The sequence below is a fragment of the Onychostoma macrolepis genome, chromosome 18 (assembly GCF_012432095.1).
Source record: "Onychostoma macrolepis isolate SWU-2019 chromosome 18, ASM1243209v1, whole genome shotgun sequence".
NCBI lineage: Eukaryota > Metazoa > Chordata > Actinopteri > Cypriniformes > Cyprinidae > Onychostoma > Onychostoma macrolepis.
This window is the reverse complement of record NC_081172.1, coordinates 3,795,273-3,867,361: the sequence shown is the minus strand read 5'-3', so window position 1 is coordinate 3,867,361 and position 72,089 is coordinate 3,795,273. Positions and strand designations below refer to the sequence as shown.

The 72,089-nt window shown below is 35.3% G+C and overlaps 1 long non-coding RNA gene across 1 annotated transcript; it reads right to left on the bottom strand.

Annotated features, from left to right (window-relative positions):
- Positions 1-34,670: 34,670 nt before the first annotated feature.
- On the bottom strand, positions 34,671-48,286 carry LOC131524650 (uncharacterized). Its single transcript, XR_009267045.1, has 5 exons — positions 48,164-48,286; positions 43,678-43,744; positions 43,214-43,314; positions 42,972-43,085; positions 34,671-35,099 (listed from the first exon to the last, which is right to left on the bottom strand). It is a non-coding gene; the product is annotated as an uncharacterized LOC131524650 (long non-coding RNA).
- Positions 48,287-72,089: the final 23,803 nt, after the last annotated feature.

Here is a 72,089-nt window from a genome sequence, read left to right as displayed (position 1 = left end):
CGAGCCGCGCGCGAAGCACCTTGATCGCAGTGCTCGCACTCGCCCTCGAGCCCGAGGATCGCGTGCTCTTCCCCCAAACACTCAAAGCAGAAAGCATGGAGATCATCGTCAGAGAGCTGCCTCTGACAAGGAGGTAAACATCTCCTCTGCTGATCTGCCATAGTGAGCAGCTATCTTTATATATATAAATAAATATCTATATCTATAACTACTCGCTTCCTGCTTTGCCTTTTTTTTTCTCTTTTTTTATCGTGCTTTTTTCTCACACACACACGCACACAACAATGCGGTCCTTGAAGACAAAAGACCTGAGGATGTTTCCGCGTCACATCTATTTATAACCTCCAGGTGTTCGTAATCGAGTGACGTCACCTAACCGAGGTTATTTAAGCCAAGTTTGGCGTGTTTGCACACGTGCTTCAACAACCGGTCGAACAAAGAATGTTCCCATAGCGCTTTCAGCGCAGCATCGAGAGTAGCTTTTGATAGGGGAACTTTGGTGAACACAAGCAAAACCTGGGTAAAACATGATATCTTTGCAACATCACAATCGATAAGAGCGTTCATCAATCTGCGTGAGGCGATGCGAGTGCACAGTTCCTTTCGCTACGCTTTCATCTAGTGCACACTTGACAGAGAGCAGCAGTATTGACTGCTTCACATGAGGTAAATCTTAGCAGCAACAACTCACAGCTTTTAGCCAAACAAAACACATGATTGATGGACACTGCTGGTAATGAGGTTAACAAAGAAAGTTACAGCTGACGCATTGCCAACTGCACAGATAAAGAGAATTAGAAAAGAAAGACAAAACAGCATCAGTGTGCACCGCATGAAGCACGAGGTCTGTTCCAAAACAAAACGAGCTCCCTCGCTGTCTGCTGCCTATATACTCTAGGAAGCTAAAGCGGAAATGGAATCTCATAAGAAACTGATTTGAAACGCTCATCATGGATACAAACTTTCACTCAAGACCCAGCTAACACTCACACTTCCAGCAGTGTATAATGTATAATAAAGCATGTCAATAACCTGGTTCAAAACTAGCTTATGGATACACAGCTAGCTTCTGAATATCTGACCATGACATATGGCTGGTAAAAAAGGCATGCTAATGACCACCTCATGGTGGTTTATCCATGCTCTCCAGGAAGTAAAAGGATTTTAATATAATTTCCAAAATGTCAAACTCCATATATTTTTGCAAGAAAATATTTGCTGCTTTGATAAAGTAATGGGCTGTATATATAAATATTTGACAGTAATAATAATAATAATAATAATAATAATAATAATAATAATAATAATAATGTTAAATCAATACAATAATCACCGTCCATTATAAAAATGCAATTATATTAATGTAACTTATATTTATAATAAAAAACTTTTATAATATATTTGTAATAAATAAATAATTATAAAATACAAATAATGATACATTTTATTATATTCATTGTACTTATGCATCAAATAAGCAAAAATATTTATATTATTCTAACTTTTTTATTTATTTATTTTTATTTTTTACATATTTTGTACTGTATGATTTCTATATCATTTTCTGTCAGGCATCACAGGGTTAAGAAACTTATTCATAATTTTCATTACTGATAAATAACTAAATTTGTAATATCCATGTTGCCTTTGCTGGATGAATTTGGATTAGAATTCAAACTGCTCTTACTGTTTCTTACTAGTCATATCTATTATGAAAAACTTTATAGTGACCTTGTTGCACAGCATTCTGGTATTGCCTTTTCTTTTTGCACAGTGCTGCCTTCGATTTTGGCTGAAATGAGGCAACTGAAAAACAGCATAATTTACCTGATGTTTGCAACAGCCTTTATGTACAGAGCAAACCTACGTTGCCTCAGCTAGGTGTTGGAACAGAGCTGATGAATCACAAGTCAGTCACACTGTCAGGAGAGTTTTAGGTCATGGAGAGAAAGCCCTGAAGAACATTGTTGATATTACATTACACGGGTCAAGGAGGAGGAGGCCAAAAAATGAGCAGTGAGCTCCAGCTCTGCTCTCCAGTCTAATTAACTGCAGAACACTTGTCATATCCTGATCCAGAACTTGGTCGAAATCCAGTTATTACCACGTTCAGCGACGGACCGCAGTCTGATATAATTGTGTGTGTACGACTGGGACATATGAGCGTATCTGAACCCTGATACGAGCAATAATTGAATGCAAAAGCATTGCAGCCATTACTGAAATGTCTTTGGGAGAAAATCATTGCATTAACAGCTTTCTGCAACCATCTAAACTTGCAGTTCATCCAAAAAATGAACACCTTGACATGCTACTATTTTCATAATTTAGTTGTTGGGTTGTCTGTCGCAGACTGGAAGACAACACAGTGGGCTCCTTCTTCAGTCAAACACAAAAGAAAAAAACATTGCCGAATGTCCACATAATGGGGATTGGGGCTGTTAGACTCCAAAAAACACGATAACTGCAGTCCATGTGACTTGTGCACTTTATTCCAAATCTACTGAAGCTTTAGTGTGAGAAAAGACAGATACTTCAGCCATTATTTGCCAAAAATCTTCTCTTTTATCACAGCTTTCAAATCCCATTCAGTTTAAACATGGCAAAACGTGTATTTAAAAAGAAAAAGGAGTGTAAATGAGATCCACAGCAGACAGGAAGATTTTCAGCAAATCCTGTAACTGTTGATCTGTTCCACGCACAAAGTTCAATATAGCTTCTGAATATATAGCTAATGAGTTGTGTGAGTTGCTATTTTTATGTATTTTTTTGTCATTTCTGAATACATTAATGGAAAAAATAGTTCAGGACATTTCGCAATATTTTTCAATATTAAGCAAATTATGCAAAATATTATTATTATTATTATTTCATTTTTTTTTTTTTTTTTTTATGAATTACACTACTGTTCAAAAGTTTGAGGTTGGTATGCTTATTTAATTGTTTTGAAACCTCTTAGGCTCACTAAGACTGCTGTTATTTGATCAAAATGCATTGAAATAAACAGTAATATTTTGAAATCTAAAATAATTGTTTTCTATTTGAAATATTGAAATATTTATTTATTTCTGTGAATCAAAGCTGAATTTTCAGCATCATTACTCCAGACTTCAGTGTCACATGATCCTTCAGAAATCATTCTAATATGCTGATAAATTGCAATACTATTTCACAACATTAGCATTTTTTTCTGTATTTTTGAGCACATAAATGCAGCTTTGATGAGCATAAGATACGTATTTAAAAACAAATTTAAAATCATAAAGTTACCAAACTTCTGACAATAACTGTATTGCATGAATAATAGGTTTTATGTCTGCAAAGGCACCACACAAGCCGTGCTATCTGTTTAAAACAAGATACTAAGCATCACGACAATGGCAAAGAGTAAGGCGGCTCTGGTGCTGCTTTTACACAGAAGCAAACCCTAAGACCTAACCTCAACTAAACTTTAACACCATTCATTTTCTGCCCCGTAGGCACCGTTCTTCCCTTCAGCAAATGCATCTGAATTAAGCTGAAAGCCTGAATTCTGATCACAAGACATTTTATGCCTCTCTAGGCCCCAGACTTGGCAATGAGGGATGAACTGTCTAAAAACACAGCGGTGAAATGTCACATCTCGGTGTGGGGACACACCAAAGTGAATAAATTCAAACTTACAACACCAGAAACAATAGCTACCCGATGCCGCCGTCCCAACCATGCGCCGAGGCTGACAGATCCAGAAGTGTAAAATGAAATGAACACAACTAGCAAAGAAAAACACAGGCGACAGCTTTTCAAAAAAGCTCCTGAGGTAATGGCCCCAACATGTCGCTTATTGGCAAACTGACAAAGCAAACTTGAAATTATACAGGAAATGGGATTGGGGAGAAGGTACTTTGAGCGGGATCATTGAATTTAGACATTATAATTATGGCTCCCAGCATGCTGTGGCAGGAGTCTGTGCTATTCGCCAAGGGACTGTCGAGGTGAAGGAATTACACACCACAAACAACTCGCTGAGTGTCGAGCAGAATTATTTTCTACTTTCAATTTATCGTTATATTCTTACAATTTACCTTTTTATTTACTAATGTGGTAGAACGGCCACCACCTGCTGCACAAAAAAAGGAAAACATATCCTAGTGCTCAAGTCAAAGTAAACAGTGAGAGGAAAATCTATATAAAATGAACATCCAGTTGCTCTACTTTGCTTTCAATGTAAAAAATAAAAATAATTTGTAAATCATTATCATAGAATTATATGATATCATTAAAATGATAACACATTATATGATACTATATATATATATATATATATATATATATATTTATTTATAAATATTAAAGTAGACATAAAACACTGTATATTATCATATTAATTGTATATTTTATTGTTATATATATATATATATATATATATATATATATATATATATATATATATATATATATATATATATATATATATATATATATATAAACTTGTAATTTTTATTACAAGTTTAGACACTTTATATTGTACTATTAATTGTATTTTTTAATTAGTAAAAATAGTTTTATTGCAAAATATGCATATAATAAATTGGCAGTTGGTAGTGCATGCATCTAAAACATACTCACTCTATGCTCGCTCTCTCTCTCTCTCGCTATATATATATTATTTTAATGCAATAATTAATACAATAATTTTAAATCCATTATATTATTTGGTAACACTTTATTTTAAGGTGTCTTTGTTACACACGTTACATGTACTTACTGTTATAATAACAATTAATTATGCATAATTACATGCAAGTAAACATAACCAAACCCTAATCCTAACCATATAGTAAGTACATGTATTTAATTAATATTACTCAATACTTAATGTATAATTACACTGTAACAAGGACACCTCAAAACAAAGTGTAACCCATTATTTAAAGTTATTCTTTCTGTTCCCAAAACTACACCCTATATGTATCTATATGTATTTTTTTATACTCCAGTATTTGAGAGTATAAAAAAAAAGTACACTTTTTTCAAATGACTCATGAATAAGTTTTGAAGCATTCACTTAAATGATTCACTCAAAAATGCTGATTCATTCAGGAACGAAACAAAGGACTAAACTATGATTATGACCGAATCATTTGCTCGACTACATTGATTTGTTCAAAAGGGCTGGTTCATTTTCAAACAGCATTCTCATTATGAGCGAGTTATTGAATAATTTATCAACCTTAAATTGAACTAGAATGGGAGTTTGAAGTTTAGAGTCAGGTCCGGTTCAGTTTTCATAGTCTAATTCTGGGTATCGAGTTTGTAATTCATTTTAATGCTGGTGCAGATCTCTAGAACAGGAGAACAGAAAATCATGGAATACTGATACATGTGCAAATGGCTCAGAGAAACACTAGAAGAATATAAAATGAGTTCCACGTCTCTCTCTTTCCCTCTCTGCTGTTCGTATGGCAGATCATTGCATATTCCTTTTGTTTCCAGAGGGATCGTGACTAGTGTGAGCTGTCACACCCCACGCCTGTCAAACCAGGTCAAGATGCCAGCGCTTTACAGGCTAAAAGTAAGAGAATACGGAACAGAACTTGGTTTCAACTTATTTTCTTTGGACTTTATTTTCCTATTCCATTTGCTATGTCAAGAATTGAGTATCATGACATTCCTGTCACAAATCAGATCTATTTAATATCTCATTGGTTTGTGAAATAGAGAGCAAATGGACTTTCCTGAAATAAAATAAACACCCTTTCCTAGAACAGAATATATATATATATATATATATATATATATATATATATATACACATTTAAATTTGCCATTTTCTACACTAGTTTTAATATGCAAATTAAAAACATATTTTAAAGCTTTATAAGTTGCAAAATGAAAATGTATTACCCAAATTGATTAGATATGTTTAACATGTCCAAGCATAAACTGTAGCAAAATTATCATTTAAATGCTGTTTTTCCTAAATGCATTCAGACTTAGGCGTAGGACACTAGGGATTGCATTTTCATTGTGATACCGCGTGATAATTGTAGCAAAATGCAGTGAGAGTTTCAAAATGCATTCTGAGCCAAAGGGTAGCAAAATGGGGATTTAAATTTTTGTTTTTCTTAAATGCATTGACACTTACATATATGACGTTTCAATTGCATTTTCATTAAATACCCCGCGATGAATATAATTTACGTTATTGTGGATTTGAAAATGCATTCCTTGCCCTGTCAATCATTACATCAAGGCGGGGCTCTGCAATCTTTTTTCAAAGTTACTCAAAAGTTCCCCTCTCAGTGTGTCGATTTAATAAAAAAAAAAAAAAATTCCATATATTATATATTTTATAATATTAGGCTACATAATTCATCAATGCCCGTTTGTTATGTATAACACACCAACCAATCATGATCTGCCTCAAGTTCAAATTTCATTGGACAATAATGTGAAGTGAAGCATTTTCCGTTCTTATTCATAAATCGGTAGAAAATGACATGGGACAGACGAGCTTATTCGTGGTGCGATCTGGATCTGCGGTTTGTCTCATTTTATAAATCAAATTAGCCTACATCACATTGCAATAATGGTAATCAGCAGGCTATTCAATTCACTTATATTTAGGGTTAGGGTTAGGGTTAGTGTCTTATGCTCATCAAGCCTGCATTTATTTGATCAAAAATACAGAAAAATATTGTGAAATATTACAATTTAAAAGAATGTTTTTCTATTTTAATATACTTTAAAATATAATTTATTTCTGTGATTCAAAGCTGAATTTTCAGCATCATTACTCCAGGCTTCAATGCATGGTCCTTCAGAAATCATTATAATATGCTGATTTATTATCAATGTTGGAAACAGCTGTGCTGCTTAATTTTTTGCTTTTTATTTTATTTATTTATTTTGAAACCTGTGATACTTTTTGGGGGTTCATTGATAAATAAAAAGTTAAAAAGAGCAGCATTTAATCAAAATAGAGATGTTTTCTAACAATATCAATTAAACAAATCCTTAAACAAAAAACCGCAAGCTTTTGAACAGTAGTGTATATTGTTACAAAAGTTATATTTTAAATAAATGCTGTTCTTATTTAACTTTTTATTAATCAAAGAAACCTGAAACCGTTTGGTTAACGGTGAATATTGACCTATCGTGCGTCCTGTTGCCGAGCCCCGCCTTGATGTAATGATTGACAGCTAGGGGCGTGCTCGGCTCAGAATGCATTTTCAAATCCACAATGAATTATATTCATTGCGGGGTGTTTGATGAAAATGCAATTGAAACGTCATATATGCAAGTGTCAATGCATTTAAGAAAAATACAAATTTAAATCCCCATTTTGCTACCCTTTGGCTCAGAATGCATTTTGAAACTTTCACTGCATTTTGCTACAATTATCACGCGGTATCACGATGAAAATGCAATCCCTAGTGTCCTACCCCCAAGTCTGAATGCATTTAGGAAAAACAGCATTTAAATGATAATTTTGCTACAGTTTATGCTTGAACATGTTAAACATATCTAATCAATTTGAGTAGGCTAATACATTTTCTTATAAAGCTTATAAAGCTTTAAAATATGTTTTTTAATTTGCATATTAAAACTAGTGTTGAAAATGGCAAATTTAAATGATATAATTGAATTTTAGTTTTGCACTAAATGTTCCACGTATGAATGGGAAAATGTAAATTTAAACAGAAATACATTGCCATTTTACATATCGCATTGCCATTTTGCATATTACATTTCAAATTGAATTTAGCTACACATATGCTTCCATAACTTTCAGTGAATAAGTGTTCCCTCAAAAAGATTGAAAGCAACAGCTCTGTACTGTATGTCTGTGTGCAGCAACCGAGGGGCTTCCATTTAAACCCACCAGGACACAGACCGAATGCGGTCATCAAAAGAACTGACAGCATGCATGTGGTCAGCCTTTCATCAGCAGTATAGAGCTTCATGGAGAGTCGCACACTAGGGGACACGCAGGGCCTCACAACATCACGTGTGTGTGTGCTATCAGTGTTGTTAACTCACGTGTTACTGAGAGACACACCTCTGGTGATGTTTGTCACATCTACAGGTAGATGAGCTTTACTTTAGGAGAAGACCAAAGACAGTTCCTCAGCTGAGGAGATACAACTCTACAGGGCAAAAATGCTAAAACGAAAATGGAAAAACCAGGGACATATTTCTGAGAAACAGGTTTTTATCATGTAATGTAAAAACTCATTTTATTAGCCTCAAAGTGAATGTTAGTATTATCATGTCCATGTGAATCAGAGTTGTGGATTTCTTCCCAATTTTCTTATTTTAAAAATAGACTTCAAATCATGTTATCTTGGCTTTTCCAAGTAGAAAGATTACGCTGAATCGAATGCAGCTCAAAATCTGTTGACAGACTGTCAGTCTGTGCATTGGTGGTGGTGATTTTTACACTGTTCCACCAGTAGATGACAATAATTGACTATCATTATGAGTGAGTCATTTAAAGCATTCACTTACATTTTTTGTTCATTCATGAACGAAACAAAGGACTGACTTTATGACTGAATATTTGTATCATTCGCTCAACCAAACTGCTTTGTTAAATAAATGCTGATTTCATTCATGAATGAAACAAGGGGTTTTATTTTGAGTTAATCATTCACTCAACTGAATCGATTTGTTCAAAAACACTGGTTAATTCTAGAACCAGACAAGCCATTGCCATTGTGAATCACTGACTCATTTATTCAACCAAATTATCCTGAAACATGCATTGCTTTTATTCAGCAAGGACACATTAAACTCAACAAAATAAAGACCTTTACAAAGTTACAAATGATTTTTATTTCAAATAAATGCTTTTCGTTTGAATGTTCATTAACAAATCCTGAAAGAAAGTAGCACAATTTGCACAAAATGGTGATATGAAGCAGCGCAACTGTTTTCAACATTAATAATCAGAAATGTTTCTTGAGCAGCAAATCAGCATATTAGAATGATTTCTGAAGGATCACGTGACAAAGAAGACCGGAGTAATGATGCTGAAAATTTCAGCTTTGAATAAATCACATGAATAAATAACATTTTAAAATATATTCCAATAGAAAAGAGTCATTTAAAGTTATAACAATATATATTTAAAAAAAAATACTATTATAATGCACACAAAACATGACAAAATAATGCTCAAAAACTGTCTCTGATTGTAGGCCACTTCTACCTCTCTAATGTTAAAAATATCACAGACGGCACAAGATCTTTCTCCATTAGAGGTCAACTACTGCTCAGAGAGAGAGAGAGAGAGAGAGAAAATCAGAGCAACAAGACTAAAAGAAACAGATTTGAGCGTCCTCAAATGGAGAAAGCGTATCTGTATTTAGCTGCTGTTTGCTCACACTGCCTGTCATCTCCCTCAGGAACGCTTGTGAAAAAATTCACTCGGCTTTATCCCTCAAGGTATACCGGTTTTTAAATCGCTTTTCATACATTTTGTATGGCAGTTATATTTGCCCCTGTTCACTCTTTACAAGAACAAAATGTCACGGCTGGAAATAACAACTGTCACAGCAACACACACTTATGTCTGGTTATCAAAACACTGTCCGTCCAGCAAAACTGCTGGTTGACAGACTGAATGAGTTAAATAAGAAGGTTTTAGAAATGTCAGAGAAAAACGTCCTAAAAGATGTACTGAAAGCAAATGGTATATTTCATTTACAGAATAAACACTCAGGGGACGGGTCAAGTGTGTGAACGGCTGCTTTCAAACAACTGTCTTATATGCATTAATGGGTCTGATCTATTCTCTGACGGGGTCACGCAGAGGTCACGACTAACAGCCGATGACTGGTAGAACATGCCCACGAGCACTGCATCGATCTTTGCACAGTTCCCCATAGAAACATCTCCACAGACACTCAGCCTGCATCTAATCATTAGTTAAGTTAAAAACAAAACTGGTCATTTCACAGAGAAGCGCACAGATAAAGGACGGGTACATTTTACACCATTTCAGTACCACAAAAGGTGTGGGTAAACTTTTATTTTGCCTTTTCATTTACTTTACACACCTCAGGAATGTTTATTCAGCAGCTGTGCATGAGTATAAAACCATGAGTTAAAACAATTCAAAGAGTCATACTGTAAATTAAGTCACATTTTCATATTACCAATCACAACATACATGATTATGTTAATATTAGTTAATATATACTATACTATATTAGTTATACATACAACAGTAACGACAACAACCAATAATAAAAAAAGATCATTATTATTATTTGTATTATTAATTTTATATTTACATATGTAGAAGTATTATAAACAATAATAATAGCTACACGACAGAACCAACAACAATAATAGCTACTGAAGAAACAACAACAACAATAATAATAAATGAAAACAATTATTATTATGATTATTATTATTGTTATCGTTATTATTATCTATTTTATATTATTGATATATAAACAATAACTACAACAACAACAATGAATAATAATAATTATCATTGCTGTTTTGTATTATTGTCATTATTATGTATACTAAAATTAATACTTCCAAATATATTTTAATACAAAAAATAACAACAACAAAAATGATCATTCTTATTTTATAATAACAACTATTAATATAACTATTCATAAAAATAATAATAGACATACGTATTCACTAACATAATTACTATATATAATACAAGACTTATAAAATACTAACCTTTATATAACATTACCTATATTAACTTATATATGCTTTTTAAAATTAATATTTAAGTATTAAATCCTATATCGTGTGTTGGGTATATGAATGAAATGTGACTTGGTTAATTTATATTATGTATGAGTCTTCTGAACTATTTCAACACATGGTTGTGATAATGACTCATATCTGGTGCACCTTCTGGTTTTACACTAATGCACAGCTGCTGAATAAACACTTCTGAGGTGGATATATGTATACAAGTGAAAGTATGAATTAACAAATTTAGTCAAGTGATATGTGCTCTTACAGAAATCCCCTGCTGAGTATGTGAACACTACATAGGGACTCTGAGCATCTGAATGCAGCTTCACTGTCAGCACACAATAAAAAAAGAAGATATAGCCAAGAAAGGACAGGTAATCTTCACAGCCATTCTGTTGAAATTCAAAAGCAGTTTCTCTCTCTTTTTCGCTTTTCACCTCTCCTTGCTATGTGAGTTTGGGGTATTTATTTGGGCACATCTATCTCACTCTTTGTTAGTGACAGCGTGGCGCTCACTGAACCTGACGATGAGTTTAAGCTGAGGACACACCATATTTTTTCCACTTCCTTCCTCATAACATTCATTCTGCTGTGACAGTGTGTTGTTTTGTTATTCTCAGCCAACTGCAGAGCTGCATCTGTTCTCCTCTGCCTTGTTAGTGGAAAGGCAAGTGACAACAAACCTCTAACCCGGAGTATTAAACTTCACATATTTACACACAATTCACCCGTCATTGCAGATATGAATGATACTACAGACTACAAGTTAAGACTTTTGGATTATATGATAAATGAGACAGTTTTATACACTAAAGAAGAGACTTGAACCATATAGAGACCATTACAGACTTTACTTGAACTGGCCAGTAAGAACACTCCAAACACTTTAGAGATACACAGTATTGTAACTTTCTAGCAACCCCACATAAATGTATTTAAATGGGTCCTACTATGCCTTTTTACAAAGTCTTGATTTAGATTTTGGGGTGTAGTAGAATAGGTTTTCATGCTTGATCCAAAAACGCATTATTTTTCACACATTTTATATTATTGCAGCGCCTCTCTTCCCAGTCTGTCTGGAACACACTGTTTAATTCCTGTTTCGATGAAACCCTTCCTTCTGAAATACGAAAAGTGCTGTGATTGGTTAGCTGGCCCAATGTGTTGTGATTGACGAACCACTTGGAACGTGTTCCAGAAATGACACGCCCCCTTACCATAACCATGAGTTTTTATCTGCTCAGCTGCAAACATTAACAAATGTCATCAATTTTGCCATACCAATTTGAGTCCGATTCAGATTTCAGGCACACCAATGCACTCAACTGTGCAGCTTTAACTACTTAGCGGAGGGGGAGGGGCTATCAGACTCAGTTTTGAGTATACACTAGACACTAGAAGCGCATAGTGTATAGTGTGTTATTTGGGATGCGACTTATGGTCTCTAGTGCAGCTCAACCAGCTCAATCTTTGCCTATTCTGTGGGCGGAAATTATTTAAATGAGCGACACTGTGACTTCACAATATCCGGAAGAAGAGGAGCTGCTTATTCTCAAACAGCAACATTAAACACATTAACTAAAGAGAATAATTAAAGTGAAAGAGAATAATAGGACCACTTTAAAACACTCAGAACACTCTAGCGACCTCATAGCAATGTGCCTTCAATCACCCACACCTTTCTAAAAAGTTGGCAGCGACTTTATAAGCACCACTTGAATTTTCTTCAGAAAATAAATCAGGTTGTGAGTAATGTCTGGCCCAAGCACCTGTCCTGCATGGGTTGGTTTGGGAATGCTTTCTCACTCTTCAGTCAGCCTGTGATTGGACTGGAGAACTTTTACCACATGGTGATTGTAAAACTTTAAACAGCTCTCTGGGGCCCGTGTCATTTCCTCTATCCTCGCAGCATGTGCACAGCACTCTGTTATTCCACGGCTTTTAGCAAAGCTCCACCGCAGCCACAGCTCTCCCTCAGGAGAACCAGTACAATGAAACAGGCCTTGCAGAGAAGCAAAAATTAGAACAGCTCTGTGTGTGTGTGTGTGTGTGTGTGTGTGTGTGGTTTGATGTGGTGATAAATATGAGAAATGTCTTACAGTGGTGCTATATTACACAAATTAACCACTGTTTTACCCAACACAGACGCTGGCCATAAGGAAGGTGTTTACATGTGTACATGTGCTAATGAAATACGACACATTTTCTTGTCTCCATCCATATATAGCATACACTATTAAACTTACATTATTTAAAAATGGAAGTCATATTAGTTAGTTTATTTTCAGCACAACAACACAGTTAAATGAACATATGGGTGGATTGTAAAGTTTTTAAGTGTTTCGTTGTGAGTCCATGTTGAGATTTTTTCCATTAAAAACTAGAAGAAAAATTAAGAAATATCAAATTGTTTAAAGGTGCCATAGAATGCATTGATACAGTATTTTATGCTGAGTTCACACTGCACGATTTTCAAACTCGTGGGATTGCTGTTGTTTTCACACTGCGTGACTATCTGGGGTATCATTCAGTCGCTGCTGTGTTCACATTGCACGATGGATCGGCGACAGGGGCTTTCACATTGCACGATTTCACAATAGGAAGAATCGCCGACAACTCTGTCTGATCCGCAAACCACGTTTCACAACAAAACACACGCGAGAAGTGAAATTACGGTATTTAACTGTAAATTTAAGTCAAAACCGTAAAACCTAAAATGTTGCTACCGTATATATTATACGGTAGAATTCCGGCAACCACAGCTGCCAGTATTTTACCGTAAATTTTACAGAATTTTTTTTTTTACAGTGTAAGTGAAATCTTATGTACTGTAATGCAACAGACTACTGCTAACAAGCTAACCATGTCCCTTTAGTGGCTCACGTTATTTGCTTTCCGTGCCTTTCTGAATACAGACACCAACCCATCCCTGCACTCATGGGCGTCGCTAGGCCAATTTTAGGGGGGCTTTAGCACCCCTAAATTTCTGCTCAGCCCCATTAAAAATCTTGCGATTCTTCCCCTTTAAATTTCAAATGAAAACGGCAACAGACTTCGGCTCCTCCGCATCTTTCTGCGCGTTCTTCAATTCACAGACTGCGGTGGCGCAGAGGAGAGGACAAGGTGTGTGTTTATCGATAGATTGTTATAATATCTACATCTATGCAGTTCTTTGTCATAAATACAGTTTACAAAAAGTCATGGGAGAGCAATCGGTTTCCAATCTACTGTAAAGTTTTCGCTGCATTCACCACTCATCACACCACAGCTGTTTCCTTCAGCGAAAGCCTTTAACACATATGATGACTTTATAAAACGATCACGTTATTGCTATTTTCATTTGAAAATTTAGCTTTCAATATAGAACATAATATTACAGTGCATGTGGCATTAACTACCATACAGTTATGCATAGAAATGATTAAAGACAGTGACCGACAGCACTCAGACAGTGCACTCATTTTAATTGCATATCAGAGTGATTGACAGAGATTGAAACATTGTGTGTGTGTGTGTGTGTTTTGTATTAATTTAAAAAAATATTTTTTATTGTTTGAAATGAATTTATGTAGAACGTTTCTAGAATTTTTTGTACAAATTTTCAATCAATTTTTTTGTAAATATTTATTTTTTATTATTATACCCTCATTGGGGGCTGAGCCCCCCTAACATGAAAATCCTAGAATCGTCCCTGCCTGCACTTCACATCCCCTGCACAGCCTGGAACATAACATTTATTTCCATGATCTGCCATTTTCGCTGTTGTCCGCGCTTGTTTATTTACAATACCTGCAGAACTTCTGATGGTTTGGCTGGCAGCTGGCCTAGAACAAGGGCGAATTTATGTAAATGTTGGGGGCATAACTATTAGTGATCCCGACTGTTGCGTCACAGTCGGTGTTATGTTCTGATTCGCCTGTTTTTCAGTGGTATTTTTTATTCACGAGATTTACATAAGAAGGAGGAAACAATGGTGTTTGAGACTCACGGTGTGTCATTTCCATGTACAGAACTGTTATTATTTAACTATGCCAAGGTAAAGACAGTTTTTCATTCTATGGCACCTTTAAAATAAAACATGTTGTTTTAATTGACAACACTCTATAAGCTTCTAGGTGAATATGAATATGATTTCTGAATATAATGAAGTGACAATTTAGGTGGGGGAGGGATAAATAAATACAGTGAAATAAGTAAGCTAATATCAAAATTTCATAAGGTACACACACGCATATACATATATATATAATTTATTCCTCTGATGCAAAACTGAATATTTAGCATCATTACTTCAGTGTCACGTGATCCTTCTGAAATCATTATAATATGCTGATTTGCTGCTTAAATAAAATCATTATAAAAATAAAAGCATTAATCTTTTTTGAAAGAAAAAAAAACCAGCAGCACAGGAATGCTCCTGCTAATTTCCTTTGGCCATGTATCTGGAGTGTTGCTCCACCAGAGCTGCTCATCAGCTGGTCTGTGATGGAGCGTTTGCCTGCCTTCACCTCTCCACACCATCTGATTCTCACCTGCTGTGCACTGAGCCGTGAGTGATGGAGAGGAACTCTCAGCATCACGTCCGCAGGGACGTCCCGACACCCTTGCCTGCTCCACACCACTACCAGCCATCAGCAGATGGCCATGCCACCTGCCATACTCCATCAACAAAAGGTCCAATTATCCCATAAGCCCCTGCACTCACCTTGATATCCTACAATCCCTCTTTCCCACACCTGTCCACTAACATTAAAGCCCTCACTAGTCATCATACTGGAGTTTATCGCCTCAGAATCTGGGTGCAAGAACACATGTTTACTTTGATGACTGCTTTGAATGCAAACTGTTTTGATGAAGCAAGTTCTTCATACTCTGAAAAACGTAATTAGTTGGTCTAAAAGGTTTTTCCTCTAAAAACAGATACCATTTTGACATCATATAAGCTGTTTTGCTGGGCATTAGAGTGGTGCCAACATAGTGGGAGCTATGTTCAGATGATATGACCAGCCAAATACTCAATTTATCTATGTAAAACCCCTATTATTGGACAGTGTTGGCTGTAGAAAACAATTATAATACAAATAGATATGCAAATACAATGTTTTTTTGTTTTTTGTTTTTTCCCCTAGTACAAGTTATTAAAATCTTCTGTTTCAATACTGTATCCATGCCAAAATTTGTCAGCATACAGTCAAGACCAATGTCAAAATCCTCAATGTCAATATTAATGTCAAAAAATAAATAAATAAATAATAATAATAATAATAATAATAAATAATATTATTAATAATAATAAAAACAATATCTTGGCAATATAAGGTGGCAATATAATTATTTATATGCCAATGAGATGTACACAAAATCACTGAAATTAATTGCCAGCTTATTTTACTTACTATTTATTCAAATTTCACGAAGATAAGAAACAAAAAAACGTTTATTACCCTTTCAAAGGGCCTTTTTACCATCATAAAAACAAAAACAACATGCACTTCAGTTACACTTCACATATATAACATTTTACAAATGTCCACCTTCAGGTTGTGGTTCACGTGTTTTTTTTTGCTGTGAAATCTTTACTGATTTTTATAAATTAAATGCGAGAATAACTTGTTATTTTTTATTGTTGTTAATAATATTTCAGAATGAACACTTACTGGACTGAAGCAACTTAGGTTTACTTTATTTATCATACATTATGTTTTGAAAAATCATTCTAAAATGTATCAAATATGATCATCAGGCTTTTGAAAAAAACATTTGCTTGTCAACTCTAAGTCATTATTGCACTGCATTGCTTTATACATTTTGAAACTACAGAAACTGTATCATAAAACCAAGCATTTACTGTATATCATCTTACTAAGACATATTATTTGGACATACAGAGTGACAACTGATATTATATCGTTTTATGCAAATAGTCTGCTATACTATTATAATACTAACTGATTTACATTGCAAGTTCAATCTGAATTGTATCACCTTTTGGAAATATAAATATAAATATAAGCAAATGTACCAAATTGCATATTTTTGCTCAGCTTGGGCCTTTAAATAAAACTGAGCTGTTTTTCTTTCTTTTTTTTTCAACATCTTCTCACTATATTATACTAAATGAGCCAAAAGCCTGATATATCAAGGCCTAATGCTTAACAAAAAAGATTTTGTCTAAAGTGGAAAAATAGATTTTTTTTTTTTAATTAATTTTTTTTTTTTTTTTTATCAAGCTTTACAGGGTAAATACCTGCTTTCGAAAGACTAGAACCTCCACATTTGCTCAAATTCAGCAAGCATTATCTCTTAACTCTGCCGAACGCAGAAGTAACACTAATTATATGGTATAAATGTCACATTGTAAATGCGGAGAGAGAAGGCATGTGGTAATGGAACCTGGTTTTGAAGAAGAATGAAAGAAGTCATTAGCGGATAATGATTTTAATTACACTCTCTTTGTCAGCTACGGCATGCGCGAGGCAGCGCTTGACAAGAGGTTCCCCCTCCGCATAATTACAGTGTGATTGACATGCTAAATAAACAGGGTCTGAATGACACTGACGGCGCGCAGTTGCCAAGAGCAACAGGTTGATCGAGGAACTGGAAAATACGTGTTTGTGATTAGAGGCTAGCGGTGCGCAAGAAGCGCCGTTTTTATTAGACTCTGGCTAAGGTATCATTTTAGTATGTGGATTCAGGTATCAGATCAGTCTGTGAAGAACAAAGGCTACAGGTCTGTGTACAGACATATAATGGCCGTGAAATCTTTTCTACCCAGACAGAAACGTCATTGCTCAGAGAGTGCTCTTTCAAAGCTCAAAAGTCTTCATGATATTCTCAGTGTTTTATTTAGAGTACATATTTGAATAATATTACAATGCACTGTCAATATTACAATTACAATATTACCGTATTTTTGAATCAAATAAATGCAGCCTTAGTGAGCATACGAGTCTTCATTCAGTGAAAATTAATTTGAGATTTCTTTCTTTCCTTTCTTCTTTTTATGCACCATCATGTGCAATTGAACAGGTTAGTTAAGGCAACCTGTTAGTTCACAGCAGCAGCAGACAGATTTTTGGAAGTTTATGTAACATCAGGGTACATTTCAGCGTGATGACTAACACATCTGCTGATGGGAGCCACCAGGGACGCCGGACCAGACAGTGGCTCCGTCCCTTCTGTTCATAAAAGCCCACCGTCACTGCAAACTGAATCAGACACAGACACACGTGGCCTGAAAAGAGCTACATCTAAACGATGGATTAAAAAACAACTGGGATTGTTTCTAAATCCACTGGCTTTAAGAAATAAAAGGATTTAATCTGGTATTACGATGTGAAATTTTGGAAACATTTTGACAGAGGAGGAAACACATTTCAAACAATTATATGCATTTTAAAATCTTTTACGGAATGGCTGTTTCAATAAAGCCTGTTTTGATCAAGTGAATATTTTTCGCCACTCATTATCACACGCAAGATTCTAATTTCATTTGATTTATGCGTTAAATCATGCTGCGGGTGGAGGAATTCAGTGGCTTTCTTGGAATCCATTTTTTCCAGTTCCATGTATAATCTGTTTGGAGAGCATCTCACTTATCATTAACTATTTACTGAGACTAAAAGGGTCTGTTTCTTATATCACAAGTAACTGAAAGCAAAGGTTCAGTAAATAAGTAAGCAGACTTCAATCTCATTCTAAAAAATGTAATTTTCTCCCTGGGTTAATAGTCTTTTGTTTACATAACAAATACAGAGAAACGGAGCACAGCTGGGTTTCAGAGGTAATATTCCATTCATTTTCTCCGAAGAGAAAAAGATTTTTCAAAATAACTGAACCTTTCAAGACAGACCTACCATAAGCTCTGAAATTACTAAGCAATGGTGCTTCAGTAGAAGCCACAAGTCATGGGTTTGACTTCATTTTTTAAAATAAACACCAAATAATATACATGCCAAACTTCACTACCAATGAATATTCCAAAGAAATCTAGGCATGGAAATCACTGTACAATTTGCATTGAAAATGATATCAGAATTTTGTAAGACTGAATATTAAAAAAATAAATAATAATAATAATAAATGCAAACACACACACCATATTTTTGCATTCTATGATCCTGTTTTTTTTTTTTTTTTTCAAGCACATTTTAAATAATTAATTTTGTATAAATCTGTATTTGTATATAATTGCAAACTAGGGCTAGAAATGAAAAACACCTCATATTTAGATATGCATAATTATTAAGCATTTTTTTTAAAACACAACAGAAACCAAGGCCACTGAAAAAGTGGGTGCTCACCGTTGCGCTTGACTTGGGTGAGTTTCAAGAGAAATGAAATACACTTCTAACAATAGAAGCTGCTGTCTTTACACATAGTCTTATTTGAAAACAAATTGATAATGCAACGATGATGCATTAAAGGCTTTTAACCTATATTAACAGTATAAGCAGAGGGAAATGTTGTTGGTCAAATGCATTCAAGTCTATTTGCGTAATTATGGAGGAACAAATAGCATGGTTTGCACTGATGTTAGGCTTTGATAATAGCCGCAGGGAGAGCGATCTGACACTTTTCCGTCTGGCCGGGAAGTGCATGACACGCGACCGACTTGACATGGAGAGCCTTCTCTTAATGGATTTCCTGATGAGCTGTTTTTGCTGGAATTAAAATGCACGATCTGCCACTTTTGAGGCCTCAAGTCCTTCACAGAACGAGCGTGAATGCTAATTCATTCAGCCTTCACTCCAGAACAGGTGTACCTGAAGGTGACAGCTTTGATTTTAGCGACTATCTTGCGATAACTCAATTAAGCCAACTGTGATTTCTGACGTGCCGTCTTGATTTGGTGGGGAATGAACTTCGCACCAACAAAAAGTGAGTGCAAAGCTGAACTTGTGTGGTTTGTATGCATTCATGATGTTTTCTTTGTCAGGTAAATGACAAATGTTTCTCATTTCCGGTAGCAGGCTGACCCACTTTTTATTTTAACTGTGAAATGTAGTGAAAAAAAATGAGACTGTATCGCATCAACTTGCAGCAAATCTGTCATTTCCATCTCTATTATGCCCTAAAGCACCACATACAAAAATAATGTTTTACAATGTCAAATAAATCTTTTTCCCTCTATGTTTTCTATAGTGCACATACATTGTTTACCCTGAATAATTGCAGCTGTATATTGTGGTTGGATTTACTAACAAATCATCTGCCAGTCTGTTATTCTTGAAAGGGTTTGTGCACATGAAAATTAAAATTCATGAAAAAAAAAAAAAAATCATGTCATTCCAAACTTGTACGATGTTATTTTCTTCAGAGAAACACACACACACACACAAAAAAAAAAAAAAAAAGGAAAAAAATTTACCATGCAACAACATTATTTGTGTGAATCATGATAATAAAATAATACAAAATGAATAAATAAAATAAAATATATACAAATAAATACAACTAAAATATATAAAATATTTAATATATACAAGTTAATATATATATTGTTGGTTTAATCTGAAAAGATATTGTAAAAACTATTAAATTAAGAATAATTAAAACTAATTCAAATCATGTTTAATATAGTAAATTATAAAAAAATAAACATAGAATAAACAATGAAAACTAATAAAAAAGGGCAATTAAAGCAGGTGCTGAACTCTGCAGCTTTCTTATATAATCAATTCATTTTTATAAGAATTAAAAAAAAAAAAAAACCTAATCAATATTTCATGTCCATTTATTTGTTTGATCATCCATCAAGCTCTAAAAACACCAAAAAATTTAATTTTCTGCTCCACAGAACAAAGCATATGCAAAAAAAAAAAAGCAAAGCAAAATATCATATGGGTTTGTAAAAACATATATGTCTCTCTGCCTGAACTCTGCAGCGACGCATCAGTTTCCCTGATATTAAAAAACATGCCAATGCATGCCGTCTGCTGCCTCATGGGCCCGTGACTCTGCCTCTGTGATGACCTTTACGAGGGGCTTTTATGCCTTAAAGTCCAGAGCGCCTCTTTCACAGATAGGCAGTCAAGACGCCCTGAGTGAAATGACCCTTGAGTCAGACACGTATTAAACCCTAGAGTTCTCACCCATCAGCCAAAACCACTCGAGTATCCGGCAAATACAGTCACACATATTCCATCAGATGCTTCATAAACTGTGAGCGCACATCTGTCACTTACAGGCTGCAGCATCTGAATCAGTGTTTCCGAAAGAGCCAGAGATTACAGGATAGACTTTGGGATCACAAAAAGACAATTTTCACAGGAAACAAGAATTATCTCATGCATCAGTTCACAAATTGAACCCTTCCACATTAAAAATCATTGGATTGGAAAGAGTCAGTGAGATGCTTACTGGATTTCTCATTTAAATGCGACAACTTTTCCATTACGTGAAGAGTTTGACTCCATTTTGGAAGAAATTTGCATTTCTTTTCAGTTTTTAATCACACTTTATGCATTGGTTTTCTGTTCTTGGATCATAAAAAAGTAAACAAAAATCACACAAAACCTCTTTTGTATATTATGCTTGCTTTTTATTTTTACTTTTTTAATTAAACTTTCACTCCTTGTTTATTTATTTATTTATTTTTTTGAGTTTTTCTTGGTATGTTTATTTTGCTTTGTAAAGCACTTTGAATTGTATAAAATATGCATGAAAATAGATGCTTATTTTGTTAAAAATGTGCATTTCTTTTCAGTTTTTATTGCACTTTATGCATTGGTTTTCTTTCAACATCATAAAAAAATGAACATTTGTATATATTTTTTTATTAATTCTTAATGAAACTTTTACTAACATCTTTCCTTATTAATATTTATGATTTGATTTTTAAAATGACTTCTTTTTCTTGGTCTGTTTATTTTGCTTTGTATAGCACTTTGCTTAAAATATGCATAAAAAATGCTTTATTAAACTTGAGTTATTACTTTGCACTAAATTAAAATAGGTCTCCTTTAAGATTTTGGACATTGTACTGGTTAACATTTACCACAGACAATAATTTAACTCATTATTAAAGAAAACATTTAGACTCACATACAAGCTTGCTGCACAAAGAAAATGTGTACAATTTGCGATATTCATTTGCAGGTACAACCATAACACTTGCATGTAAACTTACAAGTAAACCAAAAGAAAGGTTATCTGCTAACATCCCCATTAATCTCAATAGTACTTGCTTGGCTGGTCCAAAACCCCTTAAAGAGATAGAATCACTTACCAACCCTGTCTGAGCAAAGTTACATCCAATCTCTCAAAAAACCCAGCTGATTTAGTTTGGAGTCAGCACAAAAAAACAATGGTCTTTAGAAATCACTTCGGAAACACATAACCAGAAGTTGTAAAAAGAACAATTTAGATTCAAGTAAAAACTTTCTATTGTTTTTACCGAACAATTTATGTAGGTGTTTATCCAAAAAACTTGCCTGGTAGACTTCCATTGTAAGCATAATACTGTACGACTGAAGCACAAGTCTGTGGTAAACAACTTCATGTCTCAAGTGGGACTGAAACAGCCCAGAATCCTTGAGGACACAGTGAGTTTGTTGGCATGTAGATGTTGACCTCAATGAAAAAAAAAACAGGCTATTTCACTGCCGAGTTGTGACCCTGTCATGAACTGCCACAAACTTTTTACATCTTGTCCTATTCAATTAGTACAGCGCTGCCTGAAGAGACGTCTTTGAGAAATGTTCTTCAGTTCTCAAGTGGCACTGCTGTGATCTTAAATTAAAAACCTATTCACTCTTGCCTCACAGACGTGGATTCACTTATAACTCCAGGCATTAGTTCTACTTGTTCTCTCCTGCTTTACCCATTATGCCGAAAACGTTCGAATTCACAGCCATTCATTTGCGTCTGTCGAGGGCCTGACGCTGCAGTTTCTTTCATCCGAAATTTGCCTATCATCCCCAATAACAACTAATTATAGGCTATTGTGCGTTCTCAATCTGACCAATTTACATTTACCTGCCTTTGCAAACATCTCTTATTTCTGTTTTTCCATCTTAATGCGTCTGTAATTAGTTAACACTGCTTCAGGTAATTACACGGAACGGAAAACACTCTGAATCAGCCTTTTGCATTCCTCAAATTTTATCAGTTTTTTTTACGGAAAACCTCAGAAGTGGGTGGATGGATGGATGGAAAACTTCAAAAGTGGGTGGATGAATGGATGGATTGACAGATGAATGGAAAACCTCAAAGGATGGATGGATGGACGGATGGATGGAAAACATCAAAGGATGGATGGATGGATAACCTCAGAGGTGGAATGGTGGATATATGAATGGATGGAAAAACTCGCAGATGGATGGATGGAAAACCTCAGTGGCGTATGGGTGGATGGATGGAAAACCTCAGAGGTGGATGGGTGGATGGATGACAGATGAAATAATGTAGAGGTAGCTTTTAAATATTCAATTAAAATTTTCATATAAATTTCACATTTTTATACTCATATCAAAATGTACTTACACTTAAAATTAAATGCAAAAAAATAACGATTTGATGGGTTAATTTAATATGAATATACACATACATACACACACAGACATAAATATATAGGCCTACATACTGTATGTACACACACACACACACACACACACAAATAGATATACAGCAATAAACCATGCCTGGCCACTCTCTTTCTTCTCATATAATGGAAAAATTTCAAATAAAATCAATATTTGATGTCTATTTATTTATTTATTTATTTGCTAAGTATTTATTCGCTCTGTCTGGGTTTATTCTGCAATAATGACTGGCTGATGACACCTTATCCCTTATGTATATCTCGCAAAGCACAATGAATTATTTAAGTCACTTGTTTGCTTTTGTAGTCTCGGCGTATTAATGTTTGGAAAAAAACAAAAGGATTTGTTGAGAATACAGGATGCCTGCACACCCAGCCGGGGAGAAGGGTGTCAGAGCTTTCCGCACATGGCAAGAAGAAAGCACAAGCAATGTGGGCCAGTGATAGGCTCCTGCCATGTTTAATAAATGACTTGGCAAAGTCTTCGATGGGCCGTGCCATCCAAAAGCTTGCAAGCTTGGCGGTGGTATCGTTACGAAATTGCAGAGCGGTGGGCCAACCGGCGGTTCACCCTCTGCTGCAGAGACATGTGAACGGAGAAAGGCCATGCTTGAGCTCCACTCTAACAGCAAATGAATTCACAGAGTGCACTTAACCTTAAGAAAGCATTTCACAGTAAGAGTAAGAGTTGATCTGGGTTTATGTTCATTCTACCTTGAGTGAGAGCAAATGTGACGTTGACAAACAAAAGTCCAGAATCAGAGCTCTTAAAGTGACGAGTGTTTAACTTGAATGACTAGAAGTCTCATGATACTGAAACCAGGAATCGTGTTTCAGTTCCCACAATCCCACACTGAGAGCTGCGTTTGACATTGCGGATCATGTGAAAACAGTTTAATCACCTAGAGAACAAGATCTCCTTTTAGAGCTCTTTCAGACTGATTTAGCACTTATTTATACACCGGAGAATATTGTCCTAGTTTTGATGTGTATGTTTCTTATTAGCACAATACTGTCATAATGTATTAACATATAATCATAATGAACTAATACTGTACCTCCAACAAACAGTATGCCTATGTATCTATCTATCTATCCTTATAAATACAGACTCATAATGTCAGTAAATGAGAAAACTCAGTAACTGCAAGCAACATGAAACGGGATGCAATGATTAGGGCAGGACCTGTTTGTTCGACCAACGGCAGTGTAAAATGATACATTTCACCTTCAGCTTTCATGATGTGCCTTATTTCCGAATTAATCAGAAAACTCAGCAGTGAAACAATGTTGGATTGGATCCTGAAAAGTTAGACTATCATATTACTATTCCACAGCTGCATGGTCTTGGATAATGTCAGCAGGAAAGAAAAGTCATTTCAGAGCCCAAATGTACTGCATTTTGATGAAATATGATCAAAACAAACATGTTTTTCTTTAGAATAATGCACACTGATGAAGCATGCCCAATATGGCCTGGGACATTTATACACACACACACACAAGAAAGTATTTTCATGCATGAAATCAATTTCACATCATCTTGAAAGAAATCAGCAGTGTGCAAACTTTATGACACTGTCTATTTTTCTAACATGTTCATTTGTATTATTCTCCAGATTTATTGAAGATTGCATCATGCATTCATGTTTGTAAAGCCTCATGCAAATAAAAACGAGGCTGGGGATTTTTATTCCATCACTCATAGAGAACGTGGCAAGGCTTCCGGTCTTTAATGCACTGAGAGTAACTCGGCTCCGTGTACCGGAAAGATTATTCATGCGTAACAATTCAATTTATCAGGAGGGGGGGTGGGGGGTGAAATAGATTGAGGGACGTTTTGTTATCCTCTCACTCGGGCCATCAGGTGAGGAGGGGAACAGGACCTGGTCATCTCCCCAGAAATCAATCAGTGTAAGCGAGTACAGATCTTTCTCCCCGCTCTGCCTCGCGGGCCGTCTGAACAAATCAATTTCCCCTCATTCATTCCTGTGGCCTCCTCCCGGGGCATCTGCCTGTCAGAAAATCTGCATCTTTCACCTGACAGATTACCATTGAGAAAAAAGATGTGAGAAAAAAACTCAAGCTCTCGGTTTGGAACTGTGTGTTGCCAGGGAAACCATGAGGGGGAAAAGGATCCTAAAGACTCTCTTGATGTGAGAAGACAGAGATTGACATGTCTTTAAAAAAATAAAATCGAGTATTAAAGTTTAAATTGCTGTGAAATCAAAATTGGAGTTACGTCTGCTGGTTTGGATGCCACCTACATCTACATACACGTTAGTGTACTCAAAAAATATCTACAAAAAACCATGTCAAAAATAATACCAAGGTAAATTGTGATATGATTCTCATGACTTTATAAATCGTACGCTGGTACGCAGTAAACAATGGTACTGTAAAACCACAATGCATGCTAAAATATTAAGATACTGAACTGCATATTGTAAACCATGTCTATGTGTGTGCGTGTGCTCCTCTTTTCAGCTAGGCAAGTGTTTCTCAGCAGGACGCTAAAATCAGCAGCGAGAGAAAGAGAAATAAGCAGTGGGTATTCATTACTGCCGGACTGAGTCCTCAGCGACTGATCGATCTGCTAAATGAGAAAGTTCAGAAGTGAACTCTAAAAGACTTTCAGGGTGAACGATCGGATTCTTACAAGTTTTACAGCTTTACAAAGAGAGAGAATGAGAGCACACTGTTACACAATGAATACGTACACACGCATACACTACCATTCAAAAGTTTGAGGTCAGTAAGAAGTTAAAATATACTTTTATTCAGTAAAGCTGCATTAAATTGATTTAAAAAGTGGTGATGAAGACTATTCTAGTCCAAATAAACAGTTCATTATCATCACAAAAATATGAAGCAGGACAACTGTTTTCAACATTGATAATAACCAGAAATGTTTCATGAGCAGCAGATCAGTACATTAGAATGATTTCTGAAGGATAATGTGACACTGAAGAAAACACAGGAATAAATTACATTTTAAAACACATTTGCACAGAAAACAGATTTTAAGTTGAATCAATATTTACTAGTGCTGTCAAATGATTAAGCGTGATTAATCGTATCCAAAATAAAAGTTTTGTTTATATATGTGTGTGTACTGTGTATATTTATTATGTAGGCTATATGTGTAATATATATATATATATATATATATAAAAAATACACACACACACATGTATATATTTAAGAAAAATATGTTACATTTATATATTAAATATATTTATTAATTATGTGAATAGAAATATATACATGTAAATACATGTAAATATTTTCAAAATATATGCTGTGTATATACATATACACAATACACACACATATATTATGTAAACAAAAACTTTTATTTTGGATGCGATTAATCGTTTGACAGCACTAATATTTACTAACATGTACACTGATTTTACAGTATTTTTCATCAAATAATGCAGCCTTGGTGAGCAAGAGACTTTAAAAAAAAAAAAATATTAATTAATTAAAACCCTAAACTTTAGATAGATAGATAACGGCAAAATGTCCTTTAATAACCAATAAATTATTATGTTTATGTTATGTATGTAAATGTTTCATGCATTTTTATGTTTTATAAAATACAAATAAATGTGTATTTATGTTGGGATATGGTGTTGAGTAGTAAAGGCTAACAAGAAAACCAGCTTTTCTTTCTTTCTGTTTACATGCAATTGTTTTGCCCTATAATCAGCCTCCCATACAGTATATATGTAATTGCTGTTTCCGTGATTAACATGTTAACTTCACCGTGATCAATATTTGCAGCTTGACTTTGTCCTCTGTCTGACCCAGGTGAATTCACTTGACATGCAGGCCATGAAAACTAGCTCCAATTATTACAGTAAATATTTGAAAGACCTTGAATTCGCCATATGCTTCAATAAAAGTCACAGAGCAAGACTTCCAGGCATGTATTCCCATGAAAAATAACAACAGACCTTCAGTCCACAGAACACATGCTTTCTGATAGCGTGCGTTCATCAATATGTCGAGTAATTGCTCGAGTGACCTTTACTGATAAGAAACAGTGCCTCCCCAAATCTCTATCGCTCTCTGTCAGGATCTCTTTTAGTATTCCTTCTCCTCTATACATTCAATTTATCTCTGTCATTTCCCCAGTCTCCCTCTGGCTTCTCTTCCAATCACATACAAAACAAAGCAGGACTTGAGCAGATAGTCGAGGCCTGACTAGAAGAACTCTAGATAGCAACTTCACTGTGACTATAAACAACAACACTGGCCTGGAAAGTACATGATAAACACAAAGGCAAACATGCAGGCTGTAAATGCACAAGGGTAAACAATGCAACAAGATCACCTGACAACAAGATACACCTAAAGACAGTTGGGAAAGGCTATTAGTTTGTGGATAGGATGTGATGCGCCAACTTCTTACCTTCATATACTGGAAAGGGAAGGAAGCATTTTTCAGTATTCAAACACCAAGGATCCAATGAATAAAACAAGATCTCACAAGAAATGGTGATACTTCAAAATAAAAAGCAAACTACATTTCAAAATAAAAGACATGGAACTGACACTTGAAGACCTGTAAAACTGTATATATATACAGTGAGGAAAATAAGTATTTGAACACCCTGCTATTTTGCAAGTTCTCCCACTTAGAAATCATGGAGGGGTCTGAAATTGTCATCGAGGTGCATGTCCACTGTGAGAGACATAATCTAAAAAAAAATCCAGAAATCACAATGTATGATTTTTAACTATTTATTTGTATGATACAGCTGCAAATAAGTATTTGAACACCTGTCTATCAGCTAGAATTCTGACCCTCAAAGACCTGTTAGTCTGCCTTTAAAATGTCCACCTCCACTCCATTTATTATCCTAAATTAGATGCACCTGTTTGAGGTCGTTAGCTGCATAAAGACACCTGTCCACCCCATACAATCAGTAAGAATCCAACTACTAACATGGCTAAGACCAAAGAGCTGTCCAAAGACACTAGAGACAAAATTGTACACCTCCACAAGGCTGGAAAGGGCTATGGGAAATTGCCAAGCAGCTTGGTGAAAAAGGTCCACTGTTGGAGCAATCATTAGAAAATGGAAGAAGCTAAACATGACTGTCAGTCTCCCTCGGACTGGGGCTCCATGCAAGATCTCACCTCGTGGGGTCTCAATGATCCTAAGAAAGGTGAGAAATCAGCCCAGAACTACACGGGAGGAGCTGGTCAATGACCTGAAAAGAGCTGGGACCACCGTTTTCAAGGTTACTGTTGGTAATACACTAAGACGTCATGGTTTGAAATCATGCATGGCACGGAAGGTTCCCCTGCTTAAACCAGCACTTGTCCAGGCCCGACTTAAGTTTGCCAATGACCATTTGGATGATCCAGAGGAGTCATGGGAGAAAGTCATGTGGTCAGATGAGACCAAAATAGAACTTTTGGTCATAATTCCACTAAACGTGTTTGGAGGAAGAAGAATGATGAGTACCATCCAAGAACACCATCCCTACTGTGAAGCATGGGGTGGTAGCATCATGCTTTGGGGTGTTTTTCTGCACATGGGACAGGGCGACTGCACTGTATTAAGGAGAGGATGACCGGGGCCATGTATTGCGAGATTTTGGGGAACAACCTCCTTCCCTCAGTTAGAGCATTGAAGATGGGTCGAGGCTGGGTCTTCCAACATGACAATGACCAAGCACACAGCCAGGATAACCAAGGAGTGGCTCTGTAAGAAGCATATCAAGGTTCTGGCGTGGCCTAGCCAGTCTCCAGACCTAAACCCAATAGAGAATCTTTGGAGGAGCTCAAACTCCGTGTTTCTCAGCGACAGGCCAGAAACCTGACTGATCTAGAGAAGATCTGTGTGGAGGAGTGGGCCAAAATCCCTCCTGCAGTGTGTGCAAACCTGGTGAAAAACTACAGGAAACGTCTGACCTCTGTAATTGCAAACAAAGGCTACTGTACCAAATATTAACATTGATTTTCTCAGGTGTTCAAATACTTATTTGCAGCTGTATCATACAAATAAATAGTTAAAAATCATACATTGTGATTTCTGGATTTTTTTTTTAGATTATGTCTCTCACAGTGGACATGCACCTACGATGACAATTTCAGACCCCTCCATGATTTCTAAGTGGGAGAACTTGCAAAATAGCAGGGTGTTCAAATACTTATTTTCCTCACTGTATATGTATATACTATATTTGAAAATATATATATATATATATATATATATGTGTGTGTGTGTGTGTGTGTGTGTGTGTGTGTGTATAGCTTATTGTTATTTTTGTATTTATTATTTTTATTTTATTGTTTTGTAATGAAAACGGGAATATTTGTTTTGAATATTCAAAAAAATATAAAACTATCTCTGGTGTATAAATGTGTGTGCGTGTTAGATAAAGTTTACAGTGTGTTCTTGTGCAGTCCGGTGAAAGCGTCTTCACTCTTCAGTAGATGACAAGATGAGATTGCTCACTGTGTCCTCTCCATAGTCCATCAGGCTCAGCCCTGATTGAGTCCGGGCCCCTCGGGCCCATCATACCACCAGAACCCTGATTACACACGTTCTGCTTCTAGGCTCACATTCTTCTTTCAAACTCCTGGACCCTGATGATGCTGTTAAGATTTTAACAAGCATCTCACGACCGTGAACAAATAGAATCACAAACTAAAACAGAAACTCTTTAGCGTGGATTTATCAAGCCTCATTGTTTATGGATTTTATTTTATTTTTATTTTTATTTTTTTTTCTGGCTGTGGTAATTTGGCTGTAATTGTGAAATTTATTTTTTTATTTTTTTTAAAGGCAAGACTACAGGTGAATAAGGTTACTATTATTATTATTATATATTTTTTTTTTTACAAATAGATATTACCCTACTTCCCCCAGTTGATTTTTCACAGTATATTAAGACAATTGTTTTGTATTATAAATCTAAAATGTCACGTTTCAATATGCAAATAAGGTATTATCTAGTTAAATGTACTAATTTGCAAACATTTCATAGAAATCTGAAAATTGCAAAGCCAGGTTCAAAATTATTTTTTTAATTATGTTGACATTAAATCAGAAAATGCTGTCAAAAAAAATCAGCATATTTTTAAGAAATATAATGTTTGGAATAGAGATTTTTGGCTCAGTGCGTTAAAAAAATATTTTGAGAAAACCGCATTTAAAGATTGAAATAAGAAATGAAATGAGATTGAAATAAACACTTAAATGTGTATTTTGGAGGTTTTCTTTCCCCTATTTTGAAAGAAGACATGTTATGTAAGCCAAAATCTCAAAATTGACCAGTTAATGAAAAATTATGGTTTTAGCATTGCCTTAAATGCTAAAACATTACTGGGACCTTTTTATATTTTGCTTCAGTAAAACTGAAAGGTTTATTCAATAAAAAATGACTCCTCACCAATTTACTATGTTTCAAAATGGTTTTGAAATGGTTTCATTTCATCTAAGGTCTGGAGAATAAAAATGCTGTGTAATATTTAGTTTTACTGCACAGTAAGTTTCTACAATTTAATTTATTGAATTATTTGTGTTGCTAATGTTAATGTTTTTTCTATTGCATAAAATCGATAATGCTCAAAGGTGAAATCAAGTCACATTTTTCACGATCGATCATTGCTGTCGTTTTCCTCTTTTGGTCCTTCCGCAGGCCAGCGTTCAGCTGAAGTACTATTGTAATGCTGTTTGTGAACACACTGCACGTCTTTATGAGCCGTTGGCTGCTGGTGTCAGACTCAGTGTCTCTGTGGTCAGGTGAGGAGAGCTGATTCAGCATCCGTTCGTCCGCCTCAGACTCCTGACTGTCAGCACTCAGCTCGTCCCCGGCCTGCTGAGAGCCTCGTTCACATCCTCACACATCAAACCTCGCTCGCTCTTGCTCGCTCTTGCTCTCTCTGGAGTCTAATCAATCCAGTACCATCGCTCTGCTTGAATCAGAGCAGCTCAGTCTGAGAGGAACAGGAAGAGAGAACACATTTTAGTCTCTCTCAAGAGTTTTTCATTTACTCTGCCTTATTGGTACGACAGAACGGCACATTTGTTTAGCCAGTGCAGTGCACAAGTAGTGAAAGAACAGCAGTGCAGACAGTAATGTTAACAAATGAAATGAAATTTGTAGATTTTGTCTAGATAACGTGGTGTTTGGCCAACAAAAGCTTTCCACTGCAATGTTTTGTCTATTTGCAGCACTGAGGTATTGAGGTTTTGGGTTCCTACAGGCAGTTGCTTATTGACCGAAGTCAAAAAGAGCCCATCCTCAAGTTTTTATGATATTAGAATGCCTAGATATATCTCGGGTCACATCTTCAACATAAGTCTGTAGCCTATGCCTTGGATTAAAATGGACAAATATTTTCCCAAAAGCCTATAATTTCTAAATGATAACTTAGAACTTCACAAAAATAGGTAAGCAAATGTGACATGATTCTAAACAAACATGTAAACTTTTTTAATAACAGTTGGAAGAAAAAAGTTAAATATTTCTAAATCTTTGATTTAGATGGTTACAGGCTTGTAAAATAGCATGCAATATATTTTTAAGCATGTGCAGACACATAAAAATGAAATAAAAAAATAAAAAAATTGAATGTTAAAAAAAATTATTGATAATTCCAAAAAAGCCTCATAACTGATGGACATTTGAAATTAGCTGCATATGCTGATATAATACATTTTCTTGCAAAAAATTTCACTATATTTCTTGATATTAATCAGGTATGACCTTCAACAGTAATCTATATATATACACTGAACAAAATTATAAACGCAACACTTTTGTTTTTGCCCTCATTTTTCATGAGCTGAACTCAAAGATCTAAGACTTTTTCTATGTACACAAAAGGCCTATTTCTCTCAAATATTGTTCAGAAATCTGTCTAAATCTGTGTTAGTGAGCACTTCTCCTTTGCCGAGATACTCCATCCACCTCACAGGTGTGGCATATCAAGATTCTGATTAGACAGCATGATTATTGCACAGGTGTGCCTTAAGCCCAATTTATACTTCTGCATCGAACCTCCACCGTAGCCTACGCAGAGACGCACAGGCCTACGCCATAGCCTACGCCGTACCTGACGTGCACCTCTCCAAAAATCTAACAGCACGTCAATTCTATGCGGAACGCAAGCGTTGTGATTGGTCTGCTAGAACCCCTCCCTCCGTATGTACTTGAGTTTTGTGTGTGTTTATGAGCACTGTAATATAGTTTAATGTTACACCTTCTTATTTAAAATAAAACAAAGCAAAGAACAACTGTCTTATCATTATTATACTACATAGCATTATACATCAGTAGTTGTCCGTGACAAACAATGTTAATCTGCCGTGGTACACGTCCTTGTGGAGATTGAAAGAATGCCATCTTCTCCTGTTCCGTTGTTGTCTCCTTTTTGTAGTTTTAAATAATGATTTAATGATTTGATATTTATTTGTCGCCGCCACGGCTTCTCCGACGAGCCACTTCTTCTTCGGCTTTTGCCGTGGTACTGCGGGTTACACCAGGACACTGGACACTGGACACTGCAGACTAGCGGTCTTTTATACTTCTGCGACGTGGACGACGACGCAGAAGTATAAATGAAAACCGATGCACAGTTTATGGCGTTGAGGCTACGGTGCAGGTCCGACGCAGAAGTATAAATTGGGATTTAGGCTGGCCACAATAAAAGGCCACTCTAAAATGTGCAGTTTTATCACACGGCACAATGCCACAGATGTCGCAAGTTTTGAGGGAGCATGCAATTGGCATGCTGACTGCAGGAACGTCCACCAGAGTCCACCATAAGCCGTCTCCATAGGCGTTTCAGAGAATTTGGCAGTACATCCAACCGGCCTCTCAACCGCAGACCACGTGTAACCACACCAGCCCAGGACCTCCACATCCAGCATCTTCACCTCCAAGATCGTCTGAGACCAGCCACCCGGACAGCTGCTGCAACAATCGTTTTGCATAACCAAAGAATTTCTGCACAAACTGTCAGAAACCGTCTCAGGGAAGCTCATCTGCATGCTCGTCATCCTCATCGGGGTCTCAACCTGACTGCAGTTCGTTGTCGTAACTGACTTGAGTGGGCAAATGCTGACATTCGATGGCGTCTGGCACTTTGGAGAGGTGCTCTCTTCACGGATGAATCCCAGTTTTCACTGTACAGGGCAGATGGCAGCGTGTATGGCGTCGTGTGGGTGAGCGGTTTGCTATTGTCAACGTTGTGGATCGAGTGGCCCATGGTGGCGGTGGGGTTATGGTATGGGCAGGTGTATGTTATGGACAGCGAACACAGGTGCATTTTATTGATGGCATTTTGAATGCACAGAGATACCGTGACGAGATCCTGAGGCCCATTGTTGTGCCATTCATCCACAGCATGATAAGCACGGCCCCATGTTGCAAGGATCTGTACACAATTCCTGGAAGCTAAAAACATCCCAGTTCTTGCATGGCCAGCTCACCGGACATGTTACCCATTGAGCATGCTCTGGATCGGCGTATATGACAGCGTGTTCCAGTTCCTGCCAATATCCAGCAACTTCGCACAGCCATTGAAGAGGAGTGGGCCAACATTCCAAAGGCCACAATCAACAACCTGATCAACTCTATGTGAAGGAGATGTGTTGCACTGCGTGAGGTAAATGGTGGTCACACCAGATATTGACTGGTTTTCTGACCCCAACAATACAGTAAAACTGCACATTTTAGAGTGGCCTTTTATTGTGGCCAGCCTAAGGCAAACCTGTGCAATAATCATGCTGTCTAATCAGCATCTTGATATGCCACACCTGTGAGGTGGATGGAGTATCTCGGCAAAGGAAAAGTGCTCACTAACACAGATTTAGACAGATTTGTGAACAATATTTGAGAGAAATAGGCCTTCTGTGTACATAGAAAAAGTCTTAGATCTTTGAGTTCAGCTCATGAAAAATGGGGGCAAAAACAAAAGTGTTGCGTTTATAATTTTGTTCAGTGTGTGTGTGTGTGTGTGTGTGTATATATATATATATATATTTTTTTTTTTATTATTTATTTATTTATTTTTATTTTTTGATGTTAGACATAAAACAGTAAGTGCTTTAGAAGATGCATGAACTTCATGGAAAAAAGCAATATGGTCTCTTTATCTCTCTCTCTCCATTCTAAGCGCTGTATCAGCATTACTGTTGATGGTATGATAGTGTTGATGGCATGACTTTATTGGCATCTCTCTTTCTCGCTCTCCATCTTTGGCTTTTAGACTGCCGGCTAAATTAATTGCATTAATGCACTGGTCAGGCTGTATGCAGTGCTGAGTCTGAGACACAGGTACCAATCTCAGTAGAATCAATTTCCAGCTGTCAGGCAGCCAGCTGTAGAGAGCAGATGGGCCCTGATGCAAGTCCCTCCAACTTCCTGTTCACCAGGCTTTGTGCACAAATCTAAATACCCGCATGGACGTCTGCTGCCCCAATCTGTGCCCACTGAAGACAGGTGGGCAGAGACACAGGCCTGGCTAACATAAAGAAACAACAAGAGAGAGAAAGTAAGTGACAAGAGGAGGCTTTCTTTCTTTATTTATTATTGTGCTGCACCTGTGTAATGCAATGTGGAATATGCATAAAGCATCCCAAGTAAAGCAGTGATGTCGTCCATATGTCCAAATGAGTTATTTAAAGCCTTTCTTAACGCCTTGGGAAACAAAAGCAATGGCGGTTTCCGTGTCCTGCTGGTGCATTATGGAGTGTGCATCTGTTTTGTCAGTTATATTGGTGTCACGTCTTATTTCTTCCTCCTGTGGGCCAGACTCATGCTGGGAGTGATGTTCAGTTCCAGGTTTAAGTCATGCACTGTAGTAAAAAAAAGAACTCTTAAGATGTGTCCGATACTTTATAACTGCATTGACATATGCCTGCTAACCAGAACAAGCTGCAAAATGTATGCTTAATGTTTTATATGCTTTATTCATATTGTTTCAATATAAATTATGAATAAAACACACAAATATATTTTTATATATTGGTTATTAGAAGACTATATAAAACAGTCTTATATGTATATATGTATATATATATATATATATATATATAACAGTCTATACATATAATATTCACTACTATTCAAAATATTTTCAGTTTCTTAATCTTACTTTTGCTCACCAAGATTGCATCTCTGATCAATAATAATAATAATAATAATTAAAAATAATAATAATAATACTAATAATAATTACAATTTAAAATAATTGCTTTATGTTTTTATACATATCAAATTGTAATTTATTCCTGTGATCAAAGCTGAATTTTCAGCATACTCCAGTCTTCAGTCATACGATCCTTCAGAAATCATTCTAATATGCAGAATTTGTGCTCAAGAAATATTTATTATTAGATATATTAAATTTTCTTTATTATTATTATTATTACTATTATTATTACCAATGTTAAAAACAGTCACTATGCTTAATTTTTGTGGAAACTTTAACACATTAATAATACATTATACATTAATAAAAGCACATTATACATCAATACATAAATATATATTTTTTCTTTAATGAATAAAAAGTTCAAAATAACAGAATTTATGTTTTGTACTTTTTGTAACACTATAAATGTGTCATCGCTGTCGCTGATAAATCTAATGCATCCTTGCTGAATAAAAGCAAGGATAAGTATTTCTATACTTCAAGATACATATATTTTTTTCCATACATATTTGAATCTTCCTTCTGTTCATTTATTGAAACATCATCGTATGTACATTTCCTGCCCTATAAAAACAGTGAGCTGAAAAAAATCATAACCAATCTGTTCTCCAAGCTCTCACCATTAAAGGTTATCTTAGCCATGATCTCTGGTTATGACTTGGGTTCTGTAAATTATTCAGATCAGGTGTTGAGTGCCAAATACTTGAGAGGCCAGTCGGGCAATTAAGATTAATAATAGAGCAGGTAAATTAAATCAGAACAAGAGTAGCACATTTGGAGAGTGTGTAGTTATATTCCATAGCAGATTTGAAAAGCAGTTCCATGAATTTGTAATGTCAGCCTGATGATATTTACTTGAAATGTCAGTCTAGCCAAGTGGTGTTTTCAAAAGAGTTCATGCTACAGAAGCTAATTCGACACATTAGCAGTGTTTCTGAGTGGGTGGAACCACTCTGACGGACCCCGCAGGAATTAAAACTGGGAGTCTTTGATAGTAGAACTGACCACGGGTTCATATGAGCTAGTCGCACAAGATCAAGTGACCAAATTGGGTTTTTCCGTGGCACGAGTCCCGGAATTACATTCCGGAAACTGTAAGGCAGAGAAGGGCCACTAGTAAATATATAAATGGGAGATTGTGTAGCTCTCGGTCAGGTGACTGAAGTCACAATTCACAAACATTTTTAAGTAGCTAGCTAACATCAGAAATCCTACTGTATCTAGCGTCATATAACCTATAAAAAGGTTTCAAAAAGAAACCATTTCAAAAAGAATAATTCAGCCAGAAGTGAAAATTGAAATGTATTTACCCTCAGGCCAACCATGTAGATGAATTTGTTTCTTAATCTGAGCACATTTGGAGAAATTTAGCATTCCATCACTTGCTCACCAATGGATCCTCTGCAGTGAATGGGTGCCGTTAGAATGAGAGACCAAACAGCTGATAAAAAACATCACAATAATCCACACAACTCCAGTCCATCAATTAACAGTTTATGAAGTGAAAAGTTGCATGTTTGTACAGTGTTTTTAAGGTGTTTTTGAGTCCATAATCCATTATAACACTTGCAACAGTGTAGAACCTGGTCGAAAAGAACGCACACGCATAATCTTAACTCAGGAATGTTCCTGAGTTCCTCTCTCCACCGCAGCGTCGTAAAATTTTACAAATAACCAACACAACGCTCAAAGTATTTGACTAGCTTCCTGCCTGTTCTCCTCATCGTCTCATGAGACTCACGAAGCTGGGAGGAGAACATCTGGCCATCCTTTGAAGAACAGAATCTTCAATGTTGTTCCTGACCAGTTTACCATAAATAAAGTCGAATAAACAGACAGTACAAAGCACGTGGGATCTGGACATGCTCCAGCACAGACCCTCCCTGAATCCCCTGGCTGCTTTTGACCATAATTCAATGATGGTATCAACAAGGAAAGACAGATATACATCGACCAGACCTCAACAAACCTATACCACGGTCATCCTGGTGACCTCATAACGACTCCCTTTTCTTCACTGCATTCCAAGAGGATGCGCGCCTCTTTTGCTCGTACAACAAATAAACTCTAGTCACACAGAGGATTTTTAAAAGGACAATCAAGAAAAGACTGCTGCTATTAAAGCAATATACTCAAGAGACAATATATATATATGAATGTGGTATTTTATGTTTTGTCTATCTTGCTGTGGTTATTAGAACTTAGGATATTTGAATCTATGACTTAACCCGTTTAGTAGGTAAAATTATAGGTATTCGATATGACAAATACCTCATGTTTGATATTGAATTAAACGTTATTTTGATTGCAATAAGGTGATAAGGATGAATGTTGACGTTTAGCATCATAAGGTATGATTATGACACTTTATAGAAATCTGCTAGGATATTTCCTCCATGTGACATATTTATTAGCAGATAATGTATGCACGAAAAGAAGCCGTGCTGGGCGGGGCTCCGCCCTACAGAGACAGTGTGATTGGATCAGACAGTGAATAGGATGGACTCACATCTGTCCGATAAAAACAGACACCCAACTTTGCAAAGAGTTGGACAACTGGTGGAAAACTGCAAGGAAACTTGGCTGAAAGCTTGGGCGTTGCCCCCCTGATCGCGCTGCGAAGCATTCGCAGACATAACATCTAGCGGATCATCTCAAAGGACATCTCAAAGGACACTCTGTCCACATCTGACCCAAAGTAACTTGCAAAGCCCGCCACGTAAGAACTTCAAACTTGCCATTCGCGCCACCAGGAAGCTATCCAATCGTAGAGGAGATTCCCCGAGTGACGTCACGCGACAACAACACGTCAGCGCGAACGTCCGGGACTTCCCTCCAGCAACCACCCAGAGAGAAGAACAGCCTTCAACTCAACTCAAAGCAAGTAAAACAAACAAATCTCTAATTTGCTGAGTTGAATTGAATGAATCGTTAAAAGATAACGATAACCGAGTCTTCTGTTTGTGATGCCTTCAGGTCGTCTTTCTTCTCAGGAAAGAGAATAGCTTAAACTTTCTTCAAACTGCTTTCATCTTGCCATAACGTGTGTATGTGTTTTGTATTGTATCCTAGAATAGTAAATAAACTCTCGATTCATTTTTAATGAATAGTCTGGTGCCGTGATTTTCAAATCTTAAATTATTTGCCATAGATCGTGTTACCTGTTGCTCAAAAATTTCCCAATCAATTCTGTATTATTATCAACAATAAGCCGAATTGCTAAAATATACTGTATTAATACTCGCTGGTCGAGTCGTTAATAAGGTATAAATTATACATTTTGATTAATATCAATTAATCAGATCAAAACCGAATTTCTACGATTTGGTTCCCTAAAGCTAAAATTTATAAATAAAGGATAAAACCTTACATATTACAACAGTGAAAAAGTCCATTGCCTGTAGTCTTTCAGATCAAAATCTCTTTCGGACTGTGTCAGCAGTGTTTGATCTATGCATATTTCTCTCCTTATTCAGATAATTTTTTTACTCGAGAAATCAATATTATGAATAGAGGAAGTTTAAAAAGGAAGTTAGACATGTCTTAATGATTGATTGGTTTCTTACAAACAAAACTGATGTACTGGAGTGGTGTGGGCTATTTGTGGCTCATTGTGATGTTTTTATCAGCTGCTTGGACTCTCATTCTGACGGCACCCATTCACTGCAGAGGATTCATTGGTGAGCAAGTGATGAAATGCTACATTTATCCAAATCTGCTTTGATTAAGAAACAAACTTATTTGCATCTTGGATGGCCTGAGCACATTTTCAGCCAAACATGTGCCCTTGGTAGTGTAAAACTTCACTGAGAATGTGGCATTTTTCATAAAAATAAAATACAAAAAATAAAAATAAAATATTACTAAATCAAAACTTAAAGCTGCAATGACTTATAGCATCTGCATAAGCATATATCATCATTTATCAACCTCTGAGCTCTGGTTCATCTGTCTTGAGAGTTTATGTGTTAAAAATCAATATGCTAAAAATCAATTTGGCTTTGGACATTTTGAAAGGGGTTTTTATATCCAGAATGGTACCATTGAGCTCTATTGCTGATCTATACGAGGAACACAATCAGTGCACTCAAGGCCACAGCTTTTGTTCATAAACTTTTGTTCAGCTGTGTACAGATTCTCAAACAGAATACCCGAGTTTTGCTATTTTATATTGACATGCACAGAATAATATTTTTATTTATTTATTTTTGTCTTTTTAAACTCTTGGCATTTTCTTGCATTCTTGCTGGGCATTAAAAAAGTTTTTTTTTTTTTTTTCTTTTAACAGAAGATTTCTAGAGTCACGGAAGTTATGAAAAATATGCAAAGTCATGCAAGGTGTAAAAACTTTTTGCATTATAATTCTAATCCCATCCTAAACAAAACTAGCTATAGAGCATCCCGTCATAGCACACAGTAACCTTTAAAGGTGCTATAGAATGGAAAACTGTCTTTACCTTGGCATAGTTGAATAATAAGAGTTCTGTAATGGTAGTAGTTCATGGAAATGGCATACAGTGAGCCTCAAACACCATTGTTTCCTCCTTCTTATGTAAATCTCGTGAATAAAAAAGACCATTGAAAAATATGCAAATCAGAACATAACACCGACTGTGACGTAACAGTCGGGATCACTAATAGTTACGCCCCCATAATTTGCATACACATGCCCATGTTCTAGGCCAGCCGCCAGCCGAACAATCAGAAGTTCTGCAGGTATTGTGAAGAAACAAGCGAGGACGACAGAGAAAATGGCAGATCATAGAAATAAATGTTATGTTCCAGGCTGTGCAGGGGATGTGAAGTGCAGGGATGGGTTGGTGTCTGTATTCAGAAAGGCACGGAAAGCAAATAACGTGAGCCACTAAAGGGACATGGTTAGCTCCTTGCTAGCGGTAGCCTGTTACATTGCAGTACATAAGATTTCAAGATCGCAAATCGCAAAAGTGAAAGTAAAAAGCGATCGTGCATTTGAAAGCAGTTTCAGTGCCCAGCATATTAGCGGCTCCCTGATGCCCACATTTTATATGAAGTATAATTACCTGACGATATAACTGCGAGAGAACGTATTTAAACATATATTTTCCTCCCTGTGTTTCCTTCCTGCTGAGAGCTACTGAAATGAGCCACACTGTGAAACAGCCAATCAGAGCAGAGCTCAAAATTATTATTCATGCCCCTTCCAAATAAGCCAATAACAGACCATTTCATTCTAGGGAGAAATCCTAGGGTTGTAAATGCACATGTAAAACTGTTTCTGGAGAAGTTTTGGCCTTTCCTAAGCCATATACCTTCTATGTAGATATCAGAGAACAGTTTAAAATATTGTATCAATGCATTCTATGGCACCTTTAATTTGAACAGTACCTTGAGATATTTTCTTCATGCAATATTTATACCACATAAAATGACAAACCATGAATTCAAGTCAGACATTTTTAAATAATCACTGTGGCGAATTAAAAGGGCAAGCCAATTATGCAGGAGGTGTGTTTATTTCCAGCCTCCATGAATATATGTGGCAGCTTAATAGTGAGCGATCTGGGCTGCTAACACAAAGGTTGTCTGTTTAATTCCAGTAAGGTGAGCCAGGAATTACAAAAAGTTGCTGAGATCACAATCGTAGTATCTTTGAGGAAGGTACTTAACCTCAGGGTTGTCCAGAGGGACCGGCCCTACAATTAGTGAACTGTGAGATAGCTTACATGAAAAGCATCTGTTAAATGACTAGTAACTAAGTAAGCCACTTCAATCTTTTATATAACAATCAGGAACCTGCAAAACCTCAGTCCTTACAGTAAATGTTCACTGCTGTTGTCTACTCTGCTTTATGTCTTTTCAGTTCTGAATCCCCAAAGTATAAATACAATGTCGATTTAATATTCTTTTGTTAACCCAGCCATAATGAAAGCTGCATTATGTCAATATAATATGTGATTTAGCACTGACTGCACCAAAAAACTCCAGCATAATTTGTGACAGACAGCGATTGGCTCAACCTGGCATTTTTCGCCTCTCATTTGCATAAAATTGAGCCTTTCCCTACATTTCGACAATCTTATTGCTTGCTTAACTGTCAATCCCACACAAGTGTGCTATTCACCTCCCATTTACAGTGAACTGGAAAGCTTTGCTCTGTGAGAGCAGAACAATACAGCTAATATGTGTCTATTCTTTTTATTGCAGTGGCTTCAAAAAAGCCACAGTTAAAAAGAGAGATGTACTTTATTGATCCAATAAAGAGAAAAATTCCAATTAAAGGAATTCACCTGACAACAAAGATTATCATTTTTTTTCACCCTCAAGTCAGACCCATGTGATGTTATTTATTCTATAGAATACAAAAAGAGAATACTTTTGTGAAAAAATAAATAAATAAATAAATAATCTGAATGCAAATACACTACGGTTCAAAAGTTTGAGGCCAGTAGGATTTACTTTTCTGAAAGAAATTGCTGTGCTGATCAGAAGTGACAGTAAAGACATTTATAGTCTTACAAAAGATTTCTTATTTCAAATAAATGCTGTTCTTATGAAAAAAATAAAAAATAAATAAATAAAAATAAAAAAAGTATGACGCGTATCAGCATATTATAATGATTTCTGAAGGATCATGTGTCACTAAGGGCTGGAGTAACAATGCTGAAAACTCAGCTTTGAATCACAGGAATGAATTAAATTTAAGAATATAATAACAGAAAACAGTTATTTTAAATGGTAAAAATATTTCAGAATTTTTACTTTTTTTTTTTCTGTATGTTTAATCAAATAAATGCAGCTTTGGTGAGCATGAGAGACTTTTTAACTTTTAAACAGTAGTGTAGTTCACCATGAATTTTCCTTAAAAAAAATAAAATTTACATTATATCGATTTGAAACATCATGAGCTATTCCTTTAATGCCAGCAGCTATTGCATTCTCACCCAATCTAGAAATCCTCTCATTTTCTTTGCAGTCACAATGTCATGTGACCGTAAAATGACTTTATAAATCACCAGCTAAGACAGAGCCCATCATGCTAACGAGGGTTCGGGGTCACTGAGGAAAGGACGAAAGGTTTCCTCAGCAAGTTCGTACTATCATTTGCAGCATGGAAGGCAATTGTCCAAGACAAAAAAGGTTAGATTAGGGCACAGCGAAATTATGTTGACAGGGAGCTGCAAATTAGACCGAGTAGCCATGTCTAAATCGAATGCCCCCAAGTTTATCAGCCAATTTCTGGAACTCTGTCTGGGGTGTAAATGAAAGTTAATGAAAGTGTGTATCCAAAATCCAGTCACAATAACTGGGATTGGCTGGAAAGGTTATTTAAACCCATAAAAGGTTTTGTTTAAATATGACCGCCTTAGTCCGGTGTCTTGGTGAAGAAATGAGTCATCATTAAAATGCAACCAAAAAAAAAAGATGAGCTCATTATTCCTCTTTTCGCTGCCGTCTTAAAAATATCAGGGAGTGACAAACCCCGGTGCGTTAATGTGGCAGATGGGAGGACAGAGAGGAGAGAAAGCAGCACCTGCCCTATGGAGAGTTTCGACATTCCATTCGTTCTCCTATGCAAACGAGGACGCGGGATCGCCTGCCACGACCCCGTGAACACCGGCGGCGACTGGACCGACATCAGAACTGCCTGCGACAGTTGGCTAATGAGAAGCTCGAAAGCGTGCACACAAACAATGCAGAAGATAAACAATAATAACACACGCGAGCAATGCAGATGAAGGCTCAGAGAAATAATGAAACGCCTCACATACACACCTGCTTGATCCTCTGGCAGCTCCGAGAGCTGAAAAGACCCCTACGATTTCTCCAGCAGAGCCGCAGTCAGGCATAACTGCTCAAGATGGGCCCCTGTAACACTACCAAAAACAGAGAAATCTAGGAGAAAAAAAAACTGATAAAAAAAGGGGGTATAAAACATATACCTTTACAATTACGGCACAGAAAAACAGTTCGGGGGAAAACTGTATACAAACTTTGGAGTAAAGCAGACATCGGTGAACAATGTTTTATGCAAAAGATACCAATTTAGGTGTTAGGCTTTCTTCATACCTCTGATGGAAAGGTTTGTTGAACAACAAGTTTGGTTTAAAAAAAACTAGAAGTCAACAGAGAAAAACAAAAAAAACAAAACAAAACAAAACAAAACAAACAAACAAACAAAAAAAAAACAGGAGGCAAACCGTTGGTGAAATGTGCAATGTTTACATTTTAAAGCCTACCTTGTAGCTTAAACAGTAGAATCAGCGTTAGCAACGTGAAGGTCTTGGGTTCGATTCGCACGGAAAGCTAGAATTCATATATACACATACACACACATGTATATATTAGTATTATTATTTTTTTTTCTAAATCACAGTTGCCACAAATATATGAAGCAGCACAACTGTTTTCAACACCTATTATAATAATAAATGTTTCTTAAGCAGCTAATCTGCATTATATGTTTTCAAAGTCATTTTATGTTCTCATTTATTTTTATAGGGAAGGAGTAGGATGAACGTTCTGGTTAAAGATTCGGTATGACATGAGGATGAATAAATGAGTTTCTGTGTGTGAACTACGTGGGATCCTTATTTTTTAGCGATGAGTTCTTTGTAGGATGTGTGACTCATTTTTATGAACTGAACCAAATCTGTCCCTTACTGAGCACAATGTTCTTGAAAGAAGAGACAACATGCTTAAGCAATTCGTTTTTATTTCACTGAATTACCAAAATTGCCCTGTCCCTAAAAAAAAAAATGAATGACCTCAGAGTGTTGTGACACTGCATCAGCGCAACATAAAATCAACATATTTTATTTGTTTGAATAAGTTGGGAATGGATGAGCCTACTGTATATTGTTCAAAACGTTGGGCTCAGTAAGACATTAATCAAAGATCATAAAAAAAAAAAAAATTGTATCAGTTTCCACAAAAATACAAAGCAGCACAACTGTTTCCAATACTGATAATAATCAGAAATGTGTGTTTTTTTTTTTTTTTTTTTTTGAGCAGCAAATCAGCATATTAGAATGATTTCTGAAGGATCATGTGACACTGAAGACTGGAGTAATGATGCAGAAAAGTTAGCAACTTTGTAACACAGGAATAAATTCCATTTTAAAATATATTTAAATAGAAAAAAAGAGTTATTTTAAATTGTAACAATATTTATACAATATTAATATCAAATAAATGCAGCCTTGTTGAGCAGAAGAGATTTTTCAAATTCTTACTAAGCCTTCCTTGAAGCTCAAACAGTAGAGCTGGTGCTAGCAATGCATAAAAGTATCTTGAATGCCATGTAAGTCAGTATTGGAAAATAGCATTTACCAAATGCTTAAACATAAAGCTTACATCACGATAGCTATCACTGTAGTGAAAATATAGTGAATGTATTTTGACTTATGTTAGGAAGCCCAGAGTCTGGAGGTTGATCTGTACTGCGGTATGACATCTGTTTGTGTGTGAGCGATGAGCCGAGGGAAACGGGTGAGTATTAAACTGACCAAAAGGACACTTGGGGGTCAGAATGTTTGTCATTTAAAATGGCTGCTCTGTCATATGATTTATTTGTCTGCTGTTCCATATTTTCTTCAATCGCTTCCTGTCATCGCAGGGGCTGGAGCATCAGTAATTCCAGACAGCGCCAGTTTGTTCCTGTCTAAAAGGGAAAAAAATGGACAAATTCAGCCAATACATCAGGATTTAACCACAAAAAAGGGAGAACTTTGAGAAAAATGAGAACTTTCTGGAAAACTTTTGAGGGAAGAAAACATCACAGATATACTGAGACCTGTGATTTTGTGCACTTACGAGTAATATGTACCACAGTGTTCTTTGAAGTATTGGAGAAGCATGTAAATACCATAGTACATTATTATTTTAAAAAAGTATTAAAATGTATTTTGGACATTCTTTGAAGTTCATACCATGGTGCATGAATATGGTAATCATTCAGCATCATGGTATAAACTACTGTTGAAAGTTTTTGGTCGGTAAGATTTTTTCAGGTTTTTGAAAGAAGACTCTTCTGCTCGCCAAGGCTACATTTATTTGATTAATAATACAGTAAAAACAGCAATATTGTATAATTTAAAATAGCTGTATTCTATTAGAATTTATTTTAAAATGTATTTTTTTATTGTGGTGCAAAGTTGAATTTTCTGCATCATTACTCCAGTCTTCAGGGTCACATGATCCTTCAGAAATCATTCAAATATGCTGATTTGCTGCTTAAGGAAAATTTCTGTTTACTATCAATGATGAAAACGGTTGCGCTGCTTCATATTTTTGTGGAAACCATGAACATTTTTTTCAGGATCCTTGATAAATAGAAAGTTCAAAAGAACAGCAATTCTTTGTAACATTATAAATGTCTTTACTGTCACAATTTTTTTTTTTTTTATTTCCAATTTAATGCATTCTTGCCGAAGTAAAAGTATAATTTTCTTAAAAAATAAAAATAAAAACATGTGTCTTACTGACTCATTTACATTTTGAACAAGTCTCATCCATTCCCACCATATTCAAACAAATAAAATACATTGATTTTATTTTGCGCTGATGCAGTATCGCAACCTACTTTTCGCTAAAGTTATGACTGAACCCTCTGAGGTAATTTATAGTTTTTTGGAGGACAGGGCAATTTTGATAATTCAGTGGAAATAATAACAAATTGCTTAAGTGTATGTTGTCCCTTCTTTCAAGAACATTGTGCTCAGTAAGAGACAGGTTTGGTTCAGTTCAGAAAAATGAGTCACACATCCTACAAAAGAACTCATCACTAAAGTAATAAGGATCCCACATAGTTCACGCACAGAACCTCATTTACTCATCCTCATGTCATACCGAATCTTTAACCAGAACATTCATCCTACTCCTTCCATATATTCACTTGAGATGGATAAAGGTGTTTTATCGGGTAAAAAGAAGTGCATAAAGTTTAATGGAAAACAGTTTCTAACCCAAGATGTGCATCAAAAAGTCACGTGACAACCATTTGCACTTTGTTCTTCATGATACTTGTTGCTGGCATTTAAAAAAAATTGTGATGGTTAAAATGCACAGCAGTGTTCAGACTCTTGTCACTCGAAACTGAACACCACACCATCTCTCCTAGGCCAAAATACTCTCTAGGCCTGATGGAGCTCAAATCTCCACCCAAATGTAGCATGTCTCCAGGGTCACGGCTGGAAGCTCAATAGTAATCACACCAGTCTGCCATTCCCAGCAGGAGCGTTTCTCCAGCGGCCATCATTACAGGCCCCACGCTGTCATTCATTCCTCCTGTCCTGAGGGAGCTCCTGTTACTTTAGGTTCAACAAGCTCGAACACAAAACATTTAAATCGCTCTCAAAAGCCAAAACTGCAGAGCCAGACACACTCAAATGCCTAACTGCGATTATACAAAGCCAAACACGAACGCATTCTGTGGTTGTTATAACTAAATCAAGCTATTGTGACTAAATCAACTCATAGGAAAGAAAAATCACGAATGAGATCTCTTTAACATTGAGATTAATAAGATTTAATTTAGTAATCTCAAACGTGATTCAGGAGACATCAAATATCTCAAATTTGCTCAATATGAAGATCTTAAAATTAACTCAGAAATATACCATACTAAACTCCTAGCGTGTGTCAATGAATTTATTTTTTGTCTAATTAACTTGACAGGACTAAAAACATTGAACAAATGAACATTTGATACTATTAAACAATCTAGTCCTACATCATAAAACTTACATTGGCTAAACCATCAATAATGAATTTTGCATGGTTTTACACTTCCGTCATTAATAGACTAAATATTTCATTAAACATTTCTTCAAATATATTAAAAAGGCTGCAAGTGCCATTGAGGCAGTGCTCTAATTATCTTCACGGACAGCTCCAGGGACAAGGCCTGGTTGTATGAGAACACAGTGCAACTGAACTTGTAACTTGGCTCCAAATCAAAGCATCAGGGTCCCAGGGTTCAGGCGACAGGAACAGTGTGTATTTCTAAAATTAAGGCTGTTAATATAGCAACATGAGTTCAGTCCATAACAAGCTAAGGACAGATAAATTACTGTCGTATTAAGAGGAGTCGTAATTCACAGAGTGAACACATAGGAAAACAAGTGCGTGTGCATCACATACTTCAATGTGTGCTTGAATCTCAAGGCTACGAGGGGCACCTTCATTATTTTGGCCTGTGAGAGTAAAATAACTTTTAATCACGAAGCCTAAAAGCTAGGTAATTCAATTTGCCTGTTTTAAAATATGCATATGTTAAATAATATGGAAGGTAAATGCAAAGTAAACGAAAACAAACTTAACATTCAGATGATCTGATTTAGCCAAAATCACGACTCTAAGAGCTGCCTCATCACTACCTTGCTCTTGCAACCAAAGACAACTACAATTTTCCACTGCACTTTTATGTGCCACTAATGACACTTAACATACAGCCCATCAGTAATACTTTTAGTATTTACATAGCATAGAGAATGAACAGAAATGATATATTATTTGATGTTCCTGAAATACTTAAATTTGTCTTGGAATGCTGTTAGCAAGACTTCAGCTTGTTTTAAGGTTTCTGTTAAAATCTACCTTGCATTAGTCACTCTGTTTTGAAATTTTACTACATTCATGGACTGCAAAACACTGGACGATTGACAGACCTGTGTTTCCAAACAAGTGCATTAACTGAGAACAAAAGACACATATTGAACTTACACGTTAAATGTTAAAATTTCCTGCCAACGTAAAGCGTTCCAAAATCAAACCAGTCACGTCAAAAATGGCGACGCTAGACTTGTTTAAATAGCGATTTCTGATTCGCGAATGAATAGGCGCGTTCGACTTGAAGCAGCGCTGTGCAGAATGATCAGTTTAGACATCATTCTGCGCAGCGCTGCTTCAAGTCGAACGCGCCCGTTGACTCTTTTGACTTGGCACAGCGGTTTGAATGGGCCGTGAATTCGGGCAGCACTTGCTCGCGTGGTGAATCGTTTGAGATTTCCATGCTGTGCTATCCATAGATATATAGGGCTGTCGCGATTCGTCGATTTTATTCGACTTTTTAAAATTCCTCGACTTTGCTCGCTTCGACTAACTGGTAAAATGCCAGAAGTGGTGCATTTCACAGAGGAGAATCCATAAAACACATTATTAGACTGTTTTCCAAGGCTGCATAATATATTAAACCCCTTTAAAAATCACAATTCAGCATAAGCGTGAATTCACAAAGGCTACGATTTAATTAATTATATGCGATGCAGTTCTAGTATATGCCCTTTAATTATGTACATGCCTGTATGTTACTTAAGTGCGTCACACAGCGGCTCCGTTCACAGTAGTTCCACAGAAACTGTTAACATTTACATGTGTGGAGCATCTCAAACTCCATCTCTGCATGTTGTTGTGAGTTTGGATTTATTATAATGTTCATCTATGCAAACACAGGAGAATACATGGCGGTTTCAAAATAAAAGCTCAAATCCTCATTCTGAGTTTACACGTTTTGGTGTCCACAAATTCAGTTAATTACAGTGGCTATAGCATTTCTGTCCTAAAGAAATGGCCAAATATTAAAGATTAAGTGGACATTTGAATTAAATGGTGTTTGGTCTTAAACAATGATTAGATCGCACAGTAATGTGTAAAAACAATTGTCAGGCCATTGGCGCCCCTGCAGGCCTTTGTTGTAATTTGTAATGTAGCCTACATTAGCTCTATTGTTTATAATACATTATGTATTTTAACAGTTTTGTTCAATAAAACCATATGATTTATTGCTTTTGATACTTTATTTGAACTAATTATTATTGCATCATTGCTATTATATATGTATTTAAAGTAATTTTAAAGGCTATTGTTCACTTACATCTACTATATATATATATATATATATATATACACACACATAATTTTAGGGCCCTATGAAATCCGTTTTATTTCCAAATTCATTTTTTTTTTTTCCATTTTCATTTTTCTATACTCTGTTTTAATGGTTAAATTAAATTGTATTAATCAAAAAGCCTGTCTAATTAATTGAGTTTTACAGTTTTATTTTTACCAAATTCTGTTTTCCATTATTTTCTGGATTCCATTTTAATGGTTCCATTAAATTTTAATAATCAAAAGCATTTTCTTTTTTCTTTTCTCAGAAATACTGCACATTTACATTTTTCTCCTAAATAAATTCTGATAAATAACATTTCTGGTAAATACTCCTTTAAAAAAGTGTTTTTCGATTATAATTTTATTATTAGTAGACTAGAACACGTGGATATGTTGTCATTCTTACACTAGACTGAGATAGACACTTGCTTCTTGCATGTTGCACTTTACTTTTGCTTTAAAAGAAGGATTTCATAGAAATGTGGATTTCTTTTGGTTTAATAAAATATAGGTTAATAAAATATTCTTAAGTAAAATTGTTGATGTTTTTGTGGGAAATTAATTGTGTAGATTAATCGATTAATGAATGAATTAGTCGATAGATTAATCGAAATAAAAATAGTCGTTAGTGGCAGTCCTAATGTATTTATGGTGCTATCCACCTCATTTTGACGTATACAAGAGCGGGTGTGGCCATTTGTAATTTTAATGTGCGAGACTTTCAGTGTCATTGGCTTCCAGTTGTAGGCAACTTACTCCTACAAAAACAGTAAAACATGCCATTTGATATCGCAAACTGGTATTTGTTATCATGTTAATTGAATTCATTATCATAACACACTGTAACTGTAACTATAACGCAGATAGTTTTATATTTACCGCACTTTTTTATTATTATATTTATTTGCCTATTTCCACCGTTTTCCTGATAACCAATGAGCGCAATCATATGATTAGTTGATAGATTAATCGAAATAAAAATAGCCGTTAGTGGCAGTCCTAATGTATTTATGGTGCTATCCACCTCATTTTGACGTATAAATTAAGAGCGGGCGTAGCCATTTGTAATTTTAATGTGCGAGACTTCCGGTGTCATTCGCTTCCAGTTGTAGGCTACTTACTCCTACAAAAACAGTAAAATGTGCCATTTGATATTGCAAACTGGTATTTGTTATCATGTTAATTTTTTACTGCACTTTTGTATTCTTCTATTTATTTGCTTATATCCACCGTTTTCCTGATAACCGATGAGCGCAGTCATATGATGGATTCTGTTTGGATGCTGTTGTATTCCTGTAATTAATTGAACTAGCCTCACACATTCATAGAAAATAGCTTACCTTGAAGTTGCAAAATAAGGTGGATAATTTACAACCCAGAATGAAAAAAAAACATGGTAACAGTGAACAGCATGGTACATGAATACACTAAACATTTGGTACCATGATATGTATAAGTACAATAGAATTTGCCTGCCATCTTATAGAATCACTCCATGATGTACTGTGACAGTAATCATAGATATAGATATACTAATCTGATGGGATTGATAGTTTGCATGACGCTACCTTAGTAGGTAGCTGCCTAAGCAGTTGACAGCAAGGCAGCTCCTCTTTTCTCTCCCTTTCTTTGTCAATCCACTTCACTAGTTTGTGTACATCAGCCCTGTTGCTTGGGGGCATTTTGTTGTTAAAAAACAGAACACAATATGCTGAATGACAACATCACTGAGGAGACGTCAATGCTTTGCATTCTGGTGACTGAAATAAGCTGATTGTGAGAGAGCGTCCTGGCCGGGCTCCTGGATGTAAGCCAGGCTATTTGAGATGCACACTGAGCACTGACTGCTTGTTTTGGCAGGCAGAACTGTTGCAGCCAGCACCAGACAATATATTGCACACACAAGCTCAAAAATAAACATGTGCTTGCTCATTTAATGGGAGAAGAGAGCATAAAAATTACCTTGAAATGCAAAATGAAGGTGTATTCTTCACTGCAGTGCACCTCTACAGAAGCTCAATGACGTCAAGCTATATCAATGTGTGCTGATATACTCCTGGCACTGGAGGCATTATGGGTAAGCTCACATGCTTTATTTCACAGAGCCACCGCTGTGTTCCCAGCTGGTCCTCTGAGGGTAGGCAGGAATTTGTGAAGATCATGTGTGAACTAATTTGAGCTGATGTGCTGCCAAAAATAAATGCACTTGATTTCCTAGTACTAGGACAAACTGTAGTTTCGGGTGCTTCCGTGCAGAGCTTGGAACCATGATGCTTGGAGGATGCTGGGTGGTTACGTAGGTCAACTAGTTTATATGAAAAATAAATAAATCACACACACACACATGTATATGTGTGTGTATATATATATATATATATATATATATAAATGTTCAATATTAATGCTTAATATTTTTGTGAAAACCATGATACATTTTTTTTTGTTCAGGGTTCTGAAATAATTTGGTGTTTTTGTTATTTTTATTAGTTTTTTTTTTTTTATATATATATATAAAGGGTCATTACCACTCTGTAGCAAGTTCCTTGCCTCAATTCTGATTTATTTTCTCGCAAATGTGAGTTTACATCTCACAATTCTGACTTTTCTCAGAATTGCACAATGTAAAGTCACAATTGTGTTATAAAGTCAGAATTGTGAAATATAAACTTGAAATTCTGAGAAATCAGAATGTGAGTTTAAATTTTGCAATTCTGACTTTATTTCTCACAATTGTGAGATCATATCATGCAATTCTAAGAAAAAAAAGGTTGCAATAAAAAGTCACAATTACCCTTTTTTTGTTTTATTTTTTAACATATATATTTAAATGTAATTTATTCATTTTTTTAATAATTTAATTACATCAAGTTTAACTTAAAGGGGTCCTATTATGCTCTTTTACAAAGTCTTGATTTTGTTTTGGGGGTGTACTAGAACATGCTCTTATGCTTGGTGGTTTGAAAATCACATTATTTTTCACATAATTTACATTATTACCATACCTTTCTCCCCAGCCTGGCACAAACTGCTTAGTTCTGGGTCTGATGAAGGCACGCCTTCCAAAAAACGAAATGTGTTGTGATTGGTTAGCTGTCCCAGTGCGTTGTAATTGCCGAACAGCTTAGATGGTGTTTCAGTTCTGCCCCGCCCCTTGCCAAAACAGCATGTTTGTCAAGATTGCTATATCAATTCAGACCCCGAGAATATTAAACAAGAGGATCGCGCAGAACCTTTGCATGCACGGATATGGCAAGACATAAAGTGGTAACATTATTGTTTTTGTTGTTGTTTTGGCTAAATCACGTTTTAGATGGGATGTCAACAACAGCTTAAAAATAACTGCATTTACTATGTACAGATAAGTGTAACGGTAATATGTATTATGTTTATTGTTCTTCAATTCTAACATTATAACATGAATTGCAGTGAAACTGTTATACAGTTGAATTTATTTATACCATAGTGCAGTGTTTCCCACACACTATTTGTGGCGGCGTATATGCAAATTCATTCTCTGCCAGCGGAGGCGCTGTTGGAGCGGGAGAGAGCGAGGTTTCCCCGGTAACGCTGCACACAAAGCAGAGCTCCGCTCACAAACGCTGCTTCATCAGACATTATATGCAAGATGAAATGAAAATGAAATCCAAAATTTTCTGAAGACAGCCGGTTTCCTTCAGAAATACAGTGATATAAAAACACCCGTACCGGCTTTCGATTTTGAAACGTGCAGTGCTCAACCAAGCATTCTCCCCACCCTACCTGTCGAATTTCTGTAGTTGGATTTATTTGAATGATTTTCTAATGGACTACGTTGTGATGTCACAAATACAGGAAAACAACTTTGTAGTCCAAACCAGCCGTTCGTTGTAGTTCTTGAAAACGAAATATCTCCCTTTGGAGTGGACATCTTTGTATGCCCAAACATACATACTACACACATTTCTGACTGATCTTAAAAAAGTGAAAAAGCACAATAGGACCCCTTTAAACTTAAACTAAGTAAAATTTATTTTATTTCAAGTAACATTTTTTAGGGTTTTACTTTTAGTTTTAGTTAAATATAATATCAAAGATACACACGGTAAGTAAGTAACTAAATAAAGACATAAATTTAAAGAACAAACAAAGATTATTTGATTTTTCAAGAAAATAATATTTCAGTCATTCTACTTTCTACTAATTTCATTTCAATGCATTACTTGCTGTTTTTTTAATTCATTGTGAATTTTACTAGCAATTTCTGAGTGAATATTTGTTTCTACACTGTTTTTTGTTTTTGTTTGTTTGTTTGTTTTTTTTTCATTGTATTTATATACACACACACAAAACATACATGCTTTTTATATGTTACAGAGACCTCCAGAAGGGGCAGCACTGATCCTGGACGAGCAGAACTCTCTATGCATTTCATTTCATGGGAAAGAGATTATGCCATCATTATATGATAGATCAGGTCTCTGATGTCATAGATTAACGCAATTAGACAGACGGCACATTGGAAGAACACAAGGGGGTCGTAGTGTCTCCAGCAAGCGTTTGCCCCAGCTGCTCTTACTGGCACAGATCCGCCCCTCGCCCGCCCCACTCATAATGTGAGCATCTGTCCGTACGCCTTACATACTGAGATACTGCTGCCCACTGCTCAACAGTGAGTGTGCCGTTCATCCACAATTTGTCTCTCAATCTGTTTTATTCAGCTGAGGTTTTCCCATGGAGTGGGTTAAACATCACATCTAATTACTCAATTGCTTAATTGTTGTTAAACGGCTTGTCCTTTCATTGCAATCAATTTGTTTGCCTAAAATGCAAAAAAAAAAAATCCATTCTTTAACAATCTTGTTAGTCTCACTTAGCAGCTGTTCATTACTAATACAGCAACTTCTGAAATCAAATGAGCTGAGAGCATGCATGATGTTTAAAGGGACAGTGCACCACTTTTACTAAACATAAATCTGTTCCAAACCTGAATGAGATTCTTTCTTCTGATATTTTGAAGAATTTTGGTAACCTGTTGGTCCGCGTTGTATGGAAGCTTGTTTTCACCACTGAATAAAAATAAAAAAGGTAACTGCAACTTTTTGTCTCACAATTCTGACAGAATTGCTCTATACAAATTTGCAATTGTGAGATATAAAGTCAGATTCGCATGATATAAGCTGCAATTGTGTTATAAAGTCAGAGTTGCGAGAAATAAAAGTCAGAATTCCCAAGAAAAAAAGTCAGTCTATTTCCCACAATTCTGACTTTATAACTTGCAATTGTGAGTTTATATAACACAATTCTGAGAAAAAAGTCAGAATTGTGAGACATTAAAAAAAAATGCAATTACTTTTTTTTTATGTTTTATTTAATGCTGGAAATATACCATATAAAATGTATAATATAAAATATACCACTAACTACAACAGTGTGGATAAAAAAAATATTAAGGAAGTAAATGGGGAGTAACTGGTTAACCACACACAAAAGAAAGAAACTCATACAAAATTGGAGCAACTAGAGGGTGAGTAAATGATGACCGAATTTTCATTTTTGGGTGAACTATCCATTTACTTTACTTTACTTTACTTTACTTTACTTTTATTGTCCACAAATGGAAATTTGTCTTTGGCTTCACAACACATTATAACAAGACCAATATACTAAAAGCACTTAACACAACAACTAACTTACTAAATAAATAAATAAAAATACAATAGGCTCAGCATTTCACTTAGCATGCATTTAAAGTTCTCCATATATTCCTCTACCAAAAATGCATATTGTATCTGTTTTTCAAAACTCTCCCTCACATCTAAACCCGATGCAACCTCGTAAAAGCCTTCATTACTTAGAACTTAATAATGTTCCACACAGCAGGTCATCTATCTCCCAGCTCCATCACATAAGGACATGTGACTCCTTTTATTTAAAAATTTGTGAGAAGAAATAAAATGGCAGAGAGTTTGATTGTATGCTTTAGATGGAGAATAACCTTTATCTGCTCTTTTATTGTGGTCTGAACGGATTAGACACTCATTTTCCCATTAAAAACATTTGGAGCGGCTTTCTTTTATGCACTTTTTTTTTTCCTGTAAGAGGGGGATTACACAGCACAGCTGGAAGCTTCAGAAAGTGAATTACAATTTTCGATTCTGACAGGTAGCAAGCGAGCAACATGCCTGCAAATCATCTTCAAGAACAGCTTGCCCCAGTGAGAACCCACCTGCTCCCTCTTCAAAACAGCCACCTCATTTCAATTTGAGTTTTTATATTTCACAAACACTCTCTTAAAATGAAGGATCTTCAAGAGTTATTTTTTGCAATTTGGTTGCGTCTCAAGAAAAAGTTCTTGACGTTAGATTCTTCAGATTACCATACTATTTTTTTTTTTTTTTTACTATTTTCATTGTCATCTGTTAACTAAAGAACCTTCCAACTTCTTTAGAACATTCTAACTTCTAGGCTATGAAACTCTTGGTAGAATTTTTTTAATCATTTATTTTATTTTAGTTTATTGTACTCGTGTACATTTACATTTATGCATTTAGCAGACAATTTTATCCAAAGTGACTTATATTGCATCATTATTTCATGCATTAATTTACATACATCCCCTGTAAAAGCAACCATATCACCTATACTTTTTTAAGTTAGACCAAAATAATATCTATATAGTTTTTTCATTTTCGTATTACTATAATGCTGTTTGATGCCATTATTAATTAAAATAAAATATAATTTGAATTAAAATTATATTCAAATATAAAATATTATTTTACTTTATTTTGAAAATAAAATATTACTATAACTCATCAAATTATTTTATTTATTAAAGTTATATTATTATTATTATTATTTAATACAGTGCACAGTAATGCACTTATTTAACTTCACTTTAACTTAATTTTATATATTGTAAAGTATTTATTTTTTACTGATGGGATCTATGGTGACATGTACAAGTTTTATTTTATTTTATTATTTTTTTTTATTACAAAACATCTATTACTTAAATGAAATAGCTAGATTTTAATAAAATACTAAAATGACAAATACATGAACAGACAAGCAAAAATGGTTTACAAACCACAGACTATTACAGTTGAGCCTTTGTATACTTTCATTTAAAAACTAATCAAATCATATCAAATAACTAAAGCCTAATCAGACACAGATGGTTGTGATCAGTGGATATTTTGACTATAGTATTCCAGACACTAAATAAAGTCCCAAAAGCTCTTCCATAGAAATACAGCAGAGCCTCGTGAACAAGTTGTTTACGCTGTATTTAATTGCAAGGCAGAAATAAACAGTTTTTCATTTACGTCGTTTGAAAGATGTCAGTGGTGAAAAATGGAGTTTTCAAATGAAGACCGTAAGTGCTGACTGAATCACAATCTACTACCGATGCTGCTTTTCCTGCACTCAACTCTCTGTGTGCCATAATTGAGATATTTCTCCTTGAATTTGTCCTTGTGTCGATGCGGATATACGTGAGCAGACACGGCTAATGATGAGGAGCAGATTGTAATGATTGTTAGCGCAAGACAAAACTGCTATTTTAGTAAATGTCCTTTTTTTTTTTTTTGTCATATTTAACTCGATAATTTTCCGTTTTCCACCATTGCTAATATTTGTCGTCTCACTTCACCATCTGCTCTCCAGCCCAGTGTTTCACAGCAAATTAATGCCTGACATTTGCCGAAGTGAATCCATATGTTTTGGAGGTCTTTGGTAACAGCAGAACTCTGCGTCAAATTCAAATGCCACCAGGAGTTTAGCAGAATGCTACAAACAACCAAAAATACACAGGAAGGAGAAACAACGGGCCGTATATGAATCATCAGTGACCTTTCGGGCATTTCGCACACATCCTCAAGCCGGCCAGCTTTGGAGGTAAGGAAACGAGAACAGAGGCAAGGATGAAGGAAGGAGGGCTAATTAAACCAAACCGCAGAGCAAGCGATCTCCATGTTCAGTAATTATCTGCAAGGCTTTCTTTTCGGCCGGTCGGGTGAGGAAGAGGTATGGCTAACAGCAGACCTGGAACGAGATTGAGCTTGGTGGCAAAAAAGTGATGTAGATGAATCCGCAAAGCAGTAATTAGAAGCTGGTAATTAAAATGCACTTGGTGCATGAAATAATGCAAACACAGCTTTCTGAGCTATTGTCAGTCTCTGTTTTTTTCTCTCTCACGTCTGATTCCTGAGCTCACCTGTAGCTGAGTAATTCTCACAAAACCTGGAAAAAAAAGAGAAAGATGTAAGACATTTTATTTGCCTGCAAGAAAATTATGCTGATAGTAGTGTGTAGTAAAGTATCAATATTTCAGTGTACACTAAATGTTTTAATTGGATGTTGGGTAATGAACCCTCACCATGAAAACTAAATAAAACTTTTATTATGTATTATATATCACCTGCTCCTCACACTAATTAAGAAATAAGTCACTATGAGGTATTTTATTGCAAATATTGACTTCTCTTTGACCAAATGACAGACCATTTGTCAAGATTAATTTTTTTTCTTAATTAATTTATTTCCATTCTGCCTTTATTAAAAAATAAAAAAATAAATAAAAAATCAAGCACAATTTCTCACCCCAATCTCATTACTGTAATGGAAAATAAATAGAAGCTTCAATAAATAAGGTTCAATATTTGACTTCTGTTTTGCAATAAAAATATGTTAGTGACTAATTTCTTAATTGAAATGTGAAGTAAAATATTGATGTGAAGTAAAGTAACCATTGATATTTCTGTGAAAACTAAATAGTACATAATAAAAGTTTGATTTTATGTACACTCCTCACATAATTAAGAAATTAGGATTTTAATGTTACATATATTCAGAGGTACATTTATATATTTATTAAAAAAAAAAAAAAAAAAAACAGCTTACTAGAGCCCCACTAGTTCACATTCATTCATTTATTTGTTTGTGAAATCTGACATTATTAGATAGATAGTAACATATATGACAGTATTTAATGTAATTTTTTTCTTTAATTTATGATGATTTCATCATAACAATTATCACATATTCAATGCAATTTCATTTGCTTTATTGCTTGCTTAAAATTTCTGGCTTCACCCAGCTAATTGACCATTCCCCTCCTTGTCATCTTTTCATTTCTTCTGTTCTGGCCATCAGCTGTTATTTATCCTCTCACATTCTCATATTTTATTTCTGCATGCCAGAATGTGAGGTTGTTTCAGAAGTCACACAAAGTGCAAACTTCAAAACCAAAGAGGATTAGTTTGACAGTGCATGCTGGTCGAGTAAAAATAGAGATGGAGACAGAGAAAGAGGGAGAAGATTACAAGAGTTTGCTTCTTTTTTTTTTTTTTTTTTTGTGGATTGGAGCTACAGGCAATAGCAAAAAGCTCTCGATCACTCAGATATCTGTTCTTACACAACAAAACAGGCAAAGAGATACTCTCAGCAGGCTGGAATTGCCAGATCAGCACCTTGCTTTGATATGTGCCAGTCAGTCAGTCAGTAGGGTTTAAGGTAATCTCCGTTTCAGACAACACAACCTGCAATTCAGCACCACGGACAGCGGCTCCCTCCTCACACTGAGCTGATGCTTGAACAAACTGTCTGAGAGGCTCCACTGAGATCCATAAGGAAACTTCATGTCTGTTAGAACTGGGAAATGTCTGCTGATATTGTCTGATGTGACAGCTAGTTATGCTGGTTATGCTTCTGACATGGTATAATACAGTGATATCATTAGTATTTGTACATATTCTAATTGTTCTGTTTGAAAATACAGATGATAACAATTTCAATGTTTGGACAGTTTGTAATGTACATATTTACAGCTTTAGAGATGTAAAATTATTTATGAATCCTCTGTTCAGTTTTAAAGAATTCATACAATTCACCCATTTTTATTTTTTTACAGATTGTAAAAAAAGCCCCCAAAAAACTCTGAAACCCTGATAAGAGATCAGAGACCATTCCTTCATCCAGAATCACTCCAGACCCTTTAGATTCCCAGCTCCATGTTGGTCCTTCTTCTCTTCAGTTCACTCAAGTTCTACAGGGTTCAGGTCAGAGGACTGGAATGGCCAGCAGAAGCTTGGTTTTGTGCTCAGTGACCCATTTTTGTTTTGGTTTTGATGTTTGTTTGTGGATCATTGTCCTGTTGGAAGATCCAACCATTGCCCATTATAAGATTTCTAGCATGGACAGTCAGTTTTAATTTTTCTATATGTTGGTATTTAATTGAATCCATGATGCCATGTGTCTAAACAAGATGTCCAGGACCTCCTGCAGAGAAATAGGCCCACAACATCAAAAATACAGCCGTATATTTAATTGTACACATGGGGTACAATTTTATCCCTGTGTTCACCAAACCCATCTTGAATGTTTGCTGCGAAAAAGCTCTCTTTTTCTTTTTTTTTTTTTGTTTGTTTCATCTGACCATAGAAGCCAGTCCCATTTGAAGTTCCAGTCGTGTCTGATAACTGAATATGCTGGAGTTTGTTTTTGGATGAGCGAGGAGAATTCTTGAAGAATTCAAGAAACTTAATGTTCCTAGTCACCCTGGTGTGATAAAAAAAAAAAATACAAATATGAATGGGAATATACTTCATATTAGATATTTTAGTAATACGAATTTCTAGAGGTACCAATAATTGTGGCCATTGTGTACAAGATAAAAATATGTATTTCCTAATGTGATTTTCCCCCACTTTTATTTTTAACTTAAATTAAAGGTTATACTTTTTTTTTTTTTTTTTTTTTTATTAAATGAAATATCAAATGGATAAACAATGCAGACTTATTGTCACAGCCTTCTTTGATCATATTTACCAAGGGTATGAATAATTTTGAGCAAAACTGTATATATATAAACTAAAATCAGTGTCTACCAAAAGATACAAACATCAACTTACATTGAATGCTAATGATATCATGTAGCACAACATGCATTACATGCTAATTTTAATAAATCCAAGACCACATGCGCATACACACACACACACAAACACAGAGAAATCACACAGTCATTTATATTTTAAATGATGTTTTCTAGCCACTCTATGCGTCCCTGTCATCCCTATTGAGGGGAAAAAGATGTTCACTTGAATAATGCACAAGGCCCAGAGGACACTACATTTCAACTGCTGCTTAAAATCAAGGCACACAATCTCTCAGCCCTTCCATTTGCAACCGCGTCACTTCTTTCATTTGCTAACTGCTTGCTGATGAATAAAATATGGAACTGAATTTAGTCATATGTTGATTTGTTGGACGCATATGAAATTTTCCTCTTTTGCTTTAGAGGGTAGAATTTCAATTGAGACATGAAAGCTGACAACGGCTCAACAATGAAATATGTAAAGGACTTATATGTTATTCAAACAGGACAAAGGGCTTAAAGTGAGGCACAAGAAATTAAATGTCATTCTCTCTTCTTCTTTTTTTTTTTTTTTGCTCCATGTGCAACACATGCAAAATAACACCAACTGAGAGCCCCTCTCTTTAAGTAATGTTTCATTTACAATATTAGTGGCTCAGTATGGAGGACAGATTTGAACGATTGTACATGACAGAGTAACATTTGGGTCAGCAGCTAAACTTAGCCTACAATTAGTAAGAAAGAGCTTGGGGTTTTTAATGACCACTGAGATAAATGAACATCTGTTTCATGTGTGCACTGAAGGAAACAGTGCTCTGGAATGCACATGACTGTGACAGATCATTATCCACTCGCACAGACACAAGTCATTCTTCAATACCTTCCATATTGATATCTGACACATATATTAGCATTACAGGTGCATCTTAATAAATTAGAATGTTGTGGAAAAGTTCATTTATTTCAGTAATTCAACTCAAATTGTGAAACTCGTGTATTAAATAAATTCAATGCACACAGACTGAAGTAGTTTAAGTCTTTGGTTATTTTAATTGTGATGATTTAGCCTCACATTTAACAAAAACCCACCAATTCACTATCTCAACAAATTAGAATACTTCATAAGACCAATAAAAAAAACGTTTTTAGTGAATTGTTGGCCTTCTGGAAAGTATGTTCATTTACTGTATATGTACTCAATACTTGGTAGGGGCTCCTTTTGCTTTAATTACTGCCTCAATTCGGCGTGGCATGGAGGTGATCAGTTTGTGGCACTGCTGAGGTGGTATGGAAGCCCAGGTTGCTTTGATAGCGGCCTTCAGGTCATCTGCATTGTTGGGTCTGGTGTCTCTCATCTTCCTCTTGACAATACCCCATAGATTCTCTATGGGGTTCAGGTCAGGTGAGTTTGCTGGCCAATCAAGCACAGTAACACCATGGTCACTGAACCAGCTTTTGGTACCTTTGGCAGTGTGGGCAGGTGCCAAGTCCTGCTGGAAAATGAAATCAGCATCTCCATAAAGCTTGTCAGCAGAAGGAAGCATGAAGTGCTCTAACATTTCCTGGTAGATGGCTGCATTGACTGTGGACTTCACAAAACACAGTGGACCAACACCAGCAGATGACATGGCAGCCCAAATCATCACTGACTGTGGAAACTTCACACTGGACTTCAAGCAACATGGATTCTGTGCCTCTCCACTCTTCCTTCAGACTCTGGGACCTTGATTTCCAAATGAAATGCAAAATTTACTTTCATCTGAAAAGAGGACTTTGGACCACTGAGCAGCAGTCCAGTTCTTTGTCTCCACAGCCCAGGTGAGATGCTTCTGATGTTGTCTCTGGTTCAGAAGTGGCTTGGTAGCCCTTTTCCTGAAGACATCTGAGTGTGGTGACTCTTGATGCACTGACTCCAGCTTCAGTCCACTCCTTGTGAAGCTCTCCCAAGTGTTTGAATCGGCTTTGCTTGACTGTATTCTCAAGCTTGCGGTCATCCCTGTTGCTTGTGCACCTTTTCCTACCCAAATTCTTCCTTCCAGTCAACTTTGCATTTAATATGCTTTGATACAGCACTCTGTAAACAGCCACACCTTTCAGTAATGACCTTCTGTGACTTACCCTCTTTGTGGAGGGTGTCAATGTTCATCTTCTGGATCATTGCCAAGTCAGCAGTCTTCCCCATTATTGTGGTTTCAAAGAACAAGAGATACCCGGAATTTATACCGTTGGGATGGTCATTAATTGAAACTCAAATGTAAATATTCTAATATTTTGAGATACTGATTTTTGACTTTCATGAGCTGTAAGCTCTAATCATCAAAATTAAAACAAAAAAAACTTTTGAAATGTTTTACTTTACATGCAATGAATCTAAAATATATGAAAGTTTCACTTTTTGAAATAACTTACAAGAAAAAATGAACTTTTTCAGGACATTCTAATTTATTGAGATGCACCTGTAGTTCAATCAGAAGCAATTTCCCAAGAAGAGACAGATAAAAACAAACCAATGCTCAGAAAAAGCCACAAATAAGTCTGTAATATGTTGCATTTTTATATAAAAATGTATGAAAAGGTATTGTATAAGTTTTTAAAATAAGTATATTCTGCTCACCAAGGCTGCATTTACTTGATCAAAAATTCATAAAAAAAGCATAATATTGTGAAATATTACAATTTTATATATATATATACTGTAAATACACACACAGTAAAAAAAAAATCTGTAAAAATAAGGAACAATGTACTGTATTAATATAAAGGAATGTGCCATTTTTTTGTTTTGTTTTATTTTAGTTCAGGTTATTACAATGTTTTATTTATTTACAGGTGTTTTACTTGAATTTTGAATTTTTACCTACATTGCATTTTTAAAAAAATGTTTTATAGTTAACAGAAATGTGTCACGGTCGCTGCTACTGTGGAGGAGACGGGGAGACGAAAGAGATGCACTATCAACATCTTTATTTCAACATCTTCATCTTTATTTTATCCAAATAAAGAGGTACATGGAACAGGCAGGAAAACACACATAGCAGGAGGTTTAGACGTGCAATACCATACGCTAGACAAGGAGAAACACAGGGCTTAAGTAATAAGAACTAAACCAGGAGATTAATCTAACACAGCTGAAACTAATGGAAGTAAATGGGTCCAAATGAGAACAGGAACAGGAAAACCCAAATAAGGACATTGAGGGAGAAACTGGGTCACGGGAAAGACACATGGGGAGAAAAACAGAACACAAGACAGGAACACAAGTCTGACAAAATATCTGTGAAATTAATGGATAGTGTATTTTTTTCTTTTTTTTCTTTTTTTTTTCAGATAAGGTATTAAAACCTATACATCATTTGCAATTTGCTTCACAATTGCGTATGACACTGATGTAAAATTATTTAAATATATGTACACACATTTGTTTACACTTGAGACTAATACTGCATTTACGTGCTGTCAGAATTATCGTAAATACGAGGTTCCTAGTCGGAAATTGGCCATATAAGGCCTCCCCAAGGTCGTTCATGTCCAACTTCCGACAAGGAGCATGTGAATGCAGCATTAGTTGACACTTGAGAAATTTTCATAATAACGTGGAAGGTCTTGAGAGACTGCTTTGTGAAGGACACTCTTCAGTGCATTCACAGAAAAATACATATACCACAAACAATACCTCAGTTCCAGGAATTGCATCAAAAGAGCAAGCATTTGTTAACAAACTGTTTTCTTCTGAAGTTTGTTCACATTAAATAAATAAATAAATAAATAAAAAAAAAAAATATATAAAAAAATCTTCAAGGTGCATAAACATACTGTATAACACAACTTTCCATCACCAATAATCATCACAATTTCATGAATTCTAAAAATACCTGAAGATGAGAAAGTCTAAAAGGACAGGAAATCCGAGAGCGATTCTGTTCTCGGTGCTTTGGCTTTTGAACAACAGCTGTATTAGTTGTATATTGGGTTAAAACAGATGAATATGTCAGAGTAGATCTAACAAGCTCTCCCACTTCTTGTTTGCGTGTGCAAAAATTGGCTCTTTGGAGATCTGTGGCCTTTGGCCGATCCAAATACATCTCATATTGATCAAAGACACAGCTAATTCAATTACCCAATACTACTGAGTCACGCACGCCTCGCCGGAGCAAATTATTATACTTGCCTAAATGCTCCATTAAATCTGTTGGACTAACACTTCATACAACATGATGCTTCCCTTTAACAAATAAACAATCATAATGTCATCTAGTCCTTCCTCATCCTCAAGCTCTACACAGTATGCAAACTTTCTGCATGAAATACTCAGATGACCAGCTGCATTTGCCCAAGTGTGTAGTATGCAATCAGAGCACACTGCAGGAGAAACTGTTTCTAACAATGCAATGTGCTCGACATGACCTTCCATTTACAGTGTGGTGAATGAACGGGAAACAATGTCATTTTTAAGTTTTAAGACATTTTCCAACTCACTGCACTGAATTTGAGGCTGCAAAAACTGAAGACATTTTTTTTTTTAAGAATAAAAGAGCTGAATTAAATTGCATTAATTGCCATATCTAATTATCACTTGCTTATTTAAACAAGATGATATGGGATATTAACATACTATGCATATATATATATATATATATATATATATATATATATTAGTGGTGGGCCGTTATCGGCGTTAACGTGCTGCGTTAACGTGAGACTCTTATCGGGCGATAAAAAAAATATCGCCGTTAATCTATTCTCAAAGTTGGGTTGGGAGCTGGGTCTATACTACGCAAACTATGATGACTTTCACCTTGATATTTTAGCGCGGATGTATACCTAGCCGAATTGCACTGTAGGGGGCGAGAACGAGTCTTCGAACCTGTGTGTATGCGTGCTAACATGGATGCAGCTATGAAGCCGCCGGGTTTGCTTCAGGGAAAATTTATTTTTAAGAAGCTTCCCAATGGAAATCAGCAAGTAATTTCTGTCTCTACGTTACATGGTGGCGCTCTCTGTATCGCGCGCACAGCGGAGTTCCGCCCCGGTTCGCACACACACACACACACACACACACAAACAAACGTACACACAAGTGAGCACACTCCCACTCCTATTTGTAAATATTAAGCCGCAAAACGTCTATTTAAATATGACTTCTGTGTGTCTCTGTGTTAATGTATGGCGCAGACGCACGGGTTTGTTCACTACTCATACAGAAGACCGCGTTACGCTTGCGGCGATATTAACGTCTGTCGTCTCACTAAATGAGGACATAAATACATGAACAACATCTCCAGAACTGCTCTGAGAGTCACTTCATGAGCATTCCAGCGTTTCATTTGAGAAAAACTATCCTCGCGGCAACCCGTCAAAATAAAAGCTCTGTTTCACTTGAAGACATCGGGCAGAACGTAATAGGCTACTACTACTAAAACTATTAAAACCTTATCTTTAAGGAATAATCATACAATGTCTTCAATGTTATTATCAATATTAAATTCTTGATGACTGCTAGTTGTTTACTACTAGTAGTGAACTTATTCTGATCTACTTGGCAGAATTCAAATGAGCCATTTTAATCTAGATTAATCTAGATTAATTCCAAGATTACAGTGAGATTAATCTAGATTAAAAAATAATCTATGCCCACCACTAATATATATATATATATATATATATATATATATATATATATATATATAATTTATAATACCAAAATCAAGAATATATCACACAATTGTGAATTGTTAGTATGTTTCCTCATTCTCTTCATTACTCTTTCTCTTTCCTCCACAAAATACAGGCTATATATAAAATGTGTAGTGTAGAGTGATTATTTAAATAGGCACATACAATTTCATAATGCATAAAAAATACAATCATATCCTTTTATCTGAAGCACCAATTCCATCCTGCTATCAGAAGCACCTCTATAAATTTCAATTTCACAATCGGGGAAGAAAATGTCTTCCCTGAATAAAACTATTATCTTAGCCACCTGATACATCACACTATCGCACATGTCTGGAATAACAAGAGCTCCTGGAAGCTGATGACTGGCATGCAGCTGGACGCTCCAGAAGGCAAAGGTGATGTTTTATGAGCCGCAGTTCATTCACAGTCTCTCCAGTTAAGGCCAAATAGCACTTAAACAAATGCAAATAAGCGTGAATCAGTGCCAGACTGCAGGCCTTTCACCAGATCAGCTCCAGACGTCCCAATGACACCCACATTACCTCAACCTCGCTCACCGGCCGGCACGACCTCGCTTTAACCGCACCGCCGAAATACAGATCGATACCGTCTCCTCATATTCCAACTCAATTACACCTGAAATAAAATAAACCTGAAAGTTTACAGATCCATTAGCCGGACTGAACTCAACATTAGACCAGTCAGCAGGGTTATTACAGTAAACTAAACCATATAAAAACAAACAAAAAAAAACACACACACAATCAGCAGGGTTATTATAGTTAGCTAAAATTAGTAATATATATATACAGTATATATATATATATATAGATATATGATATGAGGATATATATCATTTTCATTTAGTTTAGTTTTAGTACTACAATAACTAAAAATAAAACTGAAAATTATATACAGATTTTTTTTTTTTATTATTATTTATTAGAAACTAAACGTAACAAATCTGGCTACATAATACTATACTGAAATTAAAAAAACAAACAAACAAAAAACAACAACATAATATTAAATAGAAAAGACACATAATATTATCTCAATAATATTAAAATATCACAAAAATACTAGAAACATTCAGCCAGAAATGTCTGGTGAATCTGCTTTGACAAACGTACTATAATATGATTTATACCGTTGCGATGAAATAAACGACTCATATTTTGGTCACCCAACTACTTGAGGTTTGATTGAAAAAGCACAAAGATTTATTAGTGTTTCTTAGAGGAGATGAAGGGCCATTAAGATGCTTTGTGAGGAAGCGACAATACTTTATTAGAAGTGTCTTGAATATGTGCACTCAAATGATTTTTAGCAATTATTTGAATGATCGTGATCATGTCTTTAGTGATATTTCACCAATGTAATGGTTCGTTTCTGTATTTCCGCATCTGTTGTGGGTGGATTTGATTGGTCCTGTCTGCACATTTCTGACACATCTGATAAACAATGTTGCTGTCTTTAACCTTCAAAATACAGGTGTCAATGCTTCTTTCACTTCAAACAAACAAATCTACAAAGCTACGTTCAGAGAAACTTTAAACATTGATAAAGGGTTATAAACTGAAAATAAAATGAAATTAAATAATTAAAAAGGATATCTTATGAAAAAACATGAATCATTGATTTGTTCACAGATGATTATGCAACACAATTTGTGCCAAAATTCATAATATTCAATATTTATAATTGATTATTCAGATTTTTCAAGAGAGTTGTGGTGTGAACTCAGATTTACTGTGAGTGACTTTGAAACAATATTCCAACAAATTAATTGTAAATGAAATGGTAACACTTCATAGTTGTATGTTAACTTTATTTAATGCACTGTGAAACCAGTGTTATTTTAATATGATATACAATAATATTTATTAATATTTTGATCTCACTGAAAAAAATGCCTAAAACTTAAACGAAATTTAAGGAACCACATCTTAATTTTAAGTTTTAGTAATTTAGTAATTCATTTTTTTATATATATTTCTATTTTTTTTTTTTTACATTTAAGTTTTAGTAATTTTAGTATTTCAAGTTAGCCTAAATGTAAAAATATTTCTATTTAACTAATTTATTTTTGTAACTTTAGAACTTCAACCTAAATTTCAAAATATTTATATTTAGCGTTAATTTATTTTTATTTAATTTTAGTAATTTACTACTTTATGTTAAATTTTAAATATTTCTTTTAACTTTAATTTATTTTCATTTCTGTTTTAATTTTAACACTTCAACTTAAATTTGAAAATATTTGTATTTAGCTTTAATTTATTTGCATTTCTATTTTTAATAATAATTATAGTACTTCAACTTTAAAATATTGCTATTTAGCTTGCATTTATTTGATTACACATTTAGTTTTAGTGATTTTAGTAGGCTACTTCAACTTAAAGTTATTTTATTTCATTTTTCATTTTTGTTGACGTTTTGTTTGCAAAATCAGATGCAATCCACAGAACCACACAAATCTGTCTAAAAATGCTGAATCCAAAAGGACTTCACAGGTCTAAAGCTTACACACAGTTTAGACGTGGATGAAGGGGAAAGTGAAATGAAGCGAGAAACTGGCAGGAACTGTCGCTCTATAAATTGTCCTGATTGTCTGTAGAAATCTCCCAGTGAAAACCCATTAAAAGCTTCATATTTTATGTTTATGGACAGTGCAATCTGCTGATATGATGGTAACACTGATTGCTCACCTGTGACACACCTTGCGGCTCTGTGAGGACAGCAGATGTGTGCATTAATTAAAGCAGTGTTTAGCTCTGGCCTCGTGCGCTCGATGTCCGTCCACAGCAGCGGTTGACTTTGCACAACACTCTCTTAACTGACGCTCTGAGTGCCATTATGTCAGGTGCTGTGCTTCACTTATTAATGAAATGGGTCTCTTGGCAAACCCTGTGATTTAAACTGCCAACTGGAATCCCATTCAATCTCAGGGACTGTTGTGGAGCAAAAACAGCGGAAGCCATTTCAGACAAAACGGCGTATCTCATTTGGTTGGTCATGGATGGTTGCATTGGGGGAACTGTAGTCTTTCAGCAAACTTTTCACAGAAGCTCTTTGAATACATTTCATGGAATGCATGTGCCATTTTACATACTGTATATACAAACTATTATATTATATTATATTATATTATAAAATGCTTAATAATTAAATGATTATAATTATTATATTTTTCACAAACTATTACACAATAAAGTCTTCTATAAAAAAATATAATTATTTAATTTTATACAATTTTATAATTACAATTACATTTATTATTTTAAAATACTAAATAATAAACATAATTCTAAAACATTATCTAACATTGAATAATTATTATAATTGAATTATAATTGTATAATAATACATTTTACATATATATATACAACTTATACAATAGTGTTATATTATTATTAGTTCTAATTATATTTTTACATATTTCACAAAAACGACTAAATATGATAAACAGAATTATATAAAAATACAATTATACAACACAAAAATTATTATAATTAACAATAATAGAATATAATTAAATATAATAGAAAAACCTACTTAATACATGATGACAGTAATAGATGCTGTTTTCAAAATATTAGTAGCAATGAGGAAAGTTGTTCATATGGACATTAATAATAATAATAATAAATCTAATCTGTGCTGTAATGTAAAATACGTAGTAAAAAGCTGAAGTTCATCACTGTTTTCAACTCTAGTTTATTAGTTGTGTGAAGTTCAAATGCATATTTTTAAATTGTATTTAATTAATGTTGTGATACAAAAATACAGCTCAGATTAAATTCCAATTCTATAATCTGACTATTTTAAATTATAATGAGTTTGTAGACAAGCTAGTGTTTCAAAATAGCTGAAGAATGAATCTTGTAGTGTGAAGAGAGACAGTGAAGGAATTACAGCAGAATCAACTCTGTAAATGTGTAACATCTGGTTTGAAATGTAAAGCTTCACGCAGTGCTGGATCTAAACGGAAAGGTAATAACCTGACTGTGAGCGCACTTATCAGTCCTCAGGAGCCGTACAGTTCTCTAAATCAACACTCTCCAGGGCAAACACCCAACTAAAACCAGATAAAATCACAGCAGAATGAATGTGGAGGCTCAAACAGAGATGCCTTATCAATACAAAGTTTTATATTCGAGACAGACACAACAGAGAAAAACGTTAACACTGTAATGTAATGTAAACAGGTCAATTTAGCTCAAAGGGAATCATTTATGATTTTATAGGGAATTTGAACAGACTCGAGTTTCATGGCTGATCACTGACTCGGCAGCGATTCATTGAACGAGCCGTATAACATCAACTCTGTACTGGATATTAAAATCCAAAATATAGTGAAAGCACTATTAAATAGCACAGTAACAAGATCAGCAGTTTATGACATTAACTTGTAAGCACAAAACACAAGATACTTCTCTTTTCAAAATAAATAAGACTTTATTTATAAATCTAAGACATGTAAACTAATCTAAAACATGACACAGGCATTCACACAAGTTGCAGAAAGAGAGAAAGTGAGGAAAGGATGAGTTTAGAGAATGAAAATGTGAAATCCCTGCGCTGGAATGGCGCTCAAAGAACGCAGAAAGTGATGACAAAAAGCATGGCTAAAAACTTAGAAGAGATGCGAGGTTTGAAGGTGTCCTGAGTTTTTAAACACGGCTTTAATTGTTGACCAATTAGATATTATCTTAGCTCGGGGTGTTGTTCTGTTTCTCCTCCCCATCATAAATCAGCATGTTATCTGGTCAGTCACATGTCCCAACTTTACACGCTCTTGCAAAGTATACTTTTGGATGTGATTTCTATAACCAGAATCTGATACATTTGACAAAAAATTAATTGAAAGAAACGCTTAAAGCATGAATTGTCACACACATACATACCAAACATGAATATAAAACCTTAAGCTATTAAATAGTTATTAAAAAGACATACACAATAATTGATTAGAACATGATCGTCACATGTGTGGGTTACATACATAATATGGAGTTATGCATAGAAATGATAAGTCCTTTTAAGATGATTTTGGTGCATCTACACATAGAAGACTGTTTCTGTGCCATTCTGTGAATGTGAGAATGTGTTCTGTGAACAAAGGAATTTCAGTCTGGTCTGTGTCTTGGGTGGGGGAGACCAATCCAAGAAAGTCTGTAGCTCGTGATTTCTATCATGGCACACATGATGGCCATGCGGTGCATCTCTCTGACCATTAATCTTGGTTATTTGCCCAAAATTTGACAATCTCCTTCCTGCGTTGGACTTATCAATAAGTATCCTTTTGTCTTAATGTTGCAAGCTGTTCTGTGAAAGAGGCTTGCTTCAGATGGGCTAGCGCTAGGGATCTGATTTATGACGTCCAGTTGCCTTGGGCCTCTGTGGAATTTCGGCTCCTCGTGTTTTAATGTTCTGATCGAATCACCCTTTACAAATTTAGTGCAAACTTGTGTTCTTTCAATAGTGATAAAAGCCTCATTTTAGAATAATACTGTCATATATTGTCTTATGTCACCGTCCCACCTGTGGGACGCTTGGCGCTCTTTTTTTCGTTGTCTTTTTTCCCTATCAAATATTTGAGTAATCATCATAAATTATATATCATTTGAAAGCTTAAAACCTCAAAATTCATCCTGTGAAAACCATTTTGAAATCGGACATTGCTTTACCATGGAAATTGTACTTTAAAATCGTTTGGCGGTCTCCTCCCCCTTAGTGGGTGGTGTCAAGTGTCATATTACACAATGTATTACGGTCTTTTAGAATCAAAACTTTTTATAATCTTGACAAAATACATATTGCCGGAAAGGTCAGATTCTCGGGATTCCACATTTGGTGGTCTTTTTGTGATCGGAGTAATATTGACAGAGAAATTTAGACATTTGTGACAGAAAAATGCATTAAAAAAAATTCAATGAAGTTGAATGGCACCCGGTGGCTGTTTGTGGTATGACGCCCTAAATAAAATCTCACAGGAACCTCAATTTTTCTCATATCAACTTCAAATTTGGAACATAACTTATTGAGACATAAGGCTTTAATTTTATGCCAATTTTAGAGTAAAACCTGTTATGTAAAATATTTATTTTATATAAAATATATAAAAAATAATATTTTGTATTTTCTTTACAGTAAATTTAAACTTCTATAACTTTTTGATACTTTCATATTTTAAAATAATTCCACTTTTGCAGTAAT